This window comes from Sceloporus occidentalis, unplaced genomic scaffold (assembly GCF_023333645.1).
Source record: "Sceloporus occidentalis isolate IW3139 unplaced genomic scaffold, rSceOcc1.0.p SCAF_216, whole genome shotgun sequence".
Classification (NCBI taxonomy): domain Eukaryota; kingdom Metazoa; phylum Chordata; class Lepidosauria; order Squamata; family Phrynosomatidae; genus Sceloporus; species Sceloporus occidentalis.
Genome location: NW_028317196.1, coordinates 249,984 through 322,072, shown reverse-complemented (window position 1 = coordinate 322,072; position 72,089 = coordinate 249,984). Strand labels below are relative to the sequence as shown.

General features: G+C 40.0%; 1 protein-coding gene across 1 annotated transcript; it reads left to right on the top strand.

The window, feature by feature from the left end:
- The first annotated feature begins 35,991 nt into the window (after positions 1–35,991).
- Positions 35,992–62,329, top strand: LOC149277346 (sodium- and chloride-dependent GABA transporter 3-like). The gene is made up of 14 exons (XM_089503039.1): positions 35,992–36,211; positions 40,496–40,630; positions 41,233–41,373; positions 42,805–42,895; positions 48,744–48,876; positions 53,836–53,970; positions 57,924–58,027; positions 58,819–58,943; positions 60,208–60,320; positions 60,405–60,542; positions 60,763–60,865; positions 61,188–61,288; positions 61,414–61,584; positions 62,183–62,329. Exons 1-14 carry the CDS (start codon positions 35,992–35,994, stop codon positions 62,327–62,329), a joined length of 1,857 nt encoding a protein of 618 aa, XP_089359165.1.
- The last annotated feature ends 9,760 nt before the right edge of the window (positions 62,330–72,089 follow it).

Sequence of the window (72,089 nt, the reverse complement as noted above, 5' to 3'; positions counted from 1 at the left end):
TGTTCTGTATTTATAACTATATTAATTAACGTATATATATATATATCTGTGTTATATATATATTTATATATAATATATATATTGTTCGTGTGTTGGAGCTTTCCAATACCAGGTCCATATCTGCCATATAATTATGTATTATATATAAAGATGTGAGTGCTCAATGCCAAGCTGCAGGAGCAAAAGGTGGTAAGAGATGATCAGATTTATTGGCCATTTCTATTGACACACTGGAGGGAAATGTGACATACAAAAACAGAAATTGAAACGTAAACGATGAAGCTAGAAGGTTTCTAGAAATTCAGATATGCAGCCTGATGCACCAAACCAAAATGTTACTTTAACCCAAATTAGTGCACAATCCCACCTCCTATTGTGTTCTCTTGGTACATAACATTACCCCTTAATGGAATGGTGGAGACCTTTCCAGAAGCTGATAAACAAATGGGAACTCTGCTACGTCTGGACTCAGACCCACCGCTCCCTTCCTTGGTGGCTTTCAGTTGGGTCCATACTCCAGACAAGGTTATCGTCTGACTACCAGGCGAAGGTGATGCTACATGGAGTAGAAATATTGCCATTGAGCTGTTCTTTAGTCTCTGCAGATCTCCCTTCTGTGCAACTGGCATCTGTGTCTCTGGTGTGATCCCGTTCCACGCTCCGTCACACAGAATAATGGGAGCTCAAAATATTCCTCAAAATCTCTACAAGAAACCAAATCTCAATTTATGTCCTAATTCTATTGGAGGCACGGTAACCATTCACAGGAAGAGGCACCTCTTGGTTTTCTGCGGAACATTTGCCTAAATTCCCCACTTGCCAGGAACACCGATGTCTCTGTAAAGACATTTGCCTCTTCCAGCCTCTTCACCCCTGACGTTGATTGCCAATCAATAATCAATACTGGAGTATGTTAATGCTCTTGTCAACCTCAACAGGACCACAGACTAAGCCACCTGCTTCTACCCCATAAAATATGAATATGCAATTAACGTAAAAGCTCTCAAATCGTATTGAACCTTCCTTTTGTCTTCCCTTCTATAAATACCCCTGTCAATCCCCTTTAAGGATTTACCCCATGTTGTTTTACCCTTCAGTATTATCCAAACTCACTTTCTTAAATAATCCCCCACTTCTAATTGCCATAAACCATACCAAAAGTACCCGACTTCAGAAAATATTTTGGGTTTTTTTAGGTTCAAAAGAAAGAAACAAAGAGAAAGCTGTAAAGTGGGATTATCGACACGGTGATTAAAAGTATCTGTGAGTTATAAATGTATCCAGCGCGTGTAACGTGCTCCAGGAATCTACACTGTTGTTCATTCTTTGTTTTTGGCTAAGAAAACTTTTGGCAAATGCAGAAAAATTCAAAGCATGTATAAGCATATCAGTTTCTGTAATAGCGACATGTACAAATGCATTTTTAGTCTGTAATTAATGAGTGTGAGAGCCAAGCCATCATCTCAGTGACTTGCCGGGGCAGAGAGAGATCTGAGTGCTGAGGGATCTTTACTTCTCCGCCACCATGAGCGGCTTCTCCTTTATTCACGTATCAGAAAACAGTTGCTACAACAACACCACATTACTGCTGAAAATGCCCCTGAACTGCTGAAAGAATTCTTAGTTATGTGAAAAAACACACAATGTGATCAATGCAAAACCAAACAGAGTGTGAGTTCTGCTCCGTCTAGTGAAAAAATAAAGTCAAATTTCTGCAACCGGGAGCAACGTGGAAAAAAAAAAGAATTTACATTAAAAAGGACAAATGTTTTGCGCATGATGTCACAATCATTCATACTATCCTTTTAAGCAAACGCTTAGCTTGGAAAAAAAGGGGGATTATTTGATATACGGCCAACAGCCGTCAGCAAATTGTCTTTCCATACTTTGTATCTGATGGCGCTGGGGGTGATTCTCACTTCTAGTAACAGGAGTAATTTATGATGTTTTTACACCCATAAAACTTGATGAAATATTGGGAAGTTATCTAACAAAGCGGGTAGTTTATCTTCTTGTTCTGTGCGGCACATTCACATGTGGACTTGCTGTTGGTTTGTCTCAAAGCTGACAATAGGTTTGAGGGATCCTCGAATCCTGATCCTGATCCTGCTGTGATATCCGAATAATTAGGAAGAAAAGCTCCGTTACTAGCAGGCTGGGATTTCTGTCTTATTGATTGTTTTGCGGGTACGATGGTCATCGCTCATGTGAAGTATGTAGATGAGGGGGGTCTCCATGTTTTTAAGGAACACCCCTGATTGAGGCTTCTGTCCCTTCTATTTACTCCCAGAATTGTCCCCTAGTTTCAAAAACCACCTTTTGTTTTCCATTAAGAAATTATTTTGTAAAAATCTCCAACGGCTAAATTACTTTAAGGAATATTTAAGGAATGAATATCTGTGATATTAGAAAATAATGACATGCTTTATTCCAGAATTTCGATGATCTGGGGTTTGGCTGGGTTTCTTATGTTGCTAAAATTCAAATTCCCCAGAGGTTTGTGCAGATTATCTGTGCGTCTGAAGAAACCCATTTGATGTAATTCAGGTATTCAGTCTCAGCCAGAACTGATCTTTGTGAATTTGGGGAAAAGCCCTGTTTGTCCCCAGGGTTACGCGGCACAAAAAGCCAAGACAAATTCTCAAGTCAGCTGTCATGAGTTTGATTGAGATCTGGAGCCAGTAGGATCCGCTTTGCCCATCCATAATCTCATTTTATAAATCCAATGAAAGTAAAGAATTACCTCCCCATGCAAAGAACCCCCATTGTACCGCAGAGTATGTCTGAGGTGAAGTAGCCAGAGGTCGAAGGTCGGAATGTCTCCTTTGCCCGGTCGGGTGTATTTAAATTTGACCCATCCCATTCTCGCTCATTTCTCCCCTCTTTGTAACTTTTCTTTGTTCAGTATTAAGTCCGGCTTTGTGTTTTGCTCACAATAGAAAATTCACACCCTTGGTGGGTTCTTTTTGGCAAAACATCTTCAATTCAGCATTTTAAAGTCTTGACCACGAGAATTTATCCGTAACAAAGAAAGCCCAATGGATTTGATGTATAAAGTTACTTTAATCATGTTCTCAGATGCTACAAATAATGAAGCTAAGACTCTACAAATAAAGCAGTTGTGTGTAAAAATTTATTTAAATCACATGGTTGGGCAAACGGTGGACGGCCGACACAACTTTTACAACACTCAAGAGATTCTGCATCAAAAGGATCCTGCAGCTGATCTGACATTTTAAAAGATAAAGTTGAACCCGGAATTACATGAATTGTGTAAAAGTACTAAAACATCCAGTATTTGATTGGATTGTTCAGAAGCGTTCTATGAAAGGTCCAGTTTATTCTATGGGGCTATTATCTTGTTATCATACACCCCCCATTGCCAGGCTCCATATTGGGAGTGAGGCCAAAAAATGGTGGTTGTGGACGTCCTACAAGAGCCATCCGGGATCTGAGAACATTAACAGACCATACAATATTTATCGGGGCAATTTTATCTGCATCTATAAGTTGCTTGCGAGGGTCTGTGACTATAATTTTAGTGAGTTACAGGCAAGAACATGCAAGTTCAATGTGACCTGTAACTCCTAAAATAACTGCCCGCTACATTAAACAAATAAAGCATTAAACAAAGAAAGCAAACTAACTAATTAAGTAACCCTTGGCCCTTTATACTCACCTCCCCCATCCCAGGCTAATGATAGGATAGGGTGTTTAAAAATATATATTTATAAATATTTAAAAAACCTTTATATTCCATGCTATGTCTCACCCTCCATCCTGTTATAAGTGAGATGGATGGCGATACATACTATTTGCAAACCCTGAAATGTATGAATTAATTAAAACACCTACAAATATCTAAAAACCATTTCACATTATACAATCCTGCCTGCGTAACGTATCACTTCGTTCTCTCCTGTCTCTGGGTACGAGGGATTATATATTGTTTTAAAAGATGTTCTATGTTTCGTTGCCAAGCTGCAGCTTAATGAAATTCACGGCGATATATCGTTTACAGCAATTTCACCCCGCCAAGAGATTATGAAAATCCACTTTTTATTTGATTTTTTTTCTAAGTTTTGTCTTGTATCAGTTGCACTCATAAAAAAACCTGTCTCTGTTCATCAATAGATCATAATTGGATGTTTTTCGAAAGGCAGCTTATGCCTGTCTCTGGATAGTATTCTGCGGCCGTATAATTACACAAAAGAGATTCAACCCTTTTCGTTTTCAGCCACAACTGGAAACCAAACATTTTTTCTTGTCTTTCTCCATCGAGGTTCCCGCCGGGTTTCGACTCCTTTGATGTTCATCATTCTGTTACCTCCTCGCGTAAATACCGCACATTACAGGTAACGCCACCTGCTACGGTTATCTGCAGCGGACGCCTTCCCGCCCGTGACGCCAAATATCTGTTTCCTTGGAAGAGTTACAGATACGGCAGTATCTTATAATGAAAACGGACAGCGTCTGATTGTATGAGGCTTCGATGCCGAATATCGATTCACAATACCGGCTCCAGATACGGAGGAATAGAATATCTCGACGGAACTGAAAACATCCTTTTCCTGGGGATTTCTACAAGAAATTTAAGTGTTTTTCAAAGCGTCGTATTCATGAGGACAGTAAAAAGAATTATTATTGAGATTTTATGAGCTTATTTTCCGACACATTGTTTATTGAGCTGTTTTAAAAAAAAAAAAAAAATGATCTAGATGTAAATTTTGGTTTTGCTCTCAGCAGACCGGGATGATTCACTGCTTTCCAGCCTGAAACAGGAAAGGCCGAGCGTTATTTCCATAGTGGGCATTTCAAAACATCCCAAACCCGGCTCCACTCGCTAGTGGAAAATGTCAGCGTGTTATCAGAACGCCGCATTCTGATGCCAGCCACATTCCTGCGATATACGGGGATTTATCTGCGGCCGCAGCCAATGGAAACATTGTGATGTTAGCCCCATGATACAAGATGATGCGATGATTAAATATTACACTGCGCAAACACTAATAAACCCCTTCGCTGACTTTCCGTTCCATTGGATATTTTAATGATTTCAGAAAAAAATAAAGTTCACTTGGTTTAATAAATAAAAAGATTATGGAGTATCGTATACGAAGGGCCGTTCTCAGAGTGAGATAACAGGGTTCGTGGTGATAAATTATAACACATCCAGAAAATGCGTCTTAGCAAAAACCTTCACCCAGCGGACGCTGCTTGCGGGACCTCATATGAACCCGTGAATGTATGGAAAGAAATCCACGACCACCCCGTTTACGGACCTAACACCAGGACTACGGTGAGAAGATCTTGAAGGCCGCTCAGCAACATACATTCAGCTAATGTCCTATCCCCCGAACAGCAAGGGGTCCCGCACCCTGATCCTAAATCTTAAAAGGAGGCAGTAATGATAAGGTCGAAAAGGTCAATCTCTGTATCTTGTCTCGGAACAAAGTAACGAATGAAAAATGTATGCCTAGAGGGGGAGCCAATAGTGAGCATCGGGAGATGACCAAAGAGACATAAACGGGTTCCTATATTTCCCTAGAAAGAAACGCGTCACATAATCATGCGGGGGAGACGTGGTATTTTTTTCCTGTCTGCTTTGGCATCTTCAGTGAGAAAGCATTCTTCGGAGAACATAGTTGCGTCCGCCGCGTTTCACGTCATAAGAACGCAAGTAACAGTTAACGATCCACTAAAAAGTTTAATTAAGGTTAATGCGCTTAAAGGTTTTGTCTCAGTTTGCGTAAAGAGGACATAATGTGATCTAGAGAAACCTACGCAGCGAAAATACAAATCCCTGTGATCAGTGTCTGTGAAGAAAAATGTTACATTTGAGAAATGTGTGTTGGCATCAGTGCTTCGCGTTTGATTATAACATGTTGAAAACAAAATAATCCGGGGGCACTTTATACGTTATCGGGGCCGGTAAAATACGCATTATTTTCTGCAATTATCAAACGAAGCCTAATTTTCATGGCCCTGAGGAGTCTAATGTATCCTCGTTGTATGAGAAGGAAATGTTACACAAAGAGAATATGATTTATCCTCAGCATCGCGGGCGCTGGACACACATTTATTATACTGTATTTAATGCTAGGAAAGACTGAATCCTACCGGACGGGCTGAGCTGGCTGCATATAATAAAAATACTTATTCCTCCAAAAAAGATATTAAAAGACCAGAACGACGTCTGCTTCATTTGGCAAATATTTTCATTCATTGAGGATAAGGCAGGAAGACAATTATAACAATTTAAAAAAAACTCGGCGCACCTGCCAAGCGCTTATTAAAAGTAACGTTAGACTGAATGGATGTCTTGTTTTGTAACCCAAACGGTGGGACGTTAAACCCGCAGAGAAGGCACACCGTCCCGACCTGGGCAGCACCGAATGGTACGGAACGGCAAAGAATCGCTTACTTGGCCAGAGGAGAATGGCAGCCCGTTCTGTGCCAGGCCTAGGAAATGTTTGTGCCGCCGAACAAAGGGCTTTTATAGACAGTGTAACCGAGGCCTCGGCGGCGAGGGAAGCCAGGTGTATAATGGGGGCCTCTGGAAGCGCAGACAGAGAAATTCACAGGGGCCGAGGGGAGCGTTTTACTGCTTTGTGCAAAGAGATCCCGGAGGCTGCATCCAAACTCGCAAACAATGTCTGGCAGGTAATGAAGGAGCCGTTTATGTGATATGTCAGCAGTTAAAGCAAAGCTCGGCAGAAATGAGATCGTGTAGCCAGGTAGGATTCTGCGCCGTTCCCCGGGGGGTTCGAGCAGAGCTGTTACATTACTGGACACCATTGTTAGCGCCGCTATTTTTTTTTACATAAAAAGTGACGGGTGTTGTTAGGTGATACTTGTGTGCGATTTGCTGCTATCAAATATGGCGTTGTTTTTTGTCCAGCAAAATACAGGATTTCAGGACACACTTAGAATACCGAAGCGTAATACAAGCTGCAAAAGACAAGGGGTTGAAAGAGGCAACACTTTAGCCAGAAGGTAACAGTTTGAAGGGAATAAGCCGGAGACATATTCTGGAATAAGGACAAGCTTGTTAAAAGCGAACAAAGAGAAGAGACGCAGAACCAACATTAAAAAGCGTCAGCTCCGAGCCTCGCTTTTTGTGTAAATGGGGTACCCCTTGCTGCAGGCTGCACCCCTAATCTCAAGGCGTTTGGTAAAAAATCAGATTGACTGCAAGCCGTGTCAAACGAGATGCTTTTACTTATATATTATTATATATTATATTACTCATATAATTGTTAGCTTGGCAATCAAACTGGAAACAACTCAGGACTGGGATTGTAAAAAGTGGCATCACAATTAATAAATCATCACAATAAATATATTTATTACATTATATTCGGGAAGAAGAAATGTTAATACTGTTTTGGGTGCCAATGTTGCAAGACACATGGAAAGACGTTTACTTTGTAACTTTTGGTATGAAATGGGTCATTTTACAAACTCTTCGGTGAAAAAGTGGATTCATTTCAATGTCATGCAAAATAGCAAACCAAGTCTTTGATCACAGGAACAAACTGCATGCGGTTTGCTAAAACACGTGAAAATTAGCTTTTTCAATGGTCCGTTCTGTAATTTTGGCTCCAGATTTTTTTTATTTCCTTTGATAGGTAAATGGGAGAATGATTAAAATCCAGCACGGGGCCAAGAATACATCCGCACCGCATATCAGCTCAGACTAATGTCCTGGAAGCCGCCCCAGTAAATTAAAACACGTGAAGCGTTATGGAGGAAGATAGCGAGCGCTGATTGCATAAAATGAATTACTAATTAATGAAATTCTGGGCATAAAAAACATCTAAAAAGTGCAATCAGGTACTTAGCCGGATAGTATTTCCCTACTTACACATTTATAAGGCCCGTCTGCAAGCGAGAGGAAGGCAGAATAATTTGCAATTTTGTGGGGGGTTTTTGCTTATTCGTTTACAGAAGATGCCTCCACCTGAGTGCAAGCACAAGGAGCGACGTATGCAGCTTTAACGGTGTTAAAAAAGGAAATTAGTGGTGTATGATGTCACTGACGCTCCATACACAGTGTGTATGATGCCACTGAAGCTCCATGCACCATGTATATATGTCGTCACTCATATCCCCTGTGCGTGATGTGGGTGAAGTCACTGATGTCTTCATACATGAACATGACCTCCATTAACTAACTTGCTATGTCCTGTCCAATTAGTCATTTCATACAGACAACCCACCCGGTTAGTGATCCCCGCAGAGACTACCACCTAAGAGATACCGTTACGAGCTCTGCCCAGGACACGCCGCTCTCCGGCCTCACAGTCGCAATGTGCGGTTTTTCCGTGTATTGGAAATAGATGATTCTTCCCGTTCCAAGTTCAATGCGTTCATCGCAATTTAGTTTATTTTTCAGATTATCATCATGCCGGGAAATTGTTGTTTTTTTGTTAATGGAAGCAAACAGTCCACGAACGATGATATAATAATATCAATACACGCGGTCAGACTTTCCGATGACAAGCTGTGAGTTCAAAGTTCTGATTCACAGAATAGGGAATAATAAGTAAAATCAGGAAAAATAAAGATATTACACTATAAAAATGACATGTTTCAGATAACAATACGTGTTAACGAGCAACCAAAATGCTACACGGTCCTAATAAGGGGTAAACATTACTTTTGTTGCTCTTAACACCAGCTTCTCGTAGCTTTCTGTGTCATCTGGAATCATGTAACTGAAATATTTCTCATGTTACACATCTGCCGGTCTGGAAACGCGTTGGGTCAGTTCTTGGTTTCTTCATTTTTGGAAGCTTTAGGTAAGAAACATATCTTTTTTGGCCCAAGCTAAGTCGGTGACCTAATAGAAATGATACAAGTGTTTTGGAATCGGTCTATTCCTTGCTGTGTTTCACGAGAAGAGACGAGGGAGGTGAAGGAGGATCCTGAGCGCTTTGTATTCAGCAGGCTGAGGATTCGCTCCTACGTATAAAACCGACGCGTAGAATTCTGATGGCGCTTTGCGTCTGTTCAATGTGTCCTGGAAATAATTTATCCGGCTACAGTTATTTATTCACTCGCTGCTCATCACCGGCCTCAGTCTCCATCCCTGGCTACAATATGAAAGATTTTACACTTTGATCTGGCTTGACAAGGAGACATCTTTTGGGGGGAAACCATGCAATAATCGGTATAGATTACACCCCTGATAATGGGCAGTTAAAGTACCCAATGAGCAGGCAGTATCAGGTACGAGGCCAGGGTTATAGGCTGTCATACAGACCAATATATTAAACTCATTAAACTCGTTCTAAGCAAACGGTGTAGATTTAGGAAAAAATCTATTTACTGTAAATAAAACATTGTGAGAAGTTTAGACTTTAACGGACTCAGCGAGGACTTTGTTCATTTAAAGCTATTATGCAGCTTCCCGGGGTTCAGAAAAAGCTAATTATGATCTCATAATTGATTTAATCACCTGAACAATATGTTTATGACATTTATGTGATTCAGTAATTGCAGTTTTTTAATGTTAATGTGCAACACCCTGGTAATTTTGTAGAGCTGATTGTGGGGAGCCGAGCCAACAGGCGTGAAAATGTCACAAGACGGGTGAAAGGACTGTTAGTTCTGCACCTACGACAGCGACTGAAGAACGTTTCCGCTCCTTCTTTACACTATACTGAGATCTACAGCGTTTATTTAACAGCTCAGAGTGTGATCAATATACCAGCAGATAAATCAATATAACATAATATAACCCTTTCATATAATGATCCGACAGCACACAAGGTGTAACAAATACAATGACATCCAGGGCAGGTAAGATCGAAGGCAGGGAAGACGGTTGATGGGGGGGAGCAGATAGGGGGGGCAGGGGTGTCAGATCTATCTATCTATTATCTATCTATTATATATCTATCTGTTATCTATCTATCTATCTATCTATTATCTATCTATTATCTATCTATCTATTATCTATCTATTATGTATCTATCTGTTATCTATCTATCTATCTGTTATCTATCTATCTATCTATCTATCTATCTATCTATCTATTATCTATCTATTATATATCTATCTGTTATCTATCTATCTATCTATTATCTATCTATTATATATCTATCTGTTATCTATCTATCTATCTATTATATATCTATCTGTTATCTATCTATCTATTATCTATCTATCTGTTATCTATCTATCTATTATCTATCTATCTATTATCTATCTATCTATTATATATCTATCTATTATCTATCTATCTATTATATATCTATCTGTTATCTATCTATCTATTATCTATCTATTATCTATCTATCTATTATATATCTATCTATTATCTATCTATCTATTATATATCTATCTATTATATATCTATCTATTATCTATCTATCTATTATATATCTATCTGTTATCTATCTATCTATTATCTGTTTATCTATTAATCTATATAGCTGCAGGTGATAAAATCAAAGCTGTTTTGGCACAAAGACAAAGAAAGAGATGCAACAAAATCCTGACGCTTTGAGCCGACCGCTCCCTGTCTTTAAGCATAACTGCCATTTCTACATTATGAAATAATCAGGGTTCGTTCCAAAAATATGACACAAAGCAGTAAATATTCCTCAGCGTGAAATAAGATAAAGTTAATTAACCTAATGAGGCTGCATTTAACACTTTCCCGTTACAGCTCCTTTGGAGATCAAACCCCCTGTCAGTAAATGTATAATCCATCGCTTTGCCAACAGGGCGATTGCTTCTGGATAAAAATGATATATATGTATAATATGTATATATTTTTCCAAGATCTTCCAATGTCAGTAATACTGGCCCATGGAATACGTTTATTTTGTATTCTTCAACTTCAGAAATGATAAAAATCTGATAATTTATTATTAATTATTATTATTATTATTATTATCTAATAAGACTCATGCATCTGGCCCAGAATGAGTTAAACCAGCACCGTTATTCAATATGATTTTTAAGCCAACACAATTTCCTATTGAAATACATTTTTTAAGAATTTGTTTTCTTTTTTTCCAGAAATTAAGCTAATTAGAAGGTAAGGCTCTGATTTTACGTCTGAAGCCTAATAAGCCCCTAATGTGACTAAGTGCCTCTAATTATTAAAGTCGATTCTTTAAAAAGGATCTTATAGACAAAAGGAGACAAACTATCAGATCAGGATCTCCACCGGCAAACAGCAGACGGACAACAAGAACCAGCGATAAGTTGATTATTAAGTGAGATGAAGCCCGAGATACATTCAGTGAACGATTATATGGCCCACGGAGCCCACCGATCCATGAGCCATACTGCGAGTCCGGTGTCTACGCCAAGCTGCTGGAGGGATCTCCCGGATGAAAGGGATCGAGCTTTCGGATGTCTTCGAGGGAAAACTGTTAGATCCAAGCCATGCGGAGGCTGAACATCTCTTTGATCTAAATGCATTGTTCAGAGCTCATTATTTTCCATTCTCGAGGGCGCCTTATATCTGGGATGTGAATATGAAGTCACGGAAAGAAATAAAAATGCCAAAAAACACAAAAATTCATCTAAAATGTGTATTGATACGCGTTAAGAAGTATCCCAAGGCAGACATAATTTATTTTATGGAAATACATTGAGGGTTTTAAACACAAAAACTGCAATAGATTTGGTGTAATATATTATTCAAGGGAGCCAGAAACGGGCAAAAACCATGCTGCATAAACGCTGCCTTCACAATAAAAGACCGACAACCATGGAGACAGAGAGAGACGGCGCGCTGCACTCATCTTTACGCCAACCCGGGACTTTAATAACTAAATCAGACACCGTTATTTATCGGAGCGCATCCTTTCTAGCAGGGCCGGTTCGCTGTGATCAGACGGAGCGCTGACATCACCGGATTGTAATTCTTTCACACGCGTAACCGTGCTCACTCGTCCGGATGAGAGAGATGATGTCATTGAGTGAGTGTGTATTGTAAGTGGCTCCTTGTTTTAAATCAATAATGCCTCAGGATCACTAACGGTGTTAGTTACGGGGGAGGTCAAAGACATTTAGAGACAAACCAGACTTTCTCCTCTTTTTTTTGAAAGAAAATGAAAACCTTTAAGGATAATAAGTAATTTAGCTGCTGAAGACAGAACATTTATTAACCAAAATTTGCAGCTCTTTCTGTAGACAAGGTTTTCAAACAATTTCTGGCAAAGCGAAGATCCAACTTCTTTCATATTCCCACGGCTTTATCACTTTCTTTGTAAATAGAAGATTCCATTTAATAACTCCATGCCTTAAAATGTTTAATTCTGGGCCTCCTCCTTTCAGTCTGATGGCAAAATATAATTAATAATATCCTATCTAGCTTAAAGCAGAGTTTTTAGGGTAAATTGTTTGATTGACATTCTCTGTATATAATTCAGGGACTAAAACATGTAGGGATAGAATTTTCCTGATATTTGCTAAAAAGCAACTAATGACTGTGTATTTGTTGTGTATTCCGAGTGTAACTCTTAGTATTTATATGAATGAATTAAAAATAAACACACATAAGTTTTATCTTTTTTATCTGCTCAAAGGTTATGGTTTGAGGTCTTGCATTATCTCCTGTGTTCTTGGCTAATATTTCTTCTTTCTCTGGGCTCATGGTTTGATGATTTACATTGTTTCTCCTGTTCTAGGCTCACACCTTGATGATTGTCATGTTCTAGGTTCATGATTTGATGTTTTACTTTCTTTCTCCTCTTATGGGCTCATGGCTTGAGTTTTTACATTGTTTCTCATGTTCTAGGTTCATGATTTGATGTTTTACTTTCTTTCTCCTCTTATGGGCTCATGGCTTGAGTTTTTACATTGTTTCTCATATTCTAGGTTCATGATTTGATGTTTTACATTGATTCCCATGTTCTCGGCTCATTACTTGAGTTTTTTGATTGTTTCTTATGTTCTAGGCTAATGATTTGATGTTTTACATTGATTCCCCTGTTCTAGGCAGATGGTTTGAGTTTGGTTCTCATGTTCTCAACTCCTGGTTTGAAATCCTAAATTGTCTCTTCTGCTCATGGCTTGAGGTTCTGTTTGGGCCCGCAGACATATGTTACGCTGCTTAAGCCGGGGGTTCTCCTGGAATATAGTGGGTTTCTACCCGTGGACGCAGGACTTTAAGTAGTTAATGGTGCATAATATTACGGCCAGGCTGAGTGTTAGATACTTTCCTTTTAGTAGCTCCAAGCACCTTCTGTCAGTAACGGATACACTCGTTACCAAGGTTTCTTGCACACTTTTCCCGTAAGATACTATTTTTATGTTTCATGTAACAAGTTTCAGCAAAGCTGGAAATGCAATGATAATTTTACCTTGAGGAGAAAAGTCCCCTTCTTGTAACATGGAGTATGTGGAAGCAGCAGACACTTGTATCAATGACACCGTTCTTTTCAAGACAAGTTTAAACGATGTCGGCGAGAGGAAAGCTCTTCCTGTTATTCTGCAAAAGAGAATTTATTATCTTGAAACCCATTTGCGACTGACAGGGTGCATTCCAGGCCTGATCTGTTACTCTAGACCCCTGTCCTGTCTGCGGGCACCTTTCTACCTGCAGATAAAGCAAGAAAGGGAATCCGAGTCCTGCCACGGAGCGAAAACTGATCCAGGGTCCTTTCAGAACGAGCGCTTTAATTCTCACAATATCTCGTCCCCCGTTTATGATACGGCGGCTTTTATCGCTATACCATTCGCCGATATCAGTGCTACACCAACAAAGGAACGGCACCGCCGATAGAAGAGAAACTATGTTAGTAACAAGTCAGGTTACATGCTGTTTAACCCATTAATGAATCATTTTCGACAGAAACACTTTAATGAAAATACATGTATACCTCTAATGTACGTTTGTATTTGCAGAATATTTTATGAAACTCACGCTGTTGAGTTAAAAGATTGTACTCAACTTTGTTCCGTGGGTCAGATGAAGCGCCCTTAGGTTTAGCAAGGTCTCCGGTCTGGGGAAAATAAGGTAAAAACGCACGATCACATTCATAAAGGGCAAAAAACTCTGCAGGGACATTTAGCTGGTTTCCATAGCAACTGCTCTACATTTAGAACTTTGTCCTAATGTTGCTATTTACAGGTATGTCCCGCTGCGTTACAGTAGCAAAAAATAATCTCCACTTTAAATTAACTTATTATATGTATTAAATATTAGTATATATTGTCTTGGAACAGTAACTGTATTCACAACCTTATATACAGGGTATCTAACCATACCAGACTATATATCGGGCAGGGTAGGTATATTTTACCACAAATGGCTATAAGTTTGACGTGTATTTGATACGTGTAATTGTCGGGTTGGATTCTGTCTCGTGTTTAAAGCTGCAGTCACAGCTGTAAACTGAGTGTCTTCAAAGGGCCATTTTTTGGGACTGAAAACAGACTCTTTCATCAAAAAAAAAACACAAGATGCCGGGGCTGTTGAACAGATAGTCACGCTGACAGGGGGTATATGAATGCCACACAGAGAGGCAAGAGAGGCGTCCGTCAGCAGGGTCATTACCTTTTGTTATCCTCGACTCACCTTATGCAGGTGATGAAATTCATGCCGTCCCATCATTACCGGGACGGGTCCATTAGCTTATTGCCCCTGCAATAATACTCCGAGAGATGGAATGTTCTTACAGGGAATACGGATTATAATCAATGTTTAATTTTGTGCAAAGGAAAACAAAACTGAAAAAAATGAAAAAAGGGTATTTGGGGTAAAATTCATTAAAATGCTAGGCTACAGACTCTCGCAGATTTTCGCACATGGATTATTATCCATCTAATAATTCATGATCTGCACTGAGGACGCAGACGCCGGAGAGAGAAAATTCTCACTAAAACCTTCATTAATAAAAGTAAATAACAATTTGATTGGTGTTACATTTTGGGACATGTGGGGCTGCCATATTTGTGGGATTTAGTATGTATTGGGCTATTTTTCCACTATATAATATTTATATTTGCATTCTTCTTCCTCCTGTTGTACCCTGTAGTAAAAGACGTCGCAAAATAAAATGTCCTAAATAAATAATTTCTGTACAATGATCTCCCGGGGATCAGTGTCATGTGTTTTGTGGCCACTACGTTTCAGTCTGGTGGCCCCGGTGCTTTTCCCGAGACGATGAGCAGCGAACGTGGATATTTGTCTGTTATCTGCCTTTCAGTTACAAGTGCTCCCGATGAAATCTCTGACAGTGAAAGTGCTTTGCAGAATATAAACTGACTATGATATATGGGACGGTAATTTGGGCTGAGGAGGTAAAGCAGGACAATATCTCTCAATTAGCAGCTCTCGAGTCTGTCGCCAGTTAGAGGATTACCAGGTAACAAAAGCACAAGTGAATCCATTAATTTAACTTGGAGGAAGTCTCCGCATCTCCAGCGTAGGTTGACTTGGGAAACCAGCCTCGTTGTTTGAAGTCTGCATGAGATTAATGTATCAGGTCACCGACCTTCCAATCCCAACCCTTTACTGCGGCTAATTTATGGCTGAAATCGGTGGGTTGTACATTGTTCACATAGTTATGGAGATTCCTATCATTTGGTTCATGGTTCACGTGTGCATGGAATATGATCTCCCCATTTCCCCCATTGTCACTGTCCCTTCTCTCTTCTTCCCTGCCCTTCTTTCCACTATTCCACCCCTTTTCGACATCATCCTATCACCTCTCCCGTCATTCTGATTATAACCTGCACTTCCAGAGGATGGTTCAGAATCATAGGACAGATGTATGACCATTTTGCTACTTTAAAGAGTAAGATCTCCCTCAGTCGGACCCATAAATACACACATTAGACCGTTCTTTAACAAGTGCAATCATTTGTAATTTTAAACAAATTAAAAACATTTTTCTATTAGGCATCTTTCCTAAAATCTATCTAATTGTTTGATACTGAACATTGTGCCGCTGTTGGTTTTCTCTTTTCTGCATCCGTAATTATGATGAAAAGTGTATTTTCTCAGCCATTAGCAGGAGAGGAAACCCTTATCCGTCACACTTCTTTCTTACGGACACACCTGCCTCCGAAGGAGTCGGCGAAGTGCTAAGGGTTTTGGTAAACAGACGTCTCCAAAAGTAAAAAGGGATATCCGATTTCTTTGGCTTCTGTAAAGTGATCCTCAAAACGTTCCTACGGTTTTCTGATCTTTTATTGTATAGATTTATATAGACTGGCTGATGGTGACGACAGGTATAGCTCTGATTTTCCAAATAGATTTTAAATGTGAGTAAAGAGAATTATAAAAATTGAAAAAATCCTACATTCTTTACGCTTCGTTATTAAGACAAAACCATCTCATTAAGTGAATTAATGGTGATTTTCCCCTCGTTTCGCTGCACCCGAAAGATCAACTTATTTCATATAATGTACTGATAATTATTACATCATTATATGATGGAGTATTAAGTAGTGATATAATAACGATAATATTACGCAAATAACAGTAATATAGTAACATGCATTCACCTGAATTTGGTGTAAATTGGCGCACGTATGCGTGTTAGCAGTTTGGGGAATATTTCTGCGTTGATTGGCTTTACTTTCAGGAGTCTTGTGGTTACGATTACACGGAAGACAAGATCTCGTTCCGCTCTCCTCCATTGTACTTCTAGAGCTTATTTATATTCTAGAGCGTATATATCACGGGATACTGGTGACCGCGTCTTCTCTGATCCAAGTCACCGGAGCCCAATGAAATGATCCACTGACACACAATAGAAATACTTTAAACCAAAAGATTCAGTCGGACCTGACCTTTTTATTTTATTTTTCGCATACAATGAAATTAGTCGCTGTCTCCGCACACGCCTGTCCTATTGACGCAGATTTGGTGAAATATGACATTATTTGAGCGAGAAGGTATTGTTATCTCAAACAATGGAGAGGCTCGGACTCTATTGGACATCCCAAACAAATGTGATAGCCATACTTGGTAGGTTTAGCTAAAATTAGAAAGATTTTGCCCAAGATTAAATCATTTTTCTGTACTTTCTCAAAAAAGACAGCAAGATTAACAATGATCCGGGAAATCATAAATCTTCTCAGAATATAAAACCCGAAGATTGCAAAAGGCAAGAGATTTAAATGAGATTTGGGGGCTGTAAACATTAGGATCCCAAAGCCAGGGGTCAGTTTCCACCAATCAGCAGGGTGCAATAATATTGGGGCAACAGGAAAACACCCCTCCAAATTCATGGCATGGGCTTAATATTTAAGAAATATATGAATTCAGGAAATGTAATCTTCTTTCTATTATTTCTATGATTCTGCAGCCGACCTCACGCCGAGTTCTGGATTCATTCATTCCAATACAAAGCTGGGAGGGGGAATATTCTTAAACTTTACTCTTTTTCTTAACGATAACTAATTAAATGCATTTAGGGTAATGATTAAACTATAGATCTATATGCGGATTGGAAACAATTTATTCCTGTTATAACTGGGTGTGTGAATCTACTTTGCTAAAGGGACTGGCCTCCGTCCCATTTTCTGTGTTTAAATAAATCAAACAGAAAGCCTCGGTAAATGGGGTTTCGAAGATTTCTCGATTCAGGCCCGTCACCTGTAGGAACTTGTCGGCAAACAGCCCTGTACCTGCAGCCGCGTCCTCACGGTACCTCCCGGCGCCCTGATCTGAGAATCCAGGAGGACGGAGACCCCCTGCCCTGGCCTTATTTCTGCGGGTTTATATCCCGGCCTCCCAGAAAGATGGCTTTTTATGCGTTTATGTGTAAAATGTAAATATGTGATTTTGTGCATTTTTATAATTATATGTTTGTATTTTGAAGAAATGGAACGCGTTTATTCCTCAGCTTTATTTCTATGGTTTTCCCAGCAGAGTTTCAGCGCATCCTGCAAACGGCTCGGGTTTGTACAGAATTTACCTGCAAAACATTCTGAAAGTTTGACTAAAGTTATAAAAACTGTTAAAAAAAACATCTCAGGCTGTCCTCGCGGTTAAACAGTTAAACTTGAAGTAAATAGACATGAAATGTGTCTGGAATAATGAATTATTTCCACCCAGAACAGCTTTAGGACTTGTCTTAAAAAGCCCCGAGCTGTGAGATACCAATCATGTCATGGAAACAAGGTTATTAACAGGAAGGGAACTCGGTTTGGCATCGAGGTCGGCTTTTTTCTTATTAATTCACCTGAAGGCGAATTCCATGCGGCTTCCATCTGCATTTAACATCACAATTGATCAATGATCTCTCTGAACTGATAGTGAACCCACGCCAGCCACCAACAATCACCGTCACTAACTTAAAGCTATTACAATGTTAAGTAACCCAGCCCTTTCTTGGAAGAGAGAATAAGATATAATATAAGACCCATCGGCCACAGGTCGGCTCCGAGCTCCGATCATTAGGAGCCTTTTCTTCTGTCCACAAACGGCTGCAAACAAATTATTGTGATTCCATCCGCAGGGCCCCAAGATTTAAATATCAAAGAGAGAACAGGAGAATATCCAGGATGTTTTTCTATTAGATCCTTTACATTTTATCTTTAGTAATTGTTATCAAGTAGTTCCTGCTGGAAATGGTGCATTTGCTGACATTAATTTTCATTTTAATGAATCTTCCATATTTAAAAAACTATCTATAACATGTACTAACAAATACAGACTTGGCAAGCGTGAGATACTTAATAATTCCATTAATTAGAATTTGGAAGACATCATTTCACATGATGATCAGAATGCATTATCAAACCCGCCGTTCCTCCCCAGTGGGAGAGTCACATTTAAAACCTCAGCTCTTACGTTTATTGTCACAAAGTATTCAGCCTTTAATTTCCAAACTTTATATCCCTAAAGAAACTTCTCACCCTTTAGGACCTGCTTAGACTCATTATTTCCAAGGAGCCAAAAAAAGGTATAAACCAAAAATGTATTGAACGCCCCCCGCCTGGCGCTGGCACGGTTCCGCTCGCCACACATTAGGCGCCAAGAGTTTAAAGCTTCTGGAAATGTATTTGCGTGCTTTCATGACGAACCATATGGCAGAAAAAGATTTACATTGTTGCGGGACAATATTTATAAAATGAAATATTTGCTACGGCCAACCACATTCCCCAGTCACAGCCAGGTATGTGCCACACTCCAGAGTTGATCTTTGATTCTTGGTTGAGGATCAAAGTACCTAGAACATAGATCACTCGCGGGTTCCTTTCACACAAAACAAATATATTTTCTTTTGAATTTGACTTAATGAATTTCCGAGCAAATTCTATGCTTCATCACACCTCTGTATTAGAACGTTTGGGGAAAGAAAATAAATGAGACTTTAATTATATTAACTAAGTCTAGACAATCGTCCACTCAGTTTAGGTAAGCAAACTTTGCCAAAATTTGGGACCCGGCTCCGGAGGAACCAGCAGGAAGATTTATCGCCAATTTACTGTATGCCCTCACGTTCTGATTCTGAGGTCATTTATGTACAATGGAAAGAAGCTAACGGAATGGAGAGAAAAGGGCGATTGAGCCTAAAAGAGTCAAAGATCCAAAAAACAACGTGGAAAAAAATCGCTAAACTGTAATTCTGAGACGTACGTTTGATGCTCGGATGGGGTTGACGTCCCTCCCGGGTCATTTGGGTGCCAGCCCGGGAATGGTCATTTCAGTCATGATGTGTAAAACAGTCACCGATGGTCTGAAAGGTTGAGGAGGTTCGTGGAGCCCGTTCCATCAACCACATAAAATGCATCTAATGACAGCCAGTCCTGGTCCGACCCGTTAGTAAATGGCCTTTAAAAAAAGCCTTTGGTACAAATTCCTGACTTCTACCTCCCATGTCGTTATGAAAATGAGATCTCTGGAATATCTAAAGCAATAATTATTCTCGGAGGAATTTGCTGCATTATGGAAATTTCCCCGAAGAAAAGAAATTATAAGAAGGTACAATTTGCTGTAACTTGCCCCGCGTCCGTGGAATCGCAGGGTATCTCAGAGGCTTTACCTGCAGGACAAACACGAGTCTGAAAACTAATAGTGGAAATTGGTTTGAGTTCAAAGATACCCTTAATTTTTTTTCACACAAAAGGCAGTTTCTGATAACATATGAAAGACTGTGGAACAGCATGAAAAGTATCTTGCAAAGCAATTATTCCACCCGGCGCTATATTATAAATGATAGGATGATGAATGAAACGCAGTTTTGGTTATCCGGGGTCTCTTTGCGCAACACAAGGTCGACCCGCAGAATACATTCAGCTCATGTCAGGATTTGATGTCTGATTTCACTTTTTTAATAGAATTTTTGTGTCTTTTAATTTCAGGAAAAGATGAAAGGAATAATTGATGTTAAAAATATTCACAGAAAGTTTTTCATTTTAGTGAAATGGGATAATTGCTTTTGACGTGGAGATCAAAGCTTAACTACTGTATATAGTGACAGTGACCCCAACGTCAGCGTGTCTCGACTAGACGCATTAAGCTGCTGCAGACAAGGTGTATCGGCCGGCGTGCGGCAAGTGATTGTATGAATAGTTTGTGCTTTTCTCCGGTTTATCACCTTTAATAATATTGATGGAGTGATACACAGCGTGCGCGAGTGCAGAATGGGGCGGCGGGAGCTATATGCTCATTCACCAACTCAGATTATGATCTTATTTTCCGTTTTCTTACCCCAGAAAATCCCGATCTGGACAGAAACAAAAGAGCTTCCAATCTAGAGCTGGAGAAAGTATCAGAACAGCATTTCTGTTATCGATGCATTAAATGCACGAGAGCCGCCGCTGAACCCGCATCCCCCGTCCGCAGTGTTCAAGCGACGCAATCTTTTTTCCTTGAAAAGGCATAAAATACACCTGGACAGTGTCCAAGAAAACATAAATTAAGAGGGATGTCACTTTCTGCATTGTTTGCTGCTCCAGGAGAATCTTCTCACCCTTAAACTCAGGATGTCTCTCGATCATTTCCCCTCGCAGAGAATTACGAAAACCTGTTTGGCCGCGTTTCAAACCGAGACGACTTTGCTGATAAAAGCTGCGAGGGAAACATATAATTAATCAGACGCGGCTTGTCCTAAACGCGGAGAAAGCGTAATATCAATACGAGGAAACACTCGGTAATTTTATTCACAGTTACGGGCGGAAAAGCAACCTGACACTTCACGTCTGCGGCTTTATTGAGTGAGAGTGTGTTCCTCATAATATCGCACTCGATAACCCCAAGGAAATGGGAGAGACTGGCGATTACGCTAAAAAAAGGGAGGGAGAGGAGATAATAAAAATGAAACCTTGTTCTATTTTTAAACAACCACAATTTTAGGACTCTGATGCCATAACTTCCACTTAACCGAAGAACCCCTCCCCGCTGAGATACGAACAATCCTTCCTACTAAGGAAAAAATATTACACTGATGCTGAGTATGTCTGCTTAACAATTATCAGGTTTATTATAATCTTTTTATAATATGATTTATGTTTATTTATAATATACACTTTATTATAATTATCAGTTATAATATTAACACCAGATTTTAAAATAATTAATAGTTGTGACATTTTTATAATAATAACAACAACAATAGTAATAATAATAAAAGTGTCTTAGTTTAAAAAAGCAGAAATTACAAAAAGGGCAAGATGTCCCCATCCAGCACTCGACATCATTTAGCGCCACCCAGTGGACAGAAGCAGTTATTACATCTCTGACGCAGCAATCTTTTCTACTTCTGAACTGTCCATTTTTGGAGAAATTCTGTAAAATGTGAAGCTGAATATAATGTGTGAAGAATAAAGTACAAAGGAGGTGAGCGTAGGTTCTCACCCTATTGAGAGTGCGCCTTGACGTGGCGGGTGAGCTTAATTATGCTTTGGCCAATTCATAGAACCAAAACCTCTCATTTATATTATGTTTATATATTTGTTGCCAACTATATTAGGGTGAGAAGCGCAGACAGTTTTTGTTTTTTGTATACATTGTACAGCCAATACACTGTTTTTGCAGCATGCTTACACCTGTTTGGTAGGCCTCGTATTATACATTTGTATTATTTGAGCCTGTGACTAGCTTAGCGCACCGACATTTTTCCTTTCCCTGTTTGAAGAATAAAGTACAACTACGGAGACGGCTTTAAGGATTAGTCCTCAGAACCAGCTTTCCGAACCCTAACAGGGCTTTATACACAATTTACGCTCATTCTATATCTCTCCCAGTAGACTGCAGAAGTGTTTTTATTCTGTTTATATACTGCTTGCCCCTCATCTCTCAGACCAGATTATTTTACACGCTTTAATGCCACAGAAGGTTATTATAAAGCGATATTCGGAATTTAGTAAAATATTATATTCATCAAAATAAATTTGATTGAATGAATATTAAAATGTATCTCCGGTTCCCTGATCCAACGGGCATTGCGATGACGGGGTGTCCACATAAAGACGTAGTGGGGGGTGAAGCGATATACGGCGGTATAGTGTGACGGAATCCCCGATATTTATGCCACAGACATTTTTGAATGGTATTGGCTGGGCAGGCGTTGATCTCTTGCTTTGTTTTGTGTATTTATTGGTCGTGATTCTAGCCTTTTATGCTTTTTAGGTTCTGCATTCCCTTTTTTGTATATTTTTTTAAGAAAGATTATCTCAATAAAAGCCATTCTTCTGTAATTCTTGTGATATTAATGCCTTTTAACGTCTTATTTCTCAGTTCAGCCACATGGGGTCTCCCTTTTCCACGGGATATGTGGCGGATTGGAGAGTTTGTTGGAGGACCCCCGAAGCGCCGGCGGTCACTCCGCAACCTTAAACAAAATATCACTTCAGGCCGACCGGCTGCATTAAACTTTCACCGCGAGTTCACAGAATGAACAGGTCAGACATATAATAAGCGCTCGCTCTGTAAATCTAGATTTCTTAAATGTTTTGTTTTTGTCGAGGTAACTGTGGATATTACAGGCCGGCTGGCCAGATGGGAGTTTGTCTGGGAACGCAAGGTTTTGTGCTTCAGCGGAAGGTGACGGTGACTACTTTACCAAAAGTTTGCTTCCAACATTATGTATTTTTAAACTACATTATAGGACCCGGAATTTACGCAAATCATCGTACAAACCCCTTTATTTAGGGTTGGTTTGTAGGGTAACATTTTAGGGCTCTGTCATCTAAGCTGCCATACTAAGATTTAGTGCCGTTTAGCCTAGGCCTTTGCGCCTTTATCCAAGGTTTAATAGTCTCCATGTAGCAGGTGTTTATCTCGCTGCTCTGTCCCATCTTTGTTGCCATCCTGACTCTTGCGTTGTTGGTAATTTCCTAAACCCTTTATGTTTGGCTCTTTCTAAAGAGCTGCCACCTTCCTCCACCTCGGCTTGGGAACAAGTGACCGGCATCATTCATGTCGACAGCAAAAGAAGCCGATTGTTTGGGGAAATGGGCTGAAGACGTGCGCTTGAATATATTCCGAGAATTAAGCTCCGCGTCTGGCTAGAGGCGCTCGCCGCGGCTGATCGGGTATTCCAAACACACGCGTGTATGCAAATGCCAACAAACACGGCTTGGACACAATCGCCTAAGAATGTTTTAGCCTTTAGAGGGATTTGTTTGGTCGCTTCTCGTCCCACAAAGAGAGGAATGAAAAAAAACGGGGAACTGAATTCTGTTTGTGCCGCGTCGCTAACAATATTTATGTACCTAATAGATGAAAACACTAAAAAGCTAAAAAACAAAAACCCACAAAGACCCCCAAAAAGAAAGAATTTGTGAAGGGACTTCCAGCGGGCGAACGGGTCCGATTGGCTATTTTGATAGATGGCGGATTTGCGCTTGTGATTTGTAGCCGGCTAATTTTTCCCCTCTGAACAGAAGAATTCTCCTGTTCTCTGTTTTTTGGAAAGTCCTCTCGCTGGGAGGCTGAACTTTCCCACAGAAACAAAGTGCAAATTGTTTTGTTGGACGTTAATCTAGGTTTTAGCAGTCACAATACGCGCCGCTGCCAGTCCGCGCTGCCGCGCTTTCACATACGATGCAAATGAAGCATTCCTCACAGCTGCGGCCGACAACAGGATGACTACAAGAAATTCTACAACAAAGCAAGAAAAATGGGCCTTTTTTTAATTCATTCACCGAGCATGCTCCCGTCTCATTTCGGATCATGTGGTTGTTAGTAACCATGGCAACGCCAGTGATGCTGAGTACACACTGTTCCACTCCACAAGAAGGATGTTTTTCGTTAGCTTATTGTGAAAGAAAAAAAAGGTCCATTTACATAATCTATAATTGTACAAATGCAGGACCCCCCCAACATGCACACAAATTTCCTTTTTGCCAAAAGAAAAAAAAATCTTGAATTTCAGGAATTCTATTTTTAGAACCAATTAAAATTGTTTTGCAGTTGAAAAAAAATATATATTTATTGTGCTGCCGATATAAAAAACTTAAAAAAAAAGTATTAGTTACTTATGAGAGTCAATAAACCTCAATGTATTTTTGTAAAAATGTTATTACATAAAGGGATTTTACAAAGGAGGAGAAAAGTTACAACAAGAGACCGGAATCTAACACTAGAGGGTCAGAGGCTGAGAAGGAAGTTTTACTTTACTGAGAGAATGGCAGGTAAGTGGAGCAGCCTCCCAGCAGAAGTGGTAGAGGGTAATACAGTGAGGGTATTAAACATGCATGGGATAGACATACGGCTCCTGAATCTAAGACAAGGCCAACGACTGATTAAGGTTTGAGTCTTTACAGCAGGAGAAACGTGCGACTAGACGGGCCGACGGGGGCCGATTTACCGGCAGGTTCTGGGTTTCTGTGTTGCTGTAAAGGTTCTCGTGCTGAGAGATGTTTGTAGAGCTTCATTTATTTATACAGAGGACATTTACTTCTCAAATACCTCACTTGGGCTCTTCTTTCAATAATCTGCGTTTTATATTCTAGGACTTTGGAAAACGAGTTGCAGATATCAGGACCATGGACAGCACCGAGCCAATATGTACTAATACAGTGCACAATAAATAAAAAAGGCAATGGAAAAGTGAATCATTGTTGTGATAGTTTCAGTTTTTTTGGAAGTTGACACATTTAAGCCTTTTTTTAAATGTAAAAAAAACCCCTCTTCTAATTTAAGGCTTTTTTACCCGTCTGCAGAAGGACTCTGTAAGAAAATGTAAAAAGCTGTTTTATTTGTAATTGCTGACCTTCCAAGCCCGTTCACACACCCTGCAGGGAAGGAAACCTGAATACATTTGGCCCTCACAGGCACCCTGCGGCTTTCTCCTCTTTCAGTGTGATGTCACACTTTGCATCACGGGTGCCCATCGCTAAACGGTGCATGTTATTACACATGTTTTATTAGATGTTGCTGTCACTTTACAGCAGTATCTTGTCATTAAATGAGATGCACAACTAGGAACTAAAGAGTTAATGCTTGTAACTGGCTCACATGCGCCGCCAGCTCCCCAGTCCTGAGGACAGCGAAGACGGAATATAACTTTAAGGTAAAAGCACAGTGTTTCCAGCAAGCCTGGATACTTTATGTATGCATGAGTTCCCCCGACATATCCTTGAAGATTTAGGCTTTGCTACAGGCTTGGAATGGCAGAAGTCGAGTATAAAAGGGTCAGGAGAGGTTATATGAATATATCAGCGAGACTTCACTACGACGAGAGTCTTCAAGATACATCTATGTATGAAAGTAAACCGGCTGCATCCGAGAGGATCTTCTATAATAAGTAGACAAAATTATTTACTCTATCGACTGATAAACAGATTCCATGATTATCCAAAAATATAATATATAATAAAATAATATAATATTCCCAAATAACCCCTTCCGGTAACTTGCGGAACGTCAGGGTTCCTGCCCCAGCAGGTGAAACTCCACTGCAGACGAGTGACCCCTCGAGGGGCTCTTTTAGGACTCGTCAATTCAGAGACAGTAGAGATACTGTGCAGAGATAATAGCGGCAGCATTTTTTTTAGATAATAGCGGCGGCTCATTCTGAATTACGTACTCGCAATTATTGACATTGGAGTAAAATTAGCTTTAATGACAGTACTAACTGCCCAATGTTATTTGTAGGATGTGTTAAAGGTGTATTTAGATCATATATTCCACAATAAAATTACGTGGAAATCATAACACAAAAAGACGCTTTGAAGTAAAACCGCAAAACCCATCAGAACGCAAACAACAGAGCCAGGGAAACAGCGTCCGGCGGGTTCACACCTAACACCCGACTAACACAACACCCTAATCCCACCGAGGTCTCGCAGGAGCAAACCCTTCATATTCTGCCCTCAGGACCCCATCCGCAGCTCCCCAAATACCGCCGGACCAATCACAAGTTATCTGCGTGGAAGAAGCAATTTCAAAAATGTATTATTTTGCAAACATTCCAATCCCTGCGACCTTCAGAATGATACAGACCCCGCAGCACGGCCTCTGATAACTCATCAAACAACATCGGAATTTCCACCAGGTTTCTTGTTCTCGATGGCCGGACAGACCCCTTAAATCCTAAATCATGAAGACAAAAAAAGTCTGACTTTGTTACATTGGGAAGAAGTGTGGCCACGGATTAGTCAAATAACTATATTGTTACGTGTTTAAGATATTATATCAGATATTTTTCTATCGTTGCAGAGACACCGGACACTTTATTAAGTCGTTCCGCGGACGCTGACACTATTTACTTACATTTCCAACAGAAATAGCTTAAAGAGAAAAGACAAAATCCTGTACTTCTCACACACAGAAATGAAAATGTCATTTTCCCTCCCCAATTTTCTGGGTCACATGTCTGGAGGGGGCTTTGCTTGGTTAAAATGTCAGTGCAATAACTTCCACCAGTGTAAATGCGGCGGCTCCGTGCGATGCACGTGGCTCTGCGATGGTTATGTAAGCGTGCACAGCGTGTATTAATCAGCCTAACAATACAGCGCACGCACTCTTTAATATGCTCGGCACCTACCACGGTCTGTGGGTTTTCAGAAATGAATTTATAATATAAAACCTGTTGTGGGTAACGGAGAGATAAAAACACCAAAATGCCCATTTTTCCCAGTAAGCTGCTGTCTCTGTAGGAGACACGATGTCTGCGCATGGAAAGTCCTCACTTGCAAAAACACACGTATTCAGTACATTGTATATATTCCAAAAAACGGGCAGTGCTTTGTTTTTAAATGTTTATTGTGGGGCGCATTTTGGCATTGAAGTTACACATCTACCCGACACGCAGGATTCAGGTGTGGAGAACAACGAAATTGGGTTAAAACATGGATCGTGGATTCACCGAAACGCAGGGATTTTAGAAGAAAAAAGCAATTGCACACCATGAATAAAAACCCAGCCAAAGTGACCCGATGTATGTGCAGAATAACTACGGGGTTAACAGACTCAGAGGAACATATACAGGAGCTCTACACTGCCACCTGCTGGCCCCAACCAGAAGCGCAACTGCCCTGCTATTACCCTGTGGATAATATACATAGGGGGGCAGGTCGCTGCAAGCCCCCAACAGCATTTTTACAATTCAGCGTCACTCATGAGCCTGCGCAAGGCATCTGCTGCTGTGGATTCTTTTGGGGTTTTAGTGAAGTTTCATTATCATTTATACTAAAAGGACCGGCTACTGTCTGACGCAGGTATATTACACGCCATCAGCTGGTAACGGCGCGTGTCACAGACACCTCCTCAGCATAAAAGCCTCAGTCTGAATAAACAATATAGTTATCATTATCTTTTATCGCTATGTGGTTCCTGGTGCATTGACATAAATGTTAAATCAGATGTACTATAGCAGGACAAACTCCTGCATTTCTGGGACGCTCCGTGGGGAGGATTTACTATTTATCTATTTGTCAAAAATGGCTAAAAGTGAAATCTTTACAGCTACTGGGTCTCCTCATAAAGGGGGTCTGTCACCTTTCAGGTATTTGTTTCATGAAATTACCTCAATTGGTTAATGTTTCCAAATGGTTTATATCTTATCGTTATTTAGGGACTCGTTCCCCTCGGCAGAGCTCTGCCCCTGACTTCTCCGGATTCTTGGTCCAGAATGGGGTTGAATATTCATCATGGCTGCAGAGAGGGGACACTTCAGTCTCGGGACCCGATCACTCGTCTGCCTGGATATTGTGTCTGTTTATAAAATGTTAAGTGAATTTTGGACTGGCTGTGATAGTTTATCAGCCGCGAGTAAATTGATTGAACGCTTCGTATTTTATTTGCGCAGACATAATTATCCATTGTTTTAGCTGCAGACACGAGTTTAATAATTCATGCTTTGAAAGGTCTTGGAGTTCGTGCCAACTTTGCTCATTCTGATGAGTATTTAATTAAAACAATTTCACATTACAAGCTACCGTCTACCTCGCTGTGTCCCCAGCTAAACCGCCGGGGACGAGGCTGTTTAATTAAAATGAAGACTGGAAGTGGGGGCAACTTTTAGTCCGGGGCAAACCTCACAAACTGAAAAGTTATATATTAGCTGAATAAACATGTGTTGGTTTCAGGAACGAGTGAACGCACGATGCCCAGTCCAAACACAGGCCCTCACCACACACACACACACTACAACACACTAACACACACTCTAACACATACATACATACACACTCACACTAAAATATACTCAATCACACCTCTATTACCTCACACCATCACCTTGTCCAGAGCCTTTCCTTTATTAGCCGCTCACACACTATGCCCGCAGCCATGCTATTATAGTGGGGTCATGTAATATCACATCACATGACCCCACGGAGTCCCCCCCGTGCTGGTTTGAAGAACAAACACAAAATAATCAACCAATCAGGAAAACGTATCCAGATGGGTTCTGGGAAATACCGAGAAGATAGGTAATAAGCCAAAAAATTGGAAAGAGAAGAAGTGAAGTAAAGTTTACATTAAAGCGCGAGGTTTCTATGAGACTTATATGCAGTATGGTACTCGGTCCTAAACAGAAGAGACTTGCAAGTCATAATATGTTTTTTTATTCCGCAGTGCTGTACAAAATGTCACAAAATAACCAATTTTTATGTTGTGTCGGTGACGACAGCTCTGTATTTAATATGTTGCCAGATGTTCTGAGAATAGCGTATTTATCGAGTCAAAATCGCCTTGGATCAGATACACAGACAGTGATTTCTGTCGCAGACACTGACATTTCAGATACGTAGGACATACAATGTAAATAATCATTAAAAGAAAAAAAGATTCCCCATGATACATGCAGCGAATCATTTGGGGACAGCAGCGCGCTTCGCCTTATCTGACAGCGGTTACCGAGAGATTGGCTGTCATATTATATTAGGGAGATTTAACTCCGACAACCAGTGTTATCTGTCCAAGAAAAATTACACAGAGAGAAAGCCGCCGTGATAAATATTTTATAGGAATCAACCCAGAACAGAGGAACGCATTTAAAGCAGACGAGTTGGTGCGTCGCAGGGCTGGGAGATTACCCTTCACTTAGATAATTGTCTATTTATATTGTCAGCGGTCACACATCGGTAACTTTTTGTCGGCAAGAACTAAATCATTTTGAAATTCTCGGAAGAATTTCCTATACATTTTCGAGGCTCCTTCAAGAAAGAGAATTTATTTTTTTCCATCCCATCTGTTATAAAATGTGTCACTCGGATCTATAGGGTACATTTTTTTAATATGACGCTACATTTAATTATAGAGCGCCATCAGATTTCATAGGGCAGAATGGAAATTAACAATAACATTAAAATTGACAATATCCAAAACTGACAATAAAATTGATCGACGCTGAGAGCTACTGATAATGAAGGAGATTTTTCCAAATTATGTTTAAATGAATAAAGCAGAAAAATTAAAAATTGCATGCTGCCGGTTCAGATTATTTGTGAATAATTAATTTGTGCATTTTGTTAAGTGAATTAAAAAATGACAATGATTTAGAACATGAGGATCCGCGATGGTTGAATACATTTTCAGAATGAAAACATTGTCCCAGTTGCGTTCTCTGACTCTCTAAGAAGAAAGCTTTGGTAAGATCTTGGTCTAGTGACTGTAATATTCAACGGCTGTGAAGTGTTATGAAAATAATACCTATATAATCCATACATAAGAAGTAACGTTAAGCAAAGTGTACAAAAAACTTGTTTTCAAAGTGGATGAAACATGAAAAATGGATCCCAAGATATAACACAAAATAGCACCAAAACGTAACTAATATTTGCACACAGCAAGCACCACATTCTATACGCAGCTCCCTTCTCTATATGAAGCACCACATTCTATACGCAGCTCTCTACTCTATATGAAGCACCACATTCTATACGCAGCTCTCTACTCTATATGAAGCACCACATTCTATACGCAGCTCTCTACTCTATATGAAGCACCACATTCTATACACAGCTCTATTCTATATGAAGCACCACATTCTATACGCAGCTCCCTACTCTATATGAAGCACCACATTCAATACGCAGCTCTCTACTATATATGAAGCACCACATTCTATACGCAGCTCTCTACTCTATATGAAGCACCACATTCTATACGCAGCTCTCTACTCTATATGAAGCACCACATTCTATACACAGCTCTATTCTATATGAAGCACCACATTCTATACGCAGCTCCCTACTCTATATGAAGCACCACATTCAATACGCAGCTCTCTACTATATATGAAGCACCACATTCTATACGCAGCTCCATTCTATATGAAGGACCGCATTCTATACGCAGCTGCATTCTATATGAAGCACCACATTCTATACGCAGCTCCATTCTATATGAAGCACCACATTCTATACACAGCTCCATTCTATATGAAGCACCACATTCTATACGCAGCTCTCTACTCTATATGAAGCACCACATTCTATACATAGCTCTATTCTATATGAAGCACCACATTCTATACGCAGCTCTCTACTATATATGAAGCACCACATTCTATATGCAGCTCCATTCTATATGAAGCACCACATTCTATACGCAGCTCTCTACTATATATGAAGCACCACATTCTATACGCAGCTCCATTCTATATGAAGCACCACATTCTATACACAGCTCTCTACTCTATATGAAGCACCACATTCTATACATAGCTCTATTCTATATGAAGCACCACATTCTATACGCAGCTCTCTACTCTATATGAAGCACCACATTCTATACATAGCTCTATTCTATATGAAGCACCACATTCTATACGCAGCTCTCTACTATATATGAAGCACCACATTCTATACGCAGCTCCATTCTATATGAAGGACCGCATTCTATACGCAGCTGCATTCTATATGAAGCACCACATTCTATACGTAGCTCCATTCTGTATGAAGCACCACATTCTATACGCAGCTCCCTACTCTATATGAAGCACCACATTCTATACGCAGCTCCATTCTATATGAAGGACCGCATTCTATACGCATTGCTCCAAACACAGAGGCAACCTGTGCAATCTGACGTCTCTTCTGCTCTCCAGACTGAAACGGACGGTTTTTCAGCTCTCATGGCCTTTAATCCTTAAAAAACAAAGTAAATATCACACATTAAATGACTGGCTGAGCATCATGAGAGTGGTATTTTACAGCAGCCATAGTGTCACATTATGCCCGTTTTTGTACATCTATTCATTTCAACAACAATCCCGTTTTATATCAGTAATGCTTTCCAAAGAACAGATTTGAGGAACGCGAGTGACCGAGACACCGAACGTCGAGATGCTTTCAGTAAACAGATCTTTTGTTCAGTTCAGTGTTTAAAGCGCCGTTACCTCCCTCCTAAGTGAATAGCCCAGATTAGTCTCCTAGCAACAGAGCTTTACCTTTCCCTCATATATTACATATTCTGGGTATGAATTCGGTACAGCGCAGAGGACGAGGAGCACAGCCAACCTCCAGCACATTTTTATTTCTATTGTAACAAAAGGCTTTGAAATGAAATACAATCTTAAAAGGGACAAAATCAATCATACTTAATATTGATTAATATTTAGCTTAGATCTGATTCACTAATATTTACGTGCATTTGAATATCTTCTTCCTCATGTGATAATGACTATTTTGGATTTTTTTATTTTTTTTCTCTTTTCTCTAACCACTAAATGCTCTTTAGGGCTTAGAATAACTGAAAATGTGAAAGGAGCGTGTTAAATGCATATTGGAAGACATTGTATTGCATACAGATTGGTGCTGGCATTCTTTAGTAATCGGAGGTAGAAAATTAGGCTTCTGTCTCCCTCCTGCCCCAGCTGCCTCCGCTGAAAGCAGGGAGCATACCTCAGAATGCCCCCAGAACGCTCTCAGTAGAAGTCACATTATAATCAATTGGAGCTGAGCTTCCGTTGAAATCAATGGTAGTAGTACTAACCAATCACATGAATGCTATGTGAACACATATTTTATGCTAACATAGATGCGATTGGCTGGGACTGGGTCACTTTGGGGAGGTGAGGATGGATCTATAGATTACAGTAAGTGTTTTATGTTTGTGGTTATGTTTGTACTGCAACGATTATAATTCTATTAAAAAAAAAGATTACAGTAAGACAGTAAGACAAACGGAAGAAGTTCCTGAAAGCCGTGAACACCCCTCCATTTTATTATACAGGGCACCACAAAACACCTCTAACCATTGCACCGCATTACAGACTAATCATCCCCACTATCTCTGCATTTTGCAAAATTCCCTTAATTTACACCACCCATTGCTTAACCAGAACCAGATTATAAAGAGGGTGACTTGCATGAATGAGTATAAGTACAGATCTGGTACATGAATGAGCATAAGTACAGATCTGGTGCATGAATGAGTATTATTACAGATCTGGTTCATGAATGAGTCTTATTAAAGGTCTGGTGCATGAATGAATATTAGAAGAGATCTGGTGCACGGATAAGTATTAGTACAGATCTGGTGATACTGTTTTGCACGATGTATCACTGCGCTGCTGGAATCTCAAGCTGATATGGAGCATCCCTCTGTCTGGGTGAGCAGTTGGGCGTTGAATGGGCTCGTAAAGCCACTTGGCATGTCGGGGAGTGAAATGATCTCCTCACATCAAAAGGAGATTATTGAGTAATTTGGCAGAGGTCCTGCTCACCACACTGTGACAGATTTAACCATCTGTAATCTAAAGGAAAAATCCATTACAACATCCCCTGCCCAGAGCCACATTATGTGTGACATTTACCAGGGTTACAACGCATCAGATGATTACGTTAATAATGGCAGCTAGACCACTGGGCCATTGTGTTGGTCATTCTACACCTTTAATCCAATGAATCAATCTGTGATAGTAAATTAAATGGATTTGACCCAGCAATAAATGACGGAGGCCAACGTATTTTCATAGAAATGCTTGAGGTTATGTAATAATCATCACGGGAGTTTAGATCAATAAATTAAGAGTATATTTTTTTAGATAACACGATCACCGTGTATTGAGCCTTCAGAAATCTCTCTGCTTCTGACTCCTGATAATATTAAAGGGATAAAGTGTTGGAAAATAACCAGGAAACAAAAATAATAAAAATAACAGCCCCCTAAACCCCAGAAGTCATGTTCAATCCTCATCCAGAGCACATGGGTCAAATCCTTAACCTTATATGTTATGTGAATGTTTCACATTTAGGGTGAAAGTTACAGTTAGGTTAGAATATGTTTATTCGTAGCCCAGTATTATCTCAGTGAGGTATGTCATGGCTACGCAGATGGGCAGATATTTGAGCGCTTGCGCACAGACATGCATCTCCATCACAAGAGGGTCTGTATCTGTTCTCCAAAAACAAAAATATAAATACATATTTGGTTCTAGAGGAATAAACGTTCTCCCCCTTCTAATCCATATTTACACCTGCTGGGGTAATTTGCAGGGCTTAGTATTGACTAGGTGTGTGTTTGCACGCTGCGTCTTGGTTATGTTTTCGATAATCTAGAAGAAGTCATAGAACGCTGCTCTGAAGGTGACTTCACCCCGCGGGTTCCTCTCGCCCTACATTTGCCGCAAGTACTCTGCACTCGGTGCCATCTCTGGGTGCCGTTAATGAAAGGTAACTTTAATATTTACTTCATGGAAAATACATTTATACCAAATAGCGAAAACCGCATCATCACATTAGCAATAAAATTACAACTTGAAAATTTTACAACAAAGAAACAATTTCTCAAAATAGATAGATCAGGTAGATAGAGAGGTGGGGAAAGGGGAGATTCTGCTAGAAAGATGGGATATCTGCTAGAAAGAGGGGATATTTTATAAATTGACAGTTGCTTCTGATGCCGTGTAGCCTTTTTCCCCAGTCTCCCTAGAGCTGGAATCGGAGACCCCGAAAGCAAATCACGTGGTTTGGACTTTCCCATGTACAGCTTGGCACCTCTGTGGTTGCGCACTCAGGGTTTAAAGATTTAAATCTTACGGCCTCCATGAAGGAGATCGGTTTGCTCAGCGCATGCAGCAGTTTGCTCTGTGGAGTCTGTGTGATTACAGGGTTAATAAAATATAAGAGTCTCGCATATGTCAAAGGCCCCTACTTGATTTAACCCTTTGTGTGGTGGGCTGAATGTTTTTATTCACGCAGTAAATGCCAGGATCTATACTGTTTTTAATGGGTCAGATTAGTGGCTTTGTGTGTTCGGTTCCATCTTTACTGTGGGTGATTAACTGGCTGTAGATACGTAACATTTCAGCTCATTCTAACGGACCTTTGTCTCAAGGAATCCTGCTTTTCCAAGAAAAAGTTACAATTTAACCAGATTGAATGTGTTTAATCCAATTATTCTGGCGGGTATTATATTAAGCAGGGTGTACATAGCGCTAACAGCAGCTTTAGGTTTTAGCAGATTTTATTAAATATTAACCAAGATAACCCGATCCATTGTATATAATAACCTCCACCTAATGTATCAGTTTGTCCTAGTCTGACAATCCTACTTTTGTCACACCGCTTGTATATACGTATTGTATTAAGCGCTGCGTAAATTGTTGGCGCTATATAAATAAAATAATAATAATGATATTAATAATATTATTATAAATAATAATAATACCAATAATAATAACAGTCACCTCTGTATATAACTTTTGTTTCTTGATACTAAGGCGATATTATGGATTGCTGTTATATCAGGCCTGTTATGAATGTGTCTCGCAGCCTCTGGGGAGATCTTTAATGTCAGGCAGCTGTATAACTGATTGAGGTGCAATAAATATTTGCAGTATATCGTGTGAATATGAGATAACATATCAGCTCTCTGCATGCGCACACTGGGGCAATCCTTCTGCCTAGAATATTAGAAAACAGTTTTAATAGAAAGTGTTTTTATTTTTTTGTTACTGAAAGGAGCATCTGATGAAGCGGACATACAAGTAATAGGGTTCTGTGAGCGGTTTAAGCCATGAACCCCCTAGATTGAATCCTGAGATAAGGAAACCAGTGAGAGAGGTGGATAGTGGGGAGGGGGGAGGGAGCAGAGGGGGAGTCGGGAGGAGGAGGCAGATCACTCCAGCAAAAACAGAACATTTGCAAATTATCCATTTCTGGATAACGGGGATAGAGACGTAATTGCCAACGAGGACTGATAGCTTCACAGCCAACTAAGCCAAGGTAAGCGCTGGGCATTCTGTCGTTGTAGCTTTTCCATTGTGTGGAATCACAATCCCAGCTTATAAAACCTCAGGCTTTAAAGGGAGATATTATGGAAAAGCCAGATCTCTATCGTCTCCCGTACCTCACCCCAGCTGGTACCCTTTATGGATGCCCCCCCCCCAAACAGCTTGCAGATATCCTTATAGAAATTTAGGAATGTGTCAATTCTTACGATAACCTGAAAAGAAACACTCATTTTAATTTGCTGAGTATGCCTTTTGTGGAAAAACAATGTGTGAAAATTACCACTTGTCACTAGTGGTGGGATTATAGGTCTCCACTGGGGAGAGTGAACGTGGGGAGGTGTGTGGGAATGTCTTATAATAACAATATAATAATGCTAAGAAACATTTTATAAACCTGTTCTGTCCCCACCAGGCTGAAAGGAGAATCATGACAGCCGAGAAGGCGATACCTGTCATTAATGGCAAACCTGAAGACGCTTTGGATGCCGAGGCTTCCAGCGCCAATCTGGTTCACACCAATGACAAGAAGATGAAGGAGAGGGGTCACTGGAACAACAAGGTGGAATTTGTGCTATCGGTGGCCGGGGAAATCATCGGTCTTGGGAACGTTTGGCGCTTTCCATATCTTTGCTACAAGAATGGAGGAGGTAAGAAGGACCTGCCAGGGCAATGCTGGGAGTGGGAAAATTGCCGTACGGACACCTGAAACCTGGGTCAGATCATAGGGCTAGCCTCCAACTGTCCACTAATGGGTCCTGAACTTCTGTATTGGGGCGTTAAAGTTTTATTTAAAGTAACGTACACATGGATTACACCCTTACATGAAATAAATACACTAAACAGATTACGGTTACATTACCTAAATATGTTGTGTTTATTACAAATAAATAATAATGATTTATTACCATTAAATAATTCTATTTTATTAAAAATACTTTTATTTTTGTATTTGTTATTATACACAGGTGCGTCCACGCATAGAATCGGCCATTCAGTCTATAGCATTTTTACATATTTTTTTAGCGGGCTGACATATTTTAAATGTAAAGGGGACCCTGGGAATTTGGTGCAGTTCCACTGTTTATTAACAGAGAAACAGCACAAGTGAGATTTGGGAAAGCGAGCAGCGGTATCTGTTATTGTAATCATTAAGCGTAAAGACATGATGTCAGAGTGTTCTACAATCTGCCGGGGCTTGGAACTTCCTGTTTCTTTCGTTTGCTTCCTGTGACATCATTGTAGTAAGATCTCTGCGGGTTCAGTTTATACCGCGATGATAACGTAGTTCACTTTTATATAAGCATAGTGGCCAAATTCTTACGATATGAAATAAATGACATAAATTATTTAAAGTTGCCTTGAAAACATTCCTGTTAGCGGAAGCTTTTTTTTTTAATGAACCCTTTCTGAATTCTGTTGATTTTGGAGATATGCTTTTGCTGACAGGAGATAACGTGCGGCGCGGTTACCGGCAGCGAGCTGTTCTCCTATAGAAGTTCTTGGCGGCTGTGTGGGTGTGACAGGGGGTGGGACTCCTGGATTAAGAGCTGGTTTTCGATTGGTCTGTAGACCGGCAAATGACTGTAGCGGAAAACCTCGTTATTTCCAGGAACAACTGCAGCTTTGTTGTGAATTTCTGTAATGTTTGTGATAAAGGTTACGTTTGTGCTGTCAGTGGATTATTCTCTGAAAATATGACTTGTAAATATAAAGTTGATGGTGCTTGAAATCAAATTCAAAATGTCTGTCAATGAAGCAAGAAGATGAAAATGGAAAAAAGAAAATTGTATTCATTTCTGGTTGTTCTTCTGAGTCTTATCAATGAAGACATTAAATATTTTACTGTTAATTGAAGGAAATACGTGAATTTTCTGATAGGAGTTCCTGTGAGGTGCTACGTTTGGACTTTTCATGTGCAACCAAACAATAAAAGTCTACCTTTGAGGAGAGGGGCTCTGTAATGAAATGACGCATTTCCCCTAAAAAACCTTTTTAATATGTTCTTTATAAAAACAAATCTAGTCACGATTCAGCTCTTATGTTTTCAGACGGCACTTTGAGGGTCGGCTATTTGCCCTCTTGTGACATGGAGTATTTCTGTAAATTACCTTACGATGGCAGGTAATGGATTTTAACAAAGGAAGGTGGATTAGGTTTTTTTGTATACAGCGGGGGGGTCTATGATAAGTTTCATACATCGATAATCAATTAGCGCTGATCCCAACCTGGATAGTTTTAAAGCCACAAGAACTATAGGGCACATTCACAGGACAGCGAGCTGCAGATAATTGCGGTGGGAGTTTTATTTTGCTTAATTAATTGTGCAACATGAATGACCAACCTATCCCTTGTTGCTAAATCTCACCTAAACCATTGCAGCCATAACTCGGTTGTTTCTTGGTTTATTCGAGTTGGCTTTAATCTTACAGATAATGCGGACGTTGCTTGGCTCATAGCCGTGCAGCAGTTCCTCTACATCTTGTCTTAAACATGAATATCAGAAAAACAAATTAAGTTGTCAGCGTTAGTATGAGAAGCGCTGTTTGTGTGAGTTGCTGCTGATGGGTTTATTGCTCGGAACACGGTGATTTAGCATGATACAAGAAAAGAGAGGGCAGGAGGGGCCGGCGAGGGAGAAGCTGCGGGAGATGGAGGATTCTGGTTCTACTCAGTCTCCATCATAACCTGCTGCTTTTAACTGGATAGGAATAAACGAGAGACTGGAAGGAAGCCCTGAGGTACAGCGTTAAAAAGACACAAGGGGGCCGTTCTCAAAAATAACAAAATTCTTTCCGCGGTCTGTCCATTACGGCAATTTTCTTGGACATAACCCCATATGACTCCCACGGGGCTCTGCTCCTTCTATCACTGCGATCCAAAGCTGTAGCCCTATCACTGATTTTATCTCCTTATTTTAACCAAATCTAACATTAGATACACAACCCCGATGCATGTGAACATCCTGAAGAAAAGCATTTAATCACGGAAAAATGTAATCCTGTCCATATTATTTCAGGGAATGCTGGCCTATAGCCAGGCGACAAAGCAGAGACCAATGATAGGCTGAAATAGTTTGTTGCCACCTCAGCAGAAAGCTACCCAAATATATATTTCCTATATGGTGTTCAAATCTTTTCAAAAACACAATCTGTGTCGTTAAGAAGGATTTCCTCCCCCCTTTTTGAGGCACAATTGGAAATTGCTTCAAATCATTTTTGGGGGGATTTTTCTTTTGGATCAATATCAAATTATAACTCGATGGACTTGTGTGTTTTTTCAGCCTCAATGATGTCACTGTGATACTATGTTACACCTGCTTAACATTCTACATCATGCCGTTAATGGTTCGTCTTAGAGTAAAGGTACCATTAATGCCCATCTACAACGGCTTGCTCTGGTTTGGGGTTTTCCATTTTTTGGACATTACGATTCAGTAACAGTTTCAGGGAATGTTTTAATTAAGATAATGTCACACGGAATTACTGCGTAGAATTAGCATTCAGTCCCTGGAAAATTGCCCTGTGCCCTCTCGTTACAATAGTTCTGTGTTTGAAGAATATTTTCACTATTAGAATTCGCCCAGAAAACTGGGAATATGGGAAGGATATATTTATGACCATTAGCTGGTTATTTGTGGCGTATTATTCCCTTCACAATACGGCTCAGCGGTAGATTGTAAATTAACATCTGAAAAAGGAATCTGGAGATAACCATCTCCCAGGTAGCGGTCTCCAGCCCGGTGGGATTTGTGTGAAGATTACTGTGAAATCAGTCAATTCTTTTATTTCTGGAGAATTCCAATAATGTTTCTTTCGAAGCTCAATGAATGGTTTTTAATACACTCACCCCTGGCTGGGGCCACAGCATGGCCTAAATACATGAAATGGCTGGTGATGTCCAGCATGTAAGGGGTCCATTGAATTCAGCCGGTGTATGAATTGTATGGACCAAAAGACCTCAATGAAAAAGCCTCATGAGAAAAGTCAGATTTGGTTTAGCCAATGGAAGGACACCTGTTGAGGTACCTGGTTTCCTATCACACCAGATCAGTAATCTATCGGGAGGGTTGTTATAACAATAAACGATTGGTTGTCGGTTTTCCTCCCCAGCCATGTCCTGATATTGTCTGACTATAAAGAATATGCGCGTTTATTCCTACGGGGCTGGATTGGCTTATCTCGAAGTGTCAATAAACTCAATTTCAAGCATACCCCTGTGAAGCGTGAACATGTCAATCAAAAGCCTGATGGCTTTCAGGGCAGATAGTTCATGGTTGAGACATGGGGGATGGTTTCAATTTGTAATTTTTGAAATTTTATTCAACGCATCATATTCTAATTTAGAATAAGCTTTACTCATCACTAGTATTAAATCAGTCGGAGGACAGGGCTACAATGTGCAGCTCTACGAGACCCAATCCCTCTCTTTAGATCTCGGTATTTGCCCCAGAGCTCAGGACGCACCGTCTGGGGAAGAGACAGATTTCTCTATTCCCACTGACGATGTCATAGAAATCATGCGATGTGTCAGGAGGATGGTGTTCGGTTCCCCTAGGTGTACAACCAGGTTAAAAAAATGAAACTGTGCGCATTTCTACACATGACTATCCACGTGTCCTGTGTAGACGTTCTGCTTGTCCGTGTATCTGGCACGAAGACATACATGTGCCAGAATGATGACACCACATCATTAAATCTGCTTTAAATCCTCAAAGAACCAGTTTCACCCACATTTTCTGGCCACTTCAGTGACGTCTTCCAAAGTATCACCCCAGAGAGTTTATGGAACCAAAAGACGCAGGGGATCCAGCTATCAATAACCCCCCCTCCCATCCTAATACAAACCTCATCCACAGCCCTCCTTCCTATGTATATTCCATGTGTATTTTATATAATTTGCCATTCATGTCTGTTAACCCTTATATATCCCAGGTGCCTTCCTCATTCCATACGTCGTATTCTTCATATTTTGCGGAATACCAGTGTTTTTCCTTGAGACGGCGCTGGGGCAGTTTACTAGCGAGGGCGGCATTACCTGCTGGAGGAAAGTCTGCCCCTTGTTTGAAGGTAAAGTATCTCCTTATAATTTGTTAACAATATAACTTCTATACTTCTAGAAATGAAATAAGGGCATTTAACTCTTTTTAGGGAATGGTTAATGCCAGCAACTAGCGCTCTGTAGGATTAACACCTCTCTCTATACAATAAACTAAGGTTTAACACCGTCGGCTTCATGACTAGCACTTGGCGTCTGAATTTTAGCGCTCTTTGCCTAATGACGGGATCTTTTTCTCCAAATGACTAGCACTGTTTATCCAGGATTTAACGCCCCTCTGAAATGATTAAAGAGATTAGTTCCACTGAAATAATCAGCTTTTTTTTTACAGTTGTTTGGGGTATTTTACATTTACCTCTCGTTATTTTATGTTTATGTCCAATCCTTCTCCATCCGCGTTTTTATGACATTAGTTTAGATTTCTTCGTCTAATGAGTAACGGTTTATAAAAAGTCTTCTATGAGTGTTTAGTGTTCCTCTTTACTTCTCATTATTCCGAGCTGATCCAGAACCCGGCTCTCATTACCCGGACACGCGGGTTCTATGCTTGATAATGTATACCGGCATCACCATGGCTTTCATTAACTCTTATCATTCCAATTCTTCCCTTTAGGAATTGGATATGCCACCCAAGTCATCGAGGCACATTTAAACGTCTATTACATCATCATTTTAGCATGGGCAATTTTCTATCTATTTAACTGTTTTTCTGCTGAACTTCCTTGGGCAACATGTGGACACAAATGGAATACAGGTATATGAAATCATTTAAACATAATTCATTATTCTGGCTTCACTGCATGTCATGAACGCGGTATTAATCTTGTTTTTGTCGTTGGAGAAGATTCAGTCGTTAGGGTGTAGAAGCCTTAATGGGGAAAGGTAAAGAATGTACTTTTAAATATACTAAAAGGTCTACCCATTGTACAGTGCTGCGGAATATGATGGCGCTATATAAAACAATAAATGGTCACGGATGGAGACATTTTCTTTTAATGTCTCTCTTTTCCTGATTTCCCCACCAAATAAACGCTGCAGTAAATATGCAGTAAAATACTCTTTTCTTATAGCTGTGGAATTCCCCAGTTTACTTGCTTTTCTTGCAATTTCCAATTGGGACCTGTGATTACATCTTTTAGGCAGGAAGTAGAACCTGATTGGATCCTTTCTGTGATTCCCCACTGGTTTTTCAATGCATGAGTGTTGGAGGGAGATATCATGGGGGTCAGAAACCAGTTGGCCAATTGGTGGGGAAATCTAGTTGAGAATCTTTAATTAATAAGGAATTATTATATTATATTATAATATGGGGGGATGTAATGTAGAAGGATTACTCAGTGAGGGGCTGGAGTGTGGTACAGCGTTGGGGGGGGTGTGCTTTGGGTTGTAATGTGTCTTAAATCTCCAGCTTTACTACCAGTGATTTCACTAAAGGTTAGCAACCGTGCGAGGGCATCGGGAACCTTACAAATGTGCAGTAATTAGCTAATCACATATTCACTCCAGGGATATTTATAGCAATGAGGCTTTATGAAGATGAGCACTTTACATCTTATTATATATATATATAGATAGATAGATAGATAGATAGATAGATATAGATATAGATACACATTCCAATAAAAAGCAAGGACCTGTATATAATATTAATTATCATTAGAAAGGCTGAGCAAGTGACCTTTATATCTGGCTTTGTCAGCTAAATGTGGATTTTAAAACAAACGACACAAATCTGTATTTAGGTTAAAGTAAGGAGAATACATTTTATATCTATAAAGATCCCAAAATAACCCTCCCAACGACATTTAATGAGCGTCAGCGCCCAGAGCGCTTCTCCAGCTGTACGTAGTAAAGGGTATTATGTGATGCCTACAGAGAATCATTCATTTCATGCAGTATCGATGCTTTGGGACCTCAATGTGGAAATGCAGAAAAATTTAATTTCCTTCCATTTTAATCAATGCTTTCAATTATGGACAGGTGCTAAAAAATACAGCAAGGATCTCAATCATTTCCATGCCAAACGCACATTTCCAACATTTCAAAACATAAACAAACTCTAAATATTTGGTAGAAAGAAATGTAAACATAAAATATTTTTTCGATGTATTCATGCATTGTATCGACCTAAAGGAAAGACGAAACGAAAGCCTTTATCCTTTCATACATTCTCTCTGTCATGCAGACAAGTGCGTAGAATTTCAAAAACTCAACATGAGCAACGGAAGTCAGGCTTTCTACGCCAACGCTACCTCTCCGGTGATGGAATTCTGGGAGTGAGTAAATTTATATGTATATCACATCGAAGCAGTACAATTTATATCGTCCGTGCAAAGCCAGCAGTGATTATTTCTTGAATGATCAGTTAGTGAATCTGTAAAGTTGAAGCTGTAAATTGGGAGACGTCCAACCCAATCTGTTAGACACACAGAACGAGTGGGATTTCAGAGAGCGCTGGACCTACACAATAAAACACTATCAGGGATTAGGGCGGCGGGGTATGTGCGCTTAGTTTTGTGCTTATAAACCCCCCATGGCTGCAGTATGCTGGGGGTTCTCTGTCTTCTCGTCCATACCCATCAGGTCCTTAACTTCTCTTTGCGCGAAGAGCTCGGCCAGTTACTTTTTTCAGTTTTTGGTTTCCAGACTGAATACCCATTTCAGTTCTCTTTATTTTTGGATGATGAAGGTGATTTCATGCATTTAGACTGTATCTTCTGGTAAATATTGGCTGTAAAGCATCGTTCTCCATGTGGTCAGGTATTGTGGGATACGTTAGGGCTTTATCAGTAAATAACGATTATGTGGCTCTATGGAGCACTTTTTGTTTGGGAAGGACCTGATTTCTACCCCTCAAAATGCTTGGATAACCGTTAATATAATATATTCTTTGCAAATATTAGATCTCCTGCTTCAGTGTTTTAAATTATAATTTGTTCTGATGCTTTGATTATGGATTGTTTTTATTTATTGGTGAAGATTTGCAGATAAAGTTGCTTTGTCTTTTCAATGAAATCAGTGTTTTTATTAAACACTGTTAAGGTTATCAGAACGTCTGGGATCTGGTGTAAGACCTGCCAGGAGTTAAATAATGATCTATATTCAGGCCCCACGAGACACAGAAATGTAATCCTGTTTTACAACAAGCCCCATTGTCTCTCTCTTGGGAAGTGCTGGGTTTGGCAGTAATTAAGTATCAATTATGAAGATGAAGCTTACAGGGTAATTATTATGATTCCGTTTGGCCCTCAGAAGTAAAGACTTGTAGCTCCCTGAGAGGGTAAAGCCGGGTCCTTACAGTCCGCATACGGAAGGTCTGTATGTGTTCATTCCCTACGGCAGGAGACGTCAGTTGCCCCAGGGGCAGAATTGTTCATGTCCTGAATCCTGACCAGGAAATTAAAATGAAAAATATAGAGCCCAGAAAGACAGCAGAGGCAAATAGACGCTTATCTGTCAAAATCTGTATTTCCAACAGGATTTGTATGTTGTTTTTGCTTGCAGGAGCTCAGTGGATTATAAGGCTTAACTGCCCCATCTAGTTATATCCGTGCAATAGGAATGGGCTTTAAATATTAAGAACTCTCCTACTGCTATAGTCCCAACAACTATACAGAAATGCTAACATATTCCAACAAACATCAAATGTTCTAAAAGATCCTGTGCCATAAACCTAGCAGCGCTATAACCCTGAGATGCACAATATAAATCATATATTCTAATGTGAGCTATAAATATTGCAGGCGGGCGATGTTCTGCTGCCTTCTGAGTTAAGTGGGTCAGGTTCACTAACAAATTCACTTGCTATTTGGGGTAGAAGTTGGTGATTTGTTAAAATGGAAGGAGCAGCAGTTCCTTGCATGGAGCCAGTATTCATTTAAAGATGATATTCCCCAATCTGTGATTACACAATAATATTAAAATATTTAACAAGGACCACGATTTACGCATTATTTTCTTAAAAGATTATTTTAAAGAAAACTTTCTGTTTAGGGCCTCTTTGATTGTAGAGCAGCCCCTTTTATCAGATATAAATGGGTGCGTAGTTATTTTCCTAAATGTACCATTGTTGGGGCACCGTTAATAGTAAAGTATTAGTTCCACTTGTTTATGCATTTGTACTGCTCAGTACCGTTGAGTATTGTTGGATACTTAAACACACAGTTTAATTGTTTTTTGGGTATTTATATCCGTTGATTAATGTTTTTAAAGGCTTCCTACCAATAAAAAGCCAAACACGTCTACGCCTCTCACGTGAACTGTTTTTGCCAAACACTGAAGTCGTTTCATGGTCAGATCTTTAAATATTCACCTTCCCTTTAAGCATCTCCCGTGGTCAGATTTTTCAGTCAGTAAATGAATTTAAAGAGGAGATTGTTTTATTTTGCCTTTTAAGTCCTAAATAGTGAAAACTAATTGAATCTTTGTGCAGCGGGGAATTAGCATTTCAATGGGCCGCGCAGACAAGGATCCAGGCTGGCCTTTTCCGGGACGCGCCTTGGACTTGGTTTTTTTGTGTAAATAAAACATTATACCAAATTTCCTGTTGAATCGTAGCACAGAAGGTCTCGTTATTACCGTCTTGATATGGGAAATGTTGAGCAAAGCAAGCGAGAGTCCTTGAAATTTTTTAGAATTTAGTAATTCAATACGTGTGCAGCACATACCCCAAAACCCACGAGAGGCCACTACACGTGATATTATAACTTCTAAACCCCTCGGTAGATGTAAAACATGTCTGTTATATTGTGACAAGGTATATCTCTGCTGTGCCCCATTAAGAAGAGATGGTTCCATGGTTCCATGTGGCATCAATTCCGCTGACGTGGTTTGTGTAGGAAGAATTGAAATCATGTTGTTTTCAACAAGTTTTGAAGCCACAAATTAAGAACGCGCTTAGCGGAGCCCGTTCCCAGGGAAATGGAAGCTCTTCAAGCCTCTGGGAACAACAGACATTTCTAAAACAACCCTTACAGAATGCGAAGTAACGAGAGCACGCAGCTTTTACAATTATTTCTTTCCAGTGTTCAGCAAAAAGGTGTTCTGTGGGCTGCTTAACCAACAATAAGGGTTGCTACAAAAAATCAACTACGTTTACTCTGCTAAAGAGTAATTCTGTCCCAATGAGCTGTGCGCTTGGAGTTCTGCGGCACCGTAATGAGTGCTCACGTTCAAGTGCCAAGAAGCCCAAAATCTGACCCTTGGCTGAGGACCTCTCCAGTCTTCTTTAATCCTCATGTCTCACTGATTAGCTCTTTTCATTAATCTTAATTGGAATTGAGCCCACATCAAGCATCCTACATGAAGGCTCAGATATTGTGTTCTCTTAGAAATGACCTAATCTGTTCCAACACTGACGTGTCTCTCATGTATCCTAAACACCATTCTTTCTCTATATGTCAGGCCTCTTTCAATGTTATCTGAAAATTATAAACTCCAGGCGCCTTTCCTCTGGCGGCATAAATAAAAATTACCATCAGGTTCTTATGTTTCCGATTTATATTTTATTTCTCTAATATTTAATGTCAATTTGGTAAAAAAACACTGATGTCTACGTTACAAAAACATTCCTTGCTCTGAATGCTTGTAGTATCATCACTAAAAAGTAGAGATAGTCAAAAAGACACCATAGCCAGATATCTGGATATGATGGACCTCATTTACTGAAGTGATCTCTCTCCCTCTCGTGCCCTGTTCTGGATTTTGCCATGGGCAGTTAGAGATTAGTAATGCTGTGTGTGTTACGACCACAAAGCAAAAGAGCAGTCAATTAATATGCCAAAAACCACTCCATAGGTGAGCATTAATGTGATGGTTTCATATGCCACGTGGTACATGCTGATGGGTCCTGGCTCAGCAACCTCTGGCTTCATGTGCAGAAAAGGTAACTTAACTACTTTGTCACAGGTAGCAGATCTGGGGCTTCTTCTATTTTGTATTCTGTTACTGATTCAGTGTAATTCCCAAGTAGCCCCAGAAACATCTGAATTCTTGTCTAACTGTGTGAAGACGCTGCCATGTTCCAATGTTCTCCAGCGACGTCTTGATGCCTAACAGCCAAATAGAGCAAATGGTTTCCAGATTGTCAAAGTGCCTTGTGGCAACCGACTAGAGCTTCCATATGTTGTGGCCGAGGGATTGCCTGCCTCTTTAAGTTGATTTTTTAATAGGGAGCGTCAGGCTCTCAGGACCAAAAGCCTAGAATACGGTACAAATTCCTCACACAACCCGAAAGCGCAGAGAGAATAAGAACCTTACGTTCTAAAGTATCTGAGAAAAAGCCAGGTGCTCCGTTTATGTCTAATTAGAAAAAAGATTTTAATCACCGCATTGGGGGTTCTACAGATACACCTTCTATGAGTATTTCTCGTATACACCCGTAATGTAGACCTGATGAATATAATAACATTTTTCACTTCATACTCGACTCAGAATGACCTTCTGGGGGAAGAAATAAGGTTTTAGAACTATGTTTAGATAAAATGTGTTTCATTGGTTTGGAGACAATATTTATGGAGTCTTCCGAGTGTTCAGAATTTCATTAAGCCATAAAATATTAATAATAATTCTGCATGCTCTCCATACGCAGAACCTGTTTAATAAGACGATTTGACACAGGTTGTAAGACGTTTAATCAAGTTTCCCTCTCTGCTGAGAATGTGCATGCTGCTGTCTGATATATCTGAATACGGGACACAATGTGACAATGACATCCGAAAGTATTCAAAACCTATTCCCAATAGCCAGTGGCGTCTCCAGCTTTCATATTTAGGGGGGGCACATGGGGGCCAGGAACCAAAGTATGGGGGCCAATTATAAAACGGTACATATACACTATATATATATATATATATATATATATATATATATATATATATATATATACACACATATATACACACACACGTTAGGCAGTTATTTCTCATTCTTTAATATTAGCCCCTGCTGATGACAATATATAGAAATATTACACCCTGCTTCTGATATATATTAATATTAACCCCTGCTGCGGATATATATTGATATTAGCCCCTGCTGCGGATATATACTTATATTATACCCTGCTGCCGATATACATAAAAATTATACCCTGCTGCCGATATATATTAATATTTGACCCTGCTACCAGTATATATTAATATTAGCCCCTACTGCCAATATATATTATTAGTCCCTGCAGCCAATATATATATAAACTTAGCCCCTGCAGCCAATATATATTAATATTAGCCCCTGCTGCCGATATATATATAAATACTAGACCCTGCTGCCAATATGAATATAAATACTAGACCCTGCTGCCAATTAATATTAATATTAGCCCCTGCTGCCAATATATGTTAATATCTCCCTCTCCCTCCCAAACTATCCTAACTACCCCCTCTCCCTCCCAATCTATCCTAACTACCCCCTCTCCCTCCCAATCTATCCTAACTACCCCCTCTCCCTCCCAATCTATCCTAACTACCCCCTCTCCCTCCCAATCTATCCTATCTACCCCCTCTCTCCCTCCCAATGTATCCCTATCTACCTCTTCTCACTTCCTATCTACCTCTTTTCACTCTCTAACCCCCTCCTAACTTTCTACCCTCCCCCCCCTTTGAAGTTCACTTACCTTGGGCTTGTAGAAGTCCAGCGGCGGGATCGCGAGGTCTCTGTCTTCCTGGTTCTGCCGCAGTGTGCGCGGCTTCATTGCTGAGCGCCGGATATGACATCATATACCGGCGCTCGGCTTGAAATGCCGGCACTGCGACCAAGGCAGAGGCCTCGCGGTCGTGGAAAAGAGTGAGAGGCGCCGAACGGTCGCTGAGAACTTATTCCTCAGCGACCGCTCGGCGCCTCTCTCTCTCTCCTCCGGATCTATTAAAAAAAAAAAAAAAAAAAAAAGACGGCGTTTCAATTGGGGGGGCACACCGGGGGGCACAGCATGATTTAGGGGGGGCCATGGCCCCCTCTGGCCCCCCCCTGCCGACGCCACTGCCAATAGCCACTGTATTATTACACAGACGGAGGTCTTACGTTAGTTTACTTTACAATGAGCCCAATCCATGCTTTGAACGAGGTAAAGTTGATGCTGCACCCGTTACTTTGACGTGTATTTACTTTTATTTGGGTGTTTTCCAGGCGCAGGGTTCTCGCCATCTCCGACGGGATTGAACATATTGGGGAACTCCGCTGGGAACTGGCGCTGTGTCTTCTCGCCGCGTGGACGGTGTGCTATTTCTGTATATGGAAAGGGACAAAGTCTACGGGAAAGGTCAGACTGCAAATTCATCTAGAATGTAACTGTAGCTGTTATATAGTGTTATAAATATAAAAACGTGTCTGTATCTTACTGTGATTACTGAATAACATTTAATGTATGAATATATATATATACACTGTTATGCTATCAATAACCACTAACTATTGAGTGTAAAGTCAGAGTCCACACTCCTTGTTTTCTGCAATTAACAATATTTATTAAGAGAGGCTAAACAAATTAACAATACATATACAAATTACAATAAGTTAGTATATGCTGTTACCAAACTATCTATTCATTGATTGAATGGAAATAACAAAGAAACAGCAGGATAAGCCTGTAAACACGTGATACAATTACCACTCCCATGTGATCATCTCCACGCAGACTCAGAGAGAGAGAGAGTTGGCAGGACTTTATAAACACAATAAGTCCTCCTTCTGCTGGACGCTCCCCTGGTAACCCATCTTCTCCAGTGACCCTTAGAGACCAAGGTGATAGAAAAGGGAAAGGACATTGCACTGGGGGAGGGAGTGGACGGTGACCAAATGCCTCAACTGATTTGCCATGTGCTCTGCAGAGAAGAATCTCCATTAATGTTTGAGACCATTTTAAGGTCTTGTATAGAGAGGCTTTGCCCATTGGATCTCTGCATCAGAACACCATTTCACTTCATTGGCATACAGTTGGTTGTCAATCATGCCCTCCTTTTTACATATAGCATCCTATTAGCTTCATAAATACATGAAGAAATGTTTCCGCTCCGTCTCCACATTTTTAGTATTTTAGCGAGACATGCAGCAGTTCCTGTGCAGAGAATGCGACAGAAAAAGCGCTTCCCGTAAATGGAACTTTTAACTTAGGCCGCGACACCCCAAAGGGTAACCGTATTATTGCAAAAGATATAAAACAATTCAAACCTCAATGTAATTGATGTGAATGTTCTGATTTTAAATGGGCAACGTGATGATTGATGCTCATAACTTTTTTTTTTATATATCATTCTTGTTTTTGACTGAATCTTGGAAAGAAATGCAGATACAAGTTAATTGTTTTAAAAACAGCACTAGAAAGACTAAATTAGAATTGATTAGCATAATAATATATTAATGCAATCAGCCTGCAGAGGAATTAATGAAGGCTTCACTGGGGAAAAGCTTTACATGCCCCAGAAGAAACGTTAATATATACAAGCAGGGTAAGCAGTGCTGCTGGGTGCACATGGAGTGGGGCAGATAGTGGATGGGGCAGGGGCCGCGACATATGCAGGACCTTCTGGGGAGTTATAGAAAAGAACAGATATTTGGCTCTGTGGGAAAACCTGATTCGAGGTGACCAAAAAAGCACAGAGGTTTTTTTAAAAAAAAGACAAACTAGTCATTAAGACAAGGTTGGCATGGACTCTGGTTGGTTCTGTCTGATGCTCATTAACATTCGGGGCTTCTCGCAGCTCCTGTAGAAGCAGAAAACCCATCGCTTCCAACTGGAAAAGCCATTCTGTAGACTAGAGAACCGTTTGAGTCTAGAAGGAACTTGGTGTTTGGTTTTCCAGAGAAACCATAAAGCTGATGGCTCTTTTTTTTACCAAAGAGGGCAAAGTTTTGAAGGAATAAGGTCTGGGTCCTCATACTTGTTTCCTGTTAAAGGTCTTCTTTGATGACATGTTCAGAACAACCTGCAGCATTAGAAACGCCATTCTTAATTGTATTGAATGCCCCAACCCTTCCATGAAATAATTATCTTATCATGTAAAAATGTGCCCCATTCTTAGGAAACGCTTGTCATGTGACACAAAAGAAGGCACTGTTTGGTTAATTCCATAGAAACTTAGAAAGTTTCATAAAAATTTCTGTGTTGTTTTTTATGTTATTAAACCACCAGAGTAAAGGATAAAGTGACAGATTTATTCGGGGTTTATTTGAGTAACAAAGTTGAAAGAAAAATTCATGTTTTGTCCAAGTAAAAGCAGAAGTTATGAATCTGCTGGGAAGTTCAGTCACAAGCCCTGGCCGGGTGAACACGGCCCAGAATATTTCCAATTAAACAAAACGCCTCTACCAAGACACTCACCGAGCCCTTCATGTAACCTGCACGAAGTACGATAGCGGACTATAGACAAGCAGCCGGCGTAATAATTATAATCAACATCTGATACACCATCGTCTGCTATTTATACAACTCCGGTTTAACCAGATATCACCGTTTGCCGTGTTTATAGACTTTTAGTTAAAATTTATTTTTCTTTAGTAAGTCTCACAAAGCTAATGGATTCAATGAGGCGAAAGCACGTGGTTTGGGAAGAGAGGATATAAAGATGTGAGAATAAAGAAGTTGTAAGGGGCCAGGAAAGGAAACCAAGGAGTAATTATTATATCTTTTCAAGTGCTTTTTGTTTCAACTTGAAGTGACGGCAAATAATGGTGGCTCCATGGCACAGCTTTAGCAGTCAAACGAAGATTGATCTCTGTATTCAACAGAATAGTGTGACCGGCACATGAGGTGCATGCAGAATCCCCTCTCTTCACACGGCAATCCATAGCCTGCCCAGCATGCGCGCTCTCCGAGAGCCCGGCCCCCTGGCAATCAGCTCTCATTAGCGCCCCTTCGAGTGGTTTCATGTAACTACGCTCTAGGCAAGAGCAGTGCATGCAACCAAATCTCGGTTTTATTATTTGCTAGCTGTTGAAATCTAAATTTAAACATTTTAAGTATTTTACTAAAAACAAAAAGGACTGACAGCCGATACAGATGGACAAATTGGACGCAACAACTGAAATATATCTACAGTAATTATGGTAAAGGAAATAAAAATAAATACATCATTTAAGAATAAAAATATATTTACCTAATGTTACTGACATTTACTACGTAGTGGTAACAGAAAATGATTGCTTTGCACATCAATAACAGGCTTAGAAGGTGTGGGGTCTGGCTAAATGGTGCCCTCATTCATTGGCGTAGACATATATTTTGACCCCAGAAGCCCAAGCAAACAGTGACCAGATCTTTCCAACGTCAATCCGCTGGGTAAATTGCCAATGGAAGGAGCACAGAAAGAACACCCGGGGGAAGATGCGTCTACATTACGTGGAACTGCGTGCAAAAAAGCTCCATGAAACGATGCCGCTCACCACTGGATATTGTGCAATAGCCAAAAGATACTCTTTAAAATGACCCAATACTCAATCCCATGCTTTCTAATTGCACATTTGTTTTATTATTTCAATTATTTTTATCGTGTTCTAGATACAACTTAAAATTACTATAATTTCCTTGAAAGATAAATAAGCAGACAGATTTATATAGTAACTGTATGTTTTGTATGTATGAAAGACAGCGGTCGAAAGGATCGAGTTGAGAAACAGATTTCTAGCAGTAAGTGGCAGATGGTGCAGATGACTAAGTAAAAAGAGAAGCATTTTCTTCAGCTGATGTTCAACAAAATTATAATATAGTTTTGCTGAAAACAATAATAAAAAAACTGACATTTATAAAAAAAAAAAGCAAAATCTGCCTGTTGGATCACAGAAGAGCTGTAACGGGGAGTATTCTCGGTGCCGTTTCATTTGTAACGGGTTATACGTTAATGAGATCGCTGCGTTAATCGTATAAATTTATGGTTTGCGGTAATACTGAACGTTAACTGAACTACCTGCCTTCTCTTTAGAGCAAAGTGTAGGTGCGACATTTCCCAGCATAGACTTGTGTCTTGTAGTCTGTCCTCGATATATCTATATAGAGCGCGAGATCCTGTAATAGAACATGAACGGGTTTTGCCGTGACATGTTTCTTCATGGTGTAAATTCTTCAACTTCCATAAAAAAATCACACATTTCCTAATTACGAGTCCTGAAAAATGTCCAGTTTATGCACCCACAGGCTGCAGCTCAATTCCTGTGAGAGCCTCTTCGGGATACTTTTTCAGGATATTTTTTCGGGATATTTTTGGAATGATACTTTCGTTAGTTAGATGCTCAGTTAATGCTAGGATTATTTTTTCGGAGAGGAATGTTCAATAACATTTCATCATGCATTTGTTTAATCAGCAAGATGAGCCGATTTATTTCAGCGGAGCCTCCGGGTGAAGAAGTGAGAGTCGCAGCAACAGATCAAACTAAATGAGATGTTTCTTTGCCTGAAACGTTACCGCGGGTTCTCCGCTGCAGCCGTGCTCTGTGCTTTGTATCGTTTCACAGAGATATTGACAGAATGATATAATCCTCGCCCCACATGTTAAGACTTTTTTTGGGGGGGGGGGATGAGAATGGCCTCCGTTTGGGGGACAAGCTATCCAAATCTGAAAAAGTCCCCCCCGTGATGTGTTCTGTGGGAGTATTTTCTGCATTCTGACTGTAATTTATCATTTTTATTACAGTATTATCATGATTCTATCATTATTATATCACTTTTATTGTTGGCCTTTTCAGTGTTTTAGATAATTTGCCAGAAGTGTCTGTTTTGAGGATTAGAACTAGAAGCAGCTACAGAGTTATGTGGGTGGATTGGCCGCAGCGATGGCCAAAATCCTTAACTCTCAACTGTAAATGCAGCAAATGAACCCAGAACATGGTAAACAACTTAATTATAAAAAGCAATAAACAGCATCTTCTCCACTGGCGTCAACTCCATCCCCACTTATAGTCCGTTCCATAAGATCATTTATATTTTAGCATTAAAAAGCATAAAAACCTTGTGATTACATCATCTTCACATGAACTTCTTTAAATAGTTTTCATTTCAGACACAATGTTATTTTCACAGTACTTTCAGAAACATTTTGGTCGTTTTTATCTCAAAGCATGTTCCACGCAGACACGTAAAATGAATGAGCTGATCCGCTGTCCGGCTCTACATGTTGTCTTTAATTGTGTATAAAGCGATAATGACAGAGACCGGCAGCCACAGTGCAGTCGGCGACTCGCTACGTTGTGTTTTATCCACGTGTATTGATGTTCTCTTATTCGGTTGCAGGTGGTGTATGTCACAGCCACGTTCCCCTATGTGATGCTGATTATTCTTCTGATCCGTGGGGTCACTTTGCCCGGTGCAAGTCAAGGAATAAAATTCTACCTGTATCCCGATTTATCTCGACTGTCTGATCCCCAGGTAGGACACTGAGCTTCATTGTAAGTTTTCAAAACAGTCCTTCTTTACCCCAAATCACTAAGGAACTCGGCTCACTTATATACCAAGCCCCCATGTGTTCTATACTGGCCCACGTGTTACAACTGGCCCACATGTTCTATACTGACCCAAGTGTTATATACTGACCCATGTGTTCTATACTGGCCCACGTGTTATTTACTGACCCATGTGTTATACACTGGCCCACGTGTTATATACTGACCCATGTGTTATATAATGGCCCACGTGTTATATACTGGCCCACGTGTTATATACTGGCCCACGTGTTATATACTGACCCATGTGTTATATACTGGCCCACGTGTTATATACTGACCCATGTGTTATATACTGACCCATGTGTTATATACTGGCCCACGTGTTATATACTGGCCCACGTGTTATATACTGACCCATGTGTTATATAATGGCCCACGTGTTATATACTGGCCCACGTGTTATATACTGACCCATGTGTTATATACTGACCCACGTGTTATATACTGACCCATGTGTTATATACTGGCCCACGTGTTATATACTGACCCATGTGTTATATACTGACCCATGTGTTATATACTGGCCCACGTGTTATATACTGGCCCACGTGTTATATACTGACCCATGTGTTATATACTGGCCCACGTGTTATATACTGAGCTGCCACAAATCTTCAGTCTTCTGCCACAGATCACTTTGGACATTTTACTGCCAAGTGGAGTATTTTCTCAGAAAAATAACTGCAACTAACATCAAAACACGGCTTTTTATCACTTTCCGTTCACTGGTGTTTTATGGGATACGCTGTGCTTTATAATGGTTGTCATTTCTTTCATTCTCGTTTGATAATGTCACTTTTTCACGTTTTCTGGGATCTATCACAGAATTGGGGTTTTGCCTCCATGTCTTAGATGCATTTAATGAATTTGTAAGCGTATTATATTTGCCCAGTGAGCTCCTGGAATATTTAATAAACTAATTAAAGCGGGGGGGGTCACTGTCAGTGGAATTCTGCTCTTGTATCCTTTCTGAACTAAGAAAAGGGGGTTCGGCCAAGTATTCACAAACATGGGCACATGGTGACTAATTTAAGCAGCAAAATAAAGTTTTTGACAGAATTAGCATTTATTTTAAGAGGGTGTTATCTTTTGCACAAATTCTTTTTGATTATCCAGAGACTGCAGTTAAATGCATGTAATAGCGATATAATGAATCTAATGTATTGTGACAAATGAAGTGACTTTGTTACAGAACGTGGTCACAAATTGTCACTTTTCAGAGGCCCTGAATATCCATTTTGTAAATTCTGGGAAGAGTATGCTTTTGGAAACCTGCCATATGCATAATAAATATCTGACATTTACAGCGCCAAACACTAACCCATCAATCAAAGGGGCAGCTCCACACCGAACACAAACATGATTAATTTCCCATTAGAATGGATATTATGTTTTATATTAACTGTGTTTAAAGGACCTCATAAAACACACGCGCTGGGAACGCGTCACCCATAGGTCGGGAGGTTGGTGCAGGTTGGAATACGTTAAATCCAACATTCTTTAGATACACTTAATGAATAGAGGGGTCCTCCAAACAGCTGCTCTAAGCGTTGGTGGTCACGAGAAGCACGTTGATATGATTGATCTTAGGCTCGATATAAATATTGTATAGAGGGGAGAATATCTCCAGAAGTTTAGTAAATTAGGAAAAACGCCATAAAACGTTTACAAAGTTACAGGATTCAGGAAAAAAACAACTCCACAAAGTGCCAAATAAAGAGTTGGTCCCTTATTACCATTTTAGGGGCAGATTACACTAATCCATAACACTCTGCTGCCCACAACCGCTCACCTCATCATTCTTGCACCATCTTTTACGACTCGACACGAGGGATAAATCACCCCAGATCTTCTTCGCAATTTCATTTCTATCTATTGAGATATATGGAGTTGGTTTCGTTACACCGAAATTATTAACGATACAGCTACTGACCTCACATCAATTTATACAAAAGTAATTCACTTGTAAACTATTCAGACCCCAGAACCTGTTCTTGGGAGAGAAGTTCCCATTTCTTTCCAAAATGGGCTCAGCTCATAGAAATAAAAGGTTATCTGTATCAGGAATTTATGTATAAAGCTAGCAAAGGCCAAACTTAAACACAAGGCTGACTCCAGGACTGGGGCATTTGTGGAACATGAAGAAACTTGTGACACAAAGATCAAAGTATCTGCCCCCCCCCCGTCCCTGGCCAAAAATTATAAATAAATGTATCATATTTAGTGAATGAAATCTATTTCTATTGTGACATTATGTGATTTTTATTTTTTTATTGCTTTTTTTTGCCTTGAAACGTTGAACTGACATAATTTTAGTTAAAACCCTCATGTTTTAACCAGACATTCTGATTATTTGGTTTAGCGGCTGTAAAGTAGGAAGTTGGAAAAGATCCGTGGTTCATGTTTTATTTCTTCTAGGGAGTCGGTGAAAAGCAATTTAATTAAACATGGTGAAAGTGAACTATGAGACCAAGACTCCATAAAATGGGAAACACACAATAAAGTGGCTTTTGCATTCATAACGCTTTCCTGAATGTGATATTAAACTCCATAAAAGGCACCCCTTATACATTAAAGTTGCCTTACCCGTCTTTACTATTTAATAGTGTTAAAATTAAATTAACCCCAGCCAGGTGTTATTTCATAGACGGCACCCGTTCCTTTAAAACATATGCCCCTGTGGAGAGGCAATGTGGCATGTTACAGAATGTCAAGCGCCCCCTTGTGGACATAAAACTGATATTAAAAGTCAGCCCAACTTGGGTTTGCATCGAATTTCCCCATTTTCTCTGGCTCACTTTTTCAGTTGACCTATGATTTTCTGCTGGCTTCCAGTTCTATTAAAAAGCATGTCCGTCAAAAGATTTTGCCTTTTCCAGCAAGTGGTGAATCTTGGGGGTGTAATGAGCTGTGTGTTATTCAGTATGACAGCGCAGGAAGCGTTTAACGCACTCAGGCAAACCAACTGCAGTCTCGGTGCTCCCCGCGAGATGGAGGGAGAAACACAATAAGCTTGGAAAGGAATAACGTAAATATGTCGCCAATGCAGAGGGGGTTAACATATAGAAAAATCATATATAAAAAACCCAAAACAGAATGTAGGAAGTTGGGTCATTTCACAAAACTCCACAAAGCCAAATCCACAGTGCCATTTGCACCTTGCCAGCGGTAACGCTCCTTTGTTGGGTAGTCGTAAAAATGGAAACAATTTCTGGGTTAGAACTAAACAACTTGTTTTTTGACTTAGTGCTTTGCGTGATGCAGCAGAATCTGAATTTATATAAATTTATTGTGATTTAACAAAATATTGCTTTCCATGTGTCTTCCCAAAAAATCTGGCCATTCGTGGACCAGATACCAACTACTGATCCAGCAGAACCTAGATGTCCTTATGATACATCCAGGGCCGGCCCGACAATGGAGCCGAGTGGGGCAACCGCTCCAGGCGGCCCTTTTGAAGGGGCGGCACTTTGCCGCCCCAAGCCCCAAGCGAGTCTCCCTGTTCGGTCTCGGTGCCGGCTTGTAATGGGGGGGTTAAGGGTAGATAATAGGGACGGAGGGAGAGGAAGGGTAGATAAGGGGGGGGGGAAGCATTTTAAAATTCGCCCCAGGCGGCATTTTGCCTTGGGCCGGCCCTGGATACATCAGTAATATGGACTTAAATGGGATCATTTCTAGATGGGCCGACGGGGGTTGATCTGCCGGCAGGTTCTATTTTTCTATTAGCTGGCAGTGTTTATTGGGACTAATATTTTATGCTTTTTGTTACGGATGTCGGACTAATCTTGGACCTTCACATGAGTTTGGCCGGCATGTACTTCATTCTGTCAGTTCAGAAGGAATATTTACCCCTTGCATGTGTTTTTGTGTCCACAGGTGTGGGTAGATGCAGGCACTCAAATCTTCTTCTCGTATGCCATCTGCTTGGGCTGTCTGACTGCCTTGGGAAGTTACAATAACTACAATAATAACTGCTACAGGTATCTGATCTCTGATGGCTGAACCAACCACATCACGTATTAACCATTAAACCACGACTGTCAAACTCACTGGGTGGGGAGCCGGCTTGAATCCACAGACACCTATTTGTAAATCCGCTTAGTTCTCCATAAAATAATAAAATTCACAGTAGTTATTTCAGACATAAATACAGAAAAATACCTTTTCAGCCTGACCCTCAGCAACTCAGAACTCACAGCACTCGCAGCCACTCACAAAGCTCCCGGCATCAGACATGCACTCAACATCTGCATAAATGCTTCCATAATAACCATATTGAGAACTGTGCCATCCAGGAGAGTGGAGCCTCTGTTCTCAACAACCTCCGGCTCGTGTACATGTTGACGAACGCTACAAGCCCAAGGGAACGGCTAGAATGAGAGGCAGACGAGGAAGAGGCAGACGTAAGGGGAGAAATAAAACACAGGCATAAGTATGCATGAGGAACTAAGGCGGAGGGGTAGAGAGAGAACACGTTACAGAGAAAGACAAAATGGCTGGAGGGGAAAACAGAAAGGAACAGATCTGACAATGTCCAATTCCCACCAGTCTTTGTCCAGCTTGGACACTGAGGTGGAACAACACTTGTCCACAGGACCCTCATGTGTCCTGATCTTTTAAAGAGGTTGCCTGATTATTCTGAAGAAGGCTATGGCTTCTCCTTAGTTGAAAAACCACACAATGATGGAGGGGGGTAGACCAGAAAGGGGGGGTGTAATTTTCATTAATTTCTCATCAAATGTGAATTTACTATCTGCGTATTCTTCCACAGAGACTGTCTTCTGCTTTGCTGCTTAAACAGTGGCACCAGCTTTGTGGCTGGTTTTGCCATATTTTCAGTCCTTGGGTTTATGGCGTACGAACAAGGAGTGCCCATTGCTGAGGTCGCCGAGTCCGGTAAGTTTATCACGTGTCTCACAGCCAGGGCCGGCCGAAGACTTAACGCCGCCTGGGGCGAAGTTTAAAATGCCGCCCCTCGCCGACGCCGGGGGGGGCGGCATTATCTACCCCACCCCCACCGGTACTTACCCTTAAACAGTCCTGCGGCGAGTCTCCCTGTGCTACCACGGTGCCGGCTTGTAATGCTGAGCGCCGGAAATTCACGTCACTTCCGGCGCTCTGCATTACAAGCCGGTACCGAGACCGAACAGGTAAACTCGCCGCAGAGGAGAGAGAGAGGGGCGCCGAGCGGGTAAGTAAAGTGCCGCCCCTTCTGAAATGCCGCCTGGGGCAATTGCCCCAGTCGGCTCCATTGTAGGGCCGGCCCTGCTCACAGCATCAATAAAAAGACGCGACCACCAAACTTCAATGTAAAATCTTTAATAAAGGTTCAAGCTGCATTCAAACTGTTTGCCGCCAGGAGAGAAATTATCCTCAAATCTGACCTGAGAGGTTGGGAACCAGATACATAAAAATGCAGCTCTATAGAAAACCCTTAATTGGCAGAAAGTGATTCCCTGAAACAGACCAAGATGAAAGGTTATGGAAAAATAAGATTTATGGGCTGTTTTCACAGGAGGTGAATAATAAGTGTTTGCTGGAGTATCATTCACTTCCATCGAGTCTTTTCACAAAAACATTACCTTTCAAGTTTCCATCCAAAAAATGAACCCCTTTGTAAATCTGATTTAGTTACTAGCGATTCCAAGCGCTGCTCTTCGGGTATCTTCCTGCTCAATTGACTTTCTATATGTCTCTCTCTCTCTCTCTCTCTCTCTCTCTCTCTTGGCTTTTGTGAATTTCCTGCACTTGAACTCTTAATTTGCATCTGTCAGACAGGCTCCGATGGCGAGCAGACCACCCAGCACCCATTTCACGCTGTCATTGTTCCACCAGAGGAGCAGAATGCACAGACGACTATGAAAAGGGGTTTCAATTGGTGCTTAACATTATAGAATTTCATGGAATTAAGCAAATAGCCAGTAGGCTGGTTATGTGATTAGCAAACGTAGGGTTCTAACAGCAAACATCAATGGAGAACGTATCAATCTTAGATGTTTTGCCGAACCAAATACAATGCCAACAAAGTTTCTTTAAAAATGTATCTTTAGCTTGACCACCTCCTTAGGCTCAGGTCGGAATACCCACTGATATATATATTCTGTGGCCCTTCATAGACCATTTTAAAGTTAACGCCAATGCGTTTGGCTTTATATTTCAGGTCCAGGTCTGGCGTTCATAGCTTACCCAAAGGCTGTCACCATGATGCCGCTGGCCCCTTTGTGGGCTGCCCTGTTTTTCATGATGTTAATTTTCCTTGGGCTTGATAGTCAGGTAAGGAAGAAGTTGCTTTACAATAAACATACCGTTAACACACGCAGACCTGCGGGAACTGAGATGTTACTTTTATGTGTTCAGTTCGTGTGCGTGGAGAGCCTGGTCACCGCCGTCGTGGACATGTATCCAAACGTGTTCCGGAGAGGTTACCGCAGAGAGTTATTAATTTTAGCCCTTTCCATTGTATCCTTCTTTCTTGGGCTCATAATGCTAACAGAGGTAAGACTTTTATTCGTCATATTTTTGTGTGTATTTTCTTTTTGCTGTTTTTGTCACTTAAAGATTATTTATGTAAAATTGATTTAAAGGCAAATTATTTTATTGTATGGTTTATTTAGTGTTACAGTTCCGTAAAATACAATACGTTTGCTCTTCCAAATGTTTGTTAGGAGTTTCCATTTAGACTGGACATTAAAGTAGCCGTTTTTCTGTCTTTTAGGGCGGAATGTACGTGTTTCAGTTGTTTGACTCGTACGCTGCTAGCGGGATGTGTCTGCTCTTTGTTGCCGTGTTTGAATGCGTCTGCATAGGCTGGGTTTACGGTAAGTGCAGATTATTACATGGTTACAACTTTCATCATATTTAACTCTGTTACAATGGAATCGCATCAGCCTGAGATGCATTTGGAGTAAACGCAAGAAACAGACCCCCAGACGTAAGAAGAACATCCAACATCTGGGGTTATACCCAGAATATCGTAACGGTGGAGGCAGGGAACGCAGCAACAAGAGAAATAGTTCAGTGAAGATAGAATACGTCTCAGCGGCATCGCATTCCCTGTGTGTAAAAACCACTCAGCAGCTGCAATCAGCATTTTAGCTTCCGGTTTGAAGAGTAATTAACATCCTTTCTCGTGACTTCTAGGAAGCAATCGATTTTATGATAATATTGAAGATATGATTGGATATCGGCCATTTGTATTAATAAAATGGTGCTGGATGATCTTTACTCCTGGAATCTGCGCAGTGAGTGCACTAATATTATATTTATTAGCTGTTTTACATTGTTACATTTTTTTTCTATAGTTTTTTTCCAAAATGTTACTTGTTTATAAGAAAATAAATAAGATGTCTTCTGTTGCTTCTTCCAGAGTATCTTCATATTTTTCCTTGTTAAGTACAAACCTCTGAAGTATAATAATGTTTACACGTACCCGCCGTGGGGCTATGGCATAGGATGGATGATGGCTCTTTCCTCCATGGTCTGTATCCCTTTGTGGATTTTAATAAAAGTCTGGAAGACGGAAGGGACTTTTTTAGAGGTAAGAACGCCGTTCCTCCACCCAGCTGTATCATTTTATCTTATTTTAATAACATTTCATTTTGTGCGTTCGTTAATCCGTGAGAGAGAGGGAGGTGTGTGAACGGTTTTAACTCATATGTGGTCTCATCTTTTCATAAAAGTCTATCTGGACAAGGATTTTATGGAATGATAATTAGAGGAATTAACAGTTACTAAAAGTATTAAACATTTTGGGGCTGGTGCAGTTAAATTGTAATAATTTTTAAAGTAACATATTTGTATTCAGGGATCATAAGAGAACAAATAAAATCACGTATTGTCATGATATTTTATGCTTCCTTCCCTGAAACTTAAAAGGACAAATATTTGCATTTTCATTGAAACGATATATTGATAAATTATCAGTTAAAACTTACAAATTCCCATGTGCCAGAAACAGAAATAATATTCATAATGGGGATTTCTCAAAGAAAACGTTCTTTTTAGCCAAATAAAAGCAGATCTTTGACTGTTAAGTTATTACCAAAGCGCATCATGCGCGGCGTTTCAATTCATTGGTAGAAATAAGAATTTTTCAGTTCTGAATTTCACCCCAAAGCCCACTTTCTTTGTTACAGAGGTTGAAGACTTTGATCCAGCCCAGCCCGGAGCTGAAGATGAGGGGGAAACTGGCGGCCGACGCATGCACCAATGCCGTCAGCGTGTGTGAAACGAAGCAGGACGGGAACATCTCTGCCATCACAGAAAAAGAAACCCACTTCTGAAAGGACGAATTTCTGGCTGTTTTGTAAAATAAGAGTATAAATGAAAAATATTTCATTCAACTATAGAAGTTTGCTTGTTTCGCACAAATTTTAACAGGTTCATTTTAATGTGCACATTGTATAATTGGTTAAAAGTGAGTTTTTTAATTGTTATATAAATGACTTATTATAAAACAGTATTGTACTGTCCTTTTAGTGCCGATTTTTCTGTAATATTGTGATACTGGTCACTGTTTTATAGATTATAGACACATGTATAGCGTGTTGTCAGATTTTTATACTTGGATTTTTGCGGCATGGTTGTTTCTAAAGGTTTTTGTCCTTCCCTGTCCACCTCCCAGACCACTCATTGATATAATGTGAGTCTCAGAGCCTGTCTACCGACTTGCTCCAAAGGGTTTAATAAGTATTTATCAGTGATAATTTGTAATTATTATTTCTTGTGTAGAGGAGGGCTAATCTTTTCTGGGGTCATTGTACATTAACCGGGACAGCTATATATATAGTAATGTTTTAACGGATTGCCATCTATGTTTGCAGCAAACACTAACAGAGAGGGTTATGTACGAAGAGTTATCACGGTGCAAAGTAGTAAAAGTGAATTAGAAATATTCTATTGGTTTCTATGGTGATTGCCACTTTTAGATCCTTGCACCACATTGGCTCTTTGTACATAATCCATTGCTATATAATCATAATAACTGATATCCTGCAGGAACACAGAGCAAAGAGCCGGGTATTCCCTACCATTACGGCGTGACTCTCACATCGGACTTCACAATCTGTAATATTAAATCAGGTGTTAAAGCACAAAAAGTTTATAACGGATTCAGCGGGATGTCTACGAATGGACTTGTGTAACATTGTAACACGCCGTGTAGACAATGTGTACCAAGCGCTTCTGCCTTCTGTTGGGACACAAAAACAACGCAGGTTTCAAGCCCCAAGAACTCCAAAGCTTATAACATACCCTAAACCCATGACTCACACGGGTCATGCAAATCTACCAAATACGTGGTTTGGGTTATTATTAATCTGAAAAGAAAAGAATAAAATAGATTTAAGTGGACACATTCTCACAATAATAATGCACAAAAATATTAGTGAAATAATGAAATGTATTGGGGTGCCTAAAAGGCTCGACTCGCATAACCGTCCTTATTATATCCGATAACTCATCCTGTCATTCTATCTAATAAACGCTATAAATTAAAGCTGAGCAGAACGGGGAAATAATTATAACACAAAAAGTCGTTCGAGAGGCTTCAGGAAGTGTATTTTGTGCCAAATCATTTAAAGCAATAGTCTATATTTTATATATATACATATACGTACATATACATTTATATTAAAATACCAATACATAACATATACGCGTTCAAATAAACCCAGACAATGCGACGGAGCGGGACACATATCAGCAAAATTCAAGACCCTTTTTGGGGTCTTAGAAACATTGAAGTCGGATTTCCTCGAATCTAAATCCAGTTACTATTCTAGGTGCATCAGCTGGATGTGTTTGGAATATAAGTAAATCTTTGTTCACCGATGTTACATTATATTGTGTATATATATGACATATGATGATTGTAAGATTTATATAAATCTATAATTCTGGCAATCATTTGAACAGTAAATTGTATTTAAAGATTTACTATATAGTGTATCACGCTCAGTATTAACATTGTACGTTTAATTCCGTCAGTAATGGCAATTTTAGAGACAGATGACAAAGGGAAAGTTTGTTATTCAAAAAAATACTGTAAATAAAAACAAAATGGACAACATTATTCACGCCATTATATTTGAAACTAGACTTGTTTTTTTTTTTAAAGAATACTTTTTGTGAATATATTTTAGATGAATGCTTTTTGTTAACAATAACTGATTTTTTTTTAAACCTTATCAATGTACAGTATGTAGCGATTGTCACAATAATAAAAAATAAACATTTTTACAACCGTTACATGGAAACGTCGCCTCCTTATTGAATTTTCAAGGTTTCGGTTTATCTGATTATGATTCGTTTTGCTAATTCTGTCTGAAATAAAGTGGAGTTTGAATGATACCTTTATTGGCTAACTGAATAAATAAAGATTGCAAGCTTTCAAGACCTAACAGGTTCTATGGCTAACACGGTACCAACTCTCATCTGGAAATAAATTGGACATTCACAGACTAGATAATAAACAGTCTGGGGTTTTTCACATACATTAACACATAGATTGACTAGTGTGAAACGGTTGGTTCGTGTACATGTCCAAATTCACTGAATGGTTTTTCTATGAAATTTTCCTTCTAGAATTTGTTTTTATAAAAAGTATGTGAAAAATATTTGTCATCGTGGTGACTTCTCATATGAAGGACAGAATACATTGATGATATATTTGTAAAATGAAAGAAAATAAATAACAATCTTATCTAATCAAAGTTCATCTCCCTGGAGAGCAAATCTTAGATTTTCTTGTGTTTACTTTTTAGAGACCCTTGCTTTTAAAGCAATTAAAATTATATATATATATATATATATATATATATATATATATATATATAAATTGTCCTGTGGGTAACATTGTGAGCGCCACCAGCTGGTCTACTCTGCTTTCTGCTATCCTAATTACCATTTTCTCATCTCAAGCATCGCAGACAGGAAGCATTTGCGACGGAGTTATAGAAATGTAACGTTATTTTGTATTTTTTGCAATTCACACTAAAACAACAAAGTGTTTTAGAGAATGAGTTAACTGATTACCGTGGCATGGTATTAAAGAGGTTACTATGTCACTACAGTATGTGGCAATCAGAACATTTTCATTAAGCCAAAATACAATTAGTAGAATCTAATCGGTGAAAAGAATTTCAGGTCTGTCCCTTAAAATTACATCCGCTTGCATCCCTTCTTCTCCCTCTCGGGCTCTGAGAATGATTTCTGTTATATTTTATCACAAATGAAACAAACATCAAGGTCTAAAAAAGCCACAAAGTGAAGGCTGAAAAATACTCCTGCAAATCAGATCAATTTCTGACAGCTGTATTCGCTCTAATCCTCTGTCTTCTCTCTCCATGTCCTTCTAGCATTATTGGTAACTCATGTCTTCATTGCACACCCCTCTGGCACACAAATGGTTAAAGTGGGCTAATGAGCATACATGACGAGACCCTGCAGGATGATGAGAAAACTGGAACAGAGCAAAAATGGGAATGGAGCAAGCTTTGTGCAGACGTATTTGCTCATTCATGCTCATTCATGCGCTAAGTTGATTCACATTAGAACATATTAATATTTGTATTGCTATTATTCGTTATTGATTTATATAGTTCCATCATATTAATGTAAAAGGACATAACAAGCAGCACATTAAATAACAATTTGAACAGAAACAAAAGGTGAGGCCAGCCCTCCGAGTTTACAATCGAGTAATCCTTACAGCTGTGCCAGCAATATTCTCAGAATATAATCACCTCATTTTCTGAATATAAGAGTTTTTTGGAGTCTTATGGGTAATCACAGCCCAATCCCCATTCAGTCAAGTAAGAGTTATTTGCACACTGGAGCACGCAGCTTGTTGTGTATGGACAGATCCTCCAGCAGTCATTAGATGGCAGCATTCACCCAGCATACCCAGGGAACTGTACGACCAGCCTGTGATATGAAGCTAAACTCACAGAATCACCAGCCTATCCCTACACGTGCAATGCGAGGATGTTTCATACACCTGGCGGTATACCCTCTCTATACCGAGCATTATGGGGAGAGAGACTAGCGAATGTGATACAATTTACTGCAGCAGGTGAATCGAACGCCCCAAACCAGCGGGGGGGCGACACAGAGACACAACAGAATCAAATTCCAACAGTGCCGGTGGACAGCAACATAATGTAACAAAATGGCAGAAATGGAACAAGACTAGCCCTGCTAGCGGCACCTAGAACTCTTACCTAATGTGCATCGGCTTGTTATAAATCACATACTTCCCAAAAAATCCACTATTTGTAATCAGCGCATATAAGCACAGAAAACTGAAAATTCAGTGCCCCCTTAGTCTTGTTAGATACAGTTTATTACCAATTATTAGCAAAGTAATAAAGGTTCTAGACGCAGTATGCATCCGTGTGAATTATTAAAACAACTGCTGGTGCGTCGGCCGCCATGTCTGCAAATAAGGAGCCATCTGCCTAAGACACAAATATAAACGCAATGAAAAATACATCATAGTTCAGAAAACCATTAATCCTGTACGGGCCGACGTATCATTTTGGAGCAAGGCGATTAAAGTGGAATATAGGTTTGGTGACATTCTTCTCTGCGTTGCTTTCGTATATTTAGGAGATGTCCCTTTTTATCACTGATCAGAAGCTGAATTTGGTACTTGAATGAAGAGGGCATACAACGTGACGGTATTTTATTAAAGCCTATGGTCTTGGTTATGTTTTCAGTAAAATATTATACTATGGGGTAGAACGTTACCATAAGAAATGGCAGATTAATAAAGCGCATCGGAGGAAGTCCTAGGAGAGCAGTTCGTTTGTGTGAATTTACAGACTGTGTCGCCGGCAGCCATGGCTCGGAGTAAAATCATTTCTATTACTTTTCAGACGGGAGCCCAGAAAGGGCAGCCAGCGACGTGCAAATTAATGTGTCAATCACCTCGCAAGCGGAAATATCGGCAATTCAGATGGTTTTTTAGTTGTTTTTTTTTTTTGTATCTCTAAACTCCTCTTTACTCAGCAATCATTGTGACAATGCAGCTTCTCATAATGCATCTGTTTGAAAAGAATGAATTTTAGTCTTGTCTTAATTCCAAACTTTTCTCAAAATGTTTGTTTTAAAAATGTGCCCAAATTATACCCCATAAGTATGGCGCCGATCTCTTTCTGACTCCCCGCTACATTTCATGAAGTCAGATCTATGAATTCTGCTCCTTCATGCGGCGGCCTTCTTGTATTCAGATATAAGCTTCCCGACAATCACTAAACATTGCATTTACCCCGTCGGTGCACCTTCCCATCTGCCCCAGAGCCTGAGCCTTGCACTTTCTGTCCCTACCCCTCACCCAGTTTATCCCAGTCTGAACATGGAAATCCCATTTGCTGGTGCAGTGAGGGGTCTATAGGCTTCATTAGTCATCGTCCCAATGCTAGTTTTCATCATTTTTCTAATTTATTGTTCCATACACAATCCCCATCTATAATAATCTAAAAATTAATTATCTCCGAGCTCGTTAATGTTACTTAGCAGAGCGGCGATGGCTCCAGAGCTGTGAGCGTGGAATATGAATTTATTTGGCATTAGGATAATAGTAAATCAATATTTCTTTCAGTATGGTAAAGGGTTATTCTTCTGACTTTTTGAGAACTGGCACCGAGAAAAGGCCGCGCGAGCGGATTTCAGTCGCTGCTCCAGTTGCCTAGCAACTGATGTTCGGAGCATAATTGATTGAAGCAGCTTTGATTGCGTTAAAGGAGGGAGTTGAGCTATACATAAAATTCCTGCTATTAAGGCATTTTTAGAAAAAAAAAGGTATGTTTTAAAACACTCAGAACAGTGTATATTAGTGCAGTTTAGCAATTTATGCTCTACTGAAAAAAGAAAGGTAAATTTTTTTTTTTACGACATTTTTTTTTCTTTTAATGCAAATAAATTTTTTGGGCCAATTGAAGTTATTGGTGCGCAGTTATCCTCACAGATATCATTCTTTATCATTCATTTAATTTACATCGTCAAAGGGGGCATTTACTTTTTAGATAAGTAGTAAGAAAATATCTGGCTACAGAAATTTGCATTTACAGTGAAAACTGTTTTTTGCAGATTGTATATTCAATCTAAATTCAATATCTATTCCATTCATTTATCAGCATTTACAGAATTTTAGTAAATACTCAGGTATACCTTCAAATAATCATTTAAAAAATTCTATCAACATTGTTTTGCCACGCTGGCTGCTGGTGTAGTGGGAGAGAGCACCGGTATGATGTAATATGATCATGTATGATGTCATATCCAAACCCTGTCAGTTACTATCATCGAGGAGCCGCTGGAGTGACTTGAGAAACAGAGACCTGGCCCCCTCTGCCCCATTAGAAACCGCCACCTATACCCCACTAGAGCAGATATGGGAATGGAAAGGGGTGTGCAAAAAAGGAAGCTGTGGGGAGAATGGCCTTAAAACAACACCGACACGGGTTCACTGCTTAAATAGAGCAACTTGCGGAGAGGTCGTTGCCAATTTATAAATGATTATACATGTATTTTCTTACAGTGCCTGATTATATTGCATATATATGCATCTCATACCAAATGAAGCTGAAATGGGCAGCAGATTATGTTCGGTGTCCTCTGTTGACCTTATTTTTATGTTCAGTAAAATCATGAGCACTAACATTTTTTTGGCGTCCTACGAGGGACACGCGTGCTCCTGGGGACGTTCTGTAGGATGTTATCAGTGGAGTATTTACATCTGACAGTTTTCCCCTACCCCTCGAGGTTAGATTTCTCCGAACCTTCATCATCCAAAGGGGTTTTCATGAGAAATAATTCCTATGTGCAGTGAAGTGGGAGCCTGGCATATGAAAGACCCACCGAGATATGATTCGTTTGCAGAAAGAATCCATAAACAGATATTTGGGCATTAATTCTGAATTGGAATATTCAGTCTGTATTTAATGAAAATATATATTACTTAAGAAACGTGTTACAAGAAGCGGTTACCGTGTTTCTTTCTCGGTTTTATCTGTTTTCCTGGTCACAGTAACTAAAGCCCTTACGAGGTAATCATAACGTATGTTTCATATCCCTGGTTCATAATCTGGGTTGTATTGTATGGTTCTTCTCGGCTGTCTCCTGGGGTTCTCTTATTGCCCCCTATGATGACAGATGCCCCATCTGCCCCTTTTGAGTAATGATCACCAATGTATAATCAGATGATTGAAAATGGACCTTTCACTTGGACACTTTGTGATATTTATTTTGGATTGTCTTCCATGCCGCAAAATCCCTTCATCGAGAGAAAAAGTTTATCTCGCGTTACTTGTTGCTTCTGCGACGACCAGAAGTAAACAAGCATCGGAAATGGGAAACAATTAGTGTCCTTCCTCCATCAGCAGCTTCCAAACATCTAATTTCGGAAAGTAAATCGACGTTCTACTTATTCAGCAGTTTATTGGCCCCGTTTAGGTTTGGTTCTGGTAGCTTTTTCTATTTTTTGGAGACATTCATTGTTTTTTGCTGTAGGCATTTCCTTCCATCTCCGCTAAGACAATGTATAGAGCACATTCCCAATATAAAGCATTTTTTCTTCTCCCATGAAAAATGTATATATATATATATAAAATGTATATGCATATAGTTTCCTTGCAGTCTGTTAAGCGGTGATGCTTCATGCAGTGCTTCAGCGGGTAATAATGTCCCCGCAACATCTTCTATAAATGCCCACAGCATGAATTGTGGTTCTGTTTCTATAGTTACATCACCAAATCCCACAGAAACTCAGGAAAATTGTTCATTTGCCCTCATTCAGTTTTACAAAACATTTTAAAACCCAAAAGAAATGATGGCAAAGAAATGTTACTGCAAATTACAGACAGGCAGGAGTCGGATAATCTCCGTTTAAGACGTGTCTTTGTTTTCCGTTGCACCTGATTAGCAGAAGCTCCAATGTTTACTGAATCAGGATCCGTTAGCGGAATGTGTTATCACAGAAATGTTTCATTTATGGCACAAATATTTACTGAACAGCTTCCTCTATGTGAAATTTAAATATTTGGGGTAACAGCCTGTCCATCAGATGCTCGCGTATAACAGTTGGCTAAATGGCACCTTAATGTTTTCACCTAAGAAAGTCGCTGAATCGTCTTGTTTGAGCAGCTCGAGAAAGTCCAAACTTAATTTCATACAAGCCGAAAGAAAGCATTTATAGCGAATACTTTTGTGCAAAACTTACCCCAAGCTTGCAAAAAGCCATCAAAAGAAGGGTCAGAATTGGAAGTCAAGCACTATGTTATTATGTGGACACATTTAATTTAGTTGCTAAACTTGGAGCTACCAGCTCAGTCTGCTCCATAACTTCATTTACTGCTTGTAACATATTCTGTGCCAGGCGCATATTCTCGGGTTCCAGGAATTGCATGGAGTTTGTCGGCTGAACTCTTCCTCTGCTGCGTTATACACCTCGCCAATTAAGGATAACACAGAACAAGAAGAAACGTCTCTCTCTATCTTTGTATCTTATCGTAAAATGTCAGACAGCACCATCTACTGCGAGACGTACACAAAGAGAAAACGCACTTTACACTGACTTATACGTTTGTAGCAGCCAAACCTTCTCCACGTTGGGATCTTAGCACTCCCAATGCATTCCTTTACCAGTCAGACATCTTTATAGACATACTTATTCTTCTCCCATCTTTTCTATATACTTTTTATATGACAACCACAGCGCCAAGCCTCCTATTTTACTGTTTGATTCACTACATTAGAAGTTGCCCCAGTGGGTTCAGGGAGAAACTAGAGACACCGGAATTTGAAGGGGAGGCTGTCACCTTATTTCTCGGATGGATCTTCTAGGTTTGTAAAGCTGAGCACACGAGGCGAGGAGAACCTTGAGAGCTGAAGCTCCAGTCTGGCTTTGGACTGACTAGAGGAGGAATAGGTTTTTAGAGCCTTTGGATTAAGACCCCGTGAACGCATGCTGGTTTTCCGGATTAATGCATTGACTTTGCAGGTCATAATATGGATCCTTGTGGTTGCCCTCCTGTGTGACTAGGTGTCTAATAATATATAAAGAAGTCATTAGTATTCATTGTTCCGTGTCCTCTGAATAGGTCTGCGCCTTTAACAATTCCTGGCCCATGATACAGACACCGGCTTAAGTGACACGATGACGGCAGATCCGAAATATGGAAACTGCTAACAATCATAATCCAGAAATAGGCAAATTATTTTTCTTGCTTGCCCTAATTTAAATAATTAGCATATCTTGTGTTCTGCGCATCGCATTGTGAACATTAAACAGGGTTTCATTATTTACTCAAGTAATCCAAAGGCGCCTTGGGATCGAAGCATTTTTGGAGCACAGACCTCGTATTCAGTGAGTGGCAGATCGAGTCACTTTGAACTGATGAGCGATTAGCGGCTTCATAATAACGCTCTAACCAAAAGTTACGCTGCTTTCCAATTGGTCTCTGCTTCCGATTTATTGGCACAGGTGGTGAAAAAACGTTCAAGAACAAGGGCTCAATGGTAATAAATAAATCACCATCAGTGATGCATGTTCTGGGCTGAATAGCTGCTATTTGCAGTTTTTGTTCACACAAAAATGTAATTATTTAAAGAGCAGAATCATGTTTAATGGTTTAAATAAAAGGGAATTAGTAATGTGAATCCAAACTTTAGAATACTCCATGCTATATACTAAGCAAATGCTGACTCAAAAAGTAGTTTGACACCGAAGCTAAGGATGATGGGAGCTGTGTCCACACTGAGTGACGTGCAGAGTGCCCCCAGGCAAAGGACAGCAGGAATGTCAGATGAGCCAGCCTGCACTTGAGTGCTCACTCACCCCAGAACTTCCTGATGGTCCAATTTCAGATCAATTTACAGCTGGGAGATTATTCTGGTTCTCATCTGCAGCGTCAAGAATATCAAAACCTCAGAAGTAAAACACATGATATGTAAGGACAGGAGAGGGTTTGGGGAGAAATGTTCACCCCCCCTCTGCCCCTCAAAGGGTTAAATCCCTTGAAGGAATATGTACAGGGAATG

What these genes read in the sequence shown, in the direction of transcription:
- LOC149277346 (XM_089503039.1), top strand. Translation starts at nt 35,992, where the DNA reads ATGACAGCCGAGAAGGCGATACCTGTCATTAATGGCAAACCTGAAGAC. An exon ending in GGACAAAGTCTACGGGAAAG is followed by an intron (nt 48,877 to 53,835) that starts GTCAGACTGCAA and finishes ATTCGGTTGCAG; the next exon opens with GTGGTGTATGTCACAGCCAC. An exon ending in CTGCATAGGCTGGGTTTACG is followed by an intron (nt 60,866 to 61,187) that starts GTAAGTGCAGAT and finishes CGTGACTTCTAG; the next exon opens with GAAGCAATCGATTTTATGAT.